General features: G+C 31.9%; 6 protein-coding genes across 8 annotated transcripts; 3 read left to right on the top strand and 3 right to left on the bottom strand.

Moving 5' to 3' along the window:
- Window positions 1–4102: 4102 nt before the first annotated feature.
- LOC106763691 (rosmarinate synthase-like) lies at window positions 4103–5654 on the bottom strand. The gene is made up of 2 exons (XM_014647857.2): window positions 5232–5654; window positions 4103–5132 (listed from the first exon to the last, which is right to left on the bottom strand). Exons 1-2 carry the CDS (start codon window positions 5652–5654, stop codon window positions 4218–4220), a joined length of 1338 nt encoding a protein of 445 aa, XP_014503343.1. The 3' UTR covers window positions 4103–4217.
- Window positions 5655–10683: 5029 nt separating this feature from the next.
- On the top strand, window positions 10684–11496 carry LOC106764333 (50S ribosomal protein L33-like). The gene is made up of 2 exons (XM_014648617.2): window positions 10684–10817; window positions 11148–11496. The coding sequence occupies exon 2, from the start codon at window positions 11172–11174 to the stop codon at window positions 11343–11345; it is 174 nt and encodes a 57-aa protein (XP_014504103.1). The 5' UTR covers window positions 10684–10817; window positions 11148–11171; the 3' UTR covers window positions 11346–11496.
- Window positions 11497–22735: 11239 nt separating this feature from the next.
- LOC106762991 (V-type proton ATPase subunit c''2) lies at window positions 22736–25654 on the top strand. The gene is made up of 4 exons (XM_014647136.2): window positions 22736–22961; window positions 23052–23129; window positions 24936–25106; window positions 25214–25654. Exons 1-4 carry the CDS (start codon window positions 22837–22839, stop codon window positions 25380–25382), a joined length of 543 nt encoding a protein of 180 aa, XP_014502622.1. The 5' UTR covers window positions 22736–22836; the 3' UTR covers window positions 25383–25654.
- Window positions 25655–25996: 342 nt separating this feature from the next.
- LOC106763074 (6-hydroxynicotinate 3-monooxygenase) lies at window positions 25997–27801 on the bottom strand. Of its 2 annotated transcripts, XM_014647246.2 has the most exons (4): window positions 27475–27799; window positions 27073–27377; window positions 26649–26859; window positions 25997–26570 (listed from the first exon to the last, which is right to left on the bottom strand). In XM_014647246.2, the coding sequence occupies exons 1-4, from the start codon at window positions 27727–27729 to the stop codon at window positions 26049–26051; spliced, it is 1293 nt and encodes a 430-aa protein (XP_014502732.1). In that variant the 5' UTR covers window positions 27730–27799; the 3' UTR covers window positions 25997–26048. The 2 variants fall into 2 exon arrangements, with proteins under 2 accessions (XP_014502732.1, XP_014502731.1); XM_014647245.2 differs by having other exon boundaries at window positions 25997–26859; window positions 27475–27801.
- A 7386-nt stretch (window positions 27802–35187) lies between these two features.
- Window positions 35188–38978, bottom strand: LOC106763018 (50S ribosomal protein L24). Of its 2 annotated transcripts, none has more exons than XM_022782434.1 (6): window positions 38757–38978; window positions 37493–37565; window positions 37235–37330; window positions 36932–37035; window positions 36703–36839; window positions 35188–35549 (listed from the first exon to the last, which is right to left on the bottom strand). In XM_022782434.1, exons 2-6 carry the CDS (start codon window positions 37550–37552, stop codon window positions 35467–35469), a joined length of 480 nt encoding a protein of 159 aa, XP_022638155.1. In that variant the 5' UTR covers window positions 37553–37565; window positions 38757–38978; the 3' UTR covers window positions 35188–35466. The 2 variants fall into 2 exon arrangements, with proteins under 2 accessions (XP_022638155.1, XP_014502656.1); XM_014647170.2 differs by having other exon boundaries at window positions 38810–38977.
- Window positions 38979–56090: 17112 nt separating this feature from the next.
- Window positions 56091–69078, top strand: LOC106764971 (carbon catabolite repressor protein 4 homolog 6). The gene is made up of 15 exons (XM_014649434.2): window positions 56091–56299; window positions 56388–56769; window positions 57346–57512; window positions 57957–58022; window positions 61103–61155; window positions 61749–61830; window positions 61963–61994; window positions 63278–63359; window positions 63472–63564; window positions 63653–63685; window positions 63757–63845; window positions 63941–65021; window positions 65155–65240; window positions 65504–65588; window positions 68738–69078. Exons 1-15 carry the CDS (start codon window positions 56195–56197, stop codon window positions 68816–68818), a joined length of 2517 nt encoding a protein of 838 aa, XP_014504920.1. The 5' UTR covers window positions 56091–56194; the 3' UTR covers window positions 68819–69078.
- The last annotated feature ends 3011 nt before the right edge of the window (window positions 69079–72089 follow it).

The raw sequence follows: 72089 nt of genomic DNA on the forward strand, positions 1-72089 counted from the left end.
AAACTCATTTTTTTTTTCTATAATTTATTGTTAGTAAAGCTTTGAACAGTAATTATTATGTGCCATAAGGGAAAAGGTATGAAAATTAATTAATCGTTAATTATTTTAACAACTAATCTTATCAAGGAAAACATTGATTAAGATCAATAATTTTGCTAGTGGGACCCAAGTTCATTCACCCATTCTTACTAAATTTTTAATTCCCTATAATCATGTTTCCCTTTTTATATACACTAATCATTATAACTTTTTAATGTATACAAATCAAGATAAATATTAGGCGAATAAAATATTTTCTAGATAATTTATAATGATTTCCTATATATCAATCGAAATAATATTTTTACAATAATGTTTTTTTTATAATAATTCTTCCAATGTGCAATGCTTCTCGCAAATTTTAGTGTCTTTCTAACAAAATAAATACATTTTTTTATTAACTAATGTCATTTATGTTCAACACTTTGTTGATTTTCACCATAGAAATCTTCCTAGATCACTATTATTGGATTTTTTTTAAAACAACTTTATCAATAAATAACTTTTTCATTGGCTTTTAGAATATTAAAAACAATAATTCAGAGAACTATATTGAAAAATATTTTTACAAAAGTCGATACCAATTTTTACAAGATCTTAAAAAAGTATCTTTCTTCTATATAATTAATTTCTTTTTCTCTTTAACTTTGGAGATGCTTTTTTTCTTCTATTTTATATTAAGATGACTAGTTTGTGCTATCACATACATTTTAACGTTTAAGTTAACTAGGAAATGTACAAGAAATAAATAAATGCATAATATGAGATGGTCGATTAACAAATGAAATTTTAAGTAAAATAGTTATATTGTTTTTATATTTTATATTTTATATAATATATATATATATATATATATATATATATATTATATACTCGGTTAAATATATATAGAATTATTTTAATAAATTATCTTATAATTTATCATAAAATGATTAAATATATTTTTCATTTTCAAACTATTATAAAATTCATAAATTAAATTATAAAATATTTAAATATTTTTTTATATGAAAAACAAAGTTTTATAATAAATAATAATATAAGTCTCGCATGTCAATTGTTGAGAATAATATTTTACATCACTTTCATAAAATTTTAAAAAAAAAATTGTAGTTTAGTTTAAAAATGAAACACGATTTTTATAATGGTTTACGAAAATATTTAACCCTTATGATATAATTTATTTTTCTCAAAATAATAGTAAAAATACATTCAAACAAATCATTACTAATAGGATTGTTAACATTGGAGCTAGGAAAAGTCAAAGTGTAAAAAAGAAGAAAGAGAAGAACCAATCATTGTCATTAGAGTCCAAATAAATTGCTTTATTATTTTAATAATATATTTTATATTAATCTTTTTAATAATATATGAAGAACTATTAATCGAAATTGATTATATCTCTCTTAGCACTTTCCACAATAAAAAAAGGAAAAGCAGAAAGCCATCACTATCTATTAAAACATGGCAAAACAAAATTTGAAAAGAATAGGGGCTAGCACTAGTGCACTATTAGGAATCTTATATACATAGTGTTATTAATTTTATTAATTATATTGCTTCAAAAATCTAACTTATTATAAAGGATTAATTAAATAGTGTTGTTGTCATTAATTATAAATGTCTCATTCTTGTAAATAGTGTAAATTATGTTGAAGCATTGTTTCTTGCAAAATGATATTTTAACATCATTTTTTGACACCATTTTGACACTGCATACGTGTCAAAATATGGTTGGACGATTTCAAATTAAAAAAATAAACTTTGGTTATTCTCTTCCAAATATATCCCTGTTTCAACTTTTTTAATTTGAAATCGTCCAATCATATTTTGACACGTGTGTAGTGTCAAAATAGTGTCAAAAAATGGTGTTAAAATATGATTTTCGTTGTTTCTTTTATTTTATTTTGGTTTCATGAATTAAAAATTAGTAGTCTTGACATTAATGTGTGTACCAATCAAATTGGCATATTTTCAAACTAATTTATTCTAAAACCCCAAATCAATCTACCAATTCTGCCTTTAGGTCGTATGAGTTGGTCAGATATTTTTCTATTGTGTCTTCATGAGATTTATTCAATAATTAATGATAAATGAAATTTATTTTACCATTATTATTTAAAAAAATATATGTGTATAGGTTTATATATGTAAATATTAGACTTTTTATATTTAGTAAAAAATTTCTTGCAAATATGGAGTTTTACAAAACTCGTGAAATTCTAAGAAATAATTTTTGCGGATTTTTATAAACAAATTGATAATAAAATGACAGTGTTCTTTTGTTTTAAAAAGCTTTTTGTTAAATCAACCGGACCTTAAAATTAATTCACTAACAAAGTTTCATTCTAAATTTTTGAAAAATTTGAGATAGTTCAATTCAATTCCTTGAACTCAATCATTTTATTCTAACAATTTTATCTACTTTCATTTTAATATTAAATATTATTCCAGTCTCTAAATTTGAACGTGAAATTAAAATTTGTTTATATTTCAAAATTTGATTTCAAATTTTAAAAATAAATTGATATAATTCTTCTAATCTAATATTAATTATTTATTATTTTTTACTGATTAACATTTGAGTTAGAATGTATCAAATATATAATTCAATAACAAAAAAATAACTTATCACGTCATTGAAACCATGTCTAGCAAGTAGGCAACAAACATGAAAAATGTTCAATAACATTTTTTAATTAAATGGTCAGTATTTACGTTAATTTATGTGACATGTATGTAAAAAACATAAATTTATGTCTAATCCAAATTTATGCCAAAACCAATTCAATTTTAGAACAACTAAAAAAATTACGTTTATTTATTGTACTAATGAACGTAAATTTAGGCAGAATAGAGGAAAAAAAGGTAAAAAAAAAAGTATGTTTCTTTTGAAAAAGACATAAATTTATGTTTATTATTTAGCCAATCGACGTAAAATTATGTCAAGGTTTTGCATGACATAAAATTACATCTATCGAAATTACGTTTGACACGTAAATTTTTTTTAATGTAATTAACTTATGAAAACTATATCTATTCATTTTTAAAGTTTAGGAAGTAAACTGAATCAAAATTTGAATCAATGGATAAATTCCAACTTTGTATTACATACAAGAGAATTTAACCTAATTGGATTTTGAAGATTATATTTATTCATTTTTAAAGTTTAAGAATCAAACTATATCGAAATTTACGACATGAATGAATTCTAATTTTGCATCAAAATTTAGAAACAAACAACATATATAATCCTCAATTTTATTATAACGAAAAAAAAAATATTTAAATGTCTTTTGTTTTTCTAAAGTTGGTTAAATTTAAGGTAATTTTTCCTAAAATATTTTTTTCCTTTTCTGTTTAGAAAATTTAAAATTTTAAAAACAATCTAAATTAACATGGAAATTAAAAAATAGAATTCATAACTACTTATGAATAATTAAATAAAAATTTATGACTTTAAAATTTCTAAATAATTGTGACAAGGACTTTTTTTTCAAGTAATATTCCACAAATTGTACTATACTTAGAACAGCATTTATCATAAATCAAAGATAAATTACTCGTGCCAAATGTATATTAAATTACAAGCTATTAGAAAAATATCCAAAAACTCGAAAGAAATTATTAATTACATATACATTTTATGAATTCTAGACAAAAGAAGATGACTAGTTACATAAACTAAATTTAATTATATGTCCATAAAAAAGTAACCGAACTAACACTAATAAAACTTATTGCTTGAGATTAAAGGTTAATTAAATTCATTTGTTATTAGTTGAAAGATAGTAAACAAAGTGGACATAATTTTATATGTAATATATTTTAAAAAAAGGATCAATATAATAATTTTTTATAGCTTTAAAATATTAATTAATATAAAAATTCTCATAAAAAACATCATGTTGTTCCTAAAGTGAGCTACCAATTGATTCTTTTTTATTTTCTATATATACAAGTTTATGGAGAAAGTTTACTTTAGAGAAAGTTTACTTTGAAAGTCTTAATTGATTAATTTTTGTACACTATTCATGCATATATAAGATCAATGGATGGTGAATTTTGAAAATAGGAGCAATGACATATATGTAGTAGGTGATGATAATAGAGTGGTACCAACCTAGATAGTTTACTAGTTACCACATATGACTAAATTACAATATTTTTAAGGTTGTTCATTGAAATTTCATTAGAATAGTAGGAGAGAATTGTGAGATAAGTTCAACCTCACAAAGTTTAGTTGCTTCCTCTTCTCTTAAGGTCACCATAGCCACTCTGCTTAAGGGACCCTCCCCAGGTGGGCCAGGGAGTATCAGAATCTGTCCTTCTCCCAAAACTGGTTCCACATAACAAGAAACATGAATGGCTTTCAAACCATTTTCAAACACAAAGTAAGGCTCCACACCCTCCAAGCTAGTACAAACAAGATCATGGCCGTTCATCATGGTAGCTGAATTCACATCATCACCATTTTCTAGCCACTCAATCAAATCCATCACACCCTTATACTCCATTCTACCCACAACATCACTTATTGCTCTGACAGCTTCTCCAAATTTCAATTTCTCATCCTCCCCTTCTACTTCATGGACCTTATTATACACCATGCAGTTCCCAAAGAACCCAGTGTCCAGGCCCAACACTTTTCTCATGTCCAAGCATATGGACATGTCAACAAGCCCATTTCTCAAGCCCCTGACTTTGCTCAAAGAGATCCAAAACAAGGCTGCTAGGGCCTCAAAGGGTGTTATTGGGCTGTTGGATTGGGCCATGGAGATGCAGGCCTTAACCATTTGGGCTGAGAAGCCCAGGGAAATGGTAGTGTACCTTGCTTCCTTGAAGGAAATAGGTTTTCCAATTATAGATTTGTAGTGGTGTATTAACTCCATGTGGTGGTGATCATTAGGGTTAGGGTTTGTGTTTGCATGTCTTGTGAGAGGTAAAGGGTGGAATAATGGAGGAGTAATGATTTTATCACCCATTGAAATATCAGCCCATGCTTTCATGAATGAGATTGCAGAAATGGAATCTGCCAAGAGATGAACACAGCTTAGGCCTATTGCTAATCCACCTTCTTCAAATTCAGTCAGCTGAAATTTACACCAAAATTCAAACTCATTTGAACATAAAAAGATACTATAATAATACTGTCTTTATTACCAAATTCTGAAATATAAAAGAATGGTAACCTGAACATAAAAAGTGGACCAATAATAAGGTTTGTGGAACATGTCCTCCCAATGCACAAGTTGGAGTTCCTTTTCTCTATAAAGATTTGGTAGCCATTGTTGCAGAGTTCCTTTGGCTTTGGCCTCCACCACTCTCAGTCCTGCATCATTGCATTTGATCTTCCAATGCCCTATTTCATCTCTTGTCAACCTTCCAGTCACCATGGGGAAATGGGTCAGCATTTCTGACAAACTCTCTCTCAACTTCTTGGTTATTTCTCCAAGCTCCAATGATTCTCCTGAACCTTGGTAATAGCAGACCAACCTAATGTGGTTGTGCTGCATGTGATGATCCAAAGCTGATAAGGGAAAGTACTTTCCTGGCTCCACTGCCTTGGTGCTCACCACAGTTCTTTTGCAGATGTACCTTACTTCTGTGGCCATTTCAACACATATAATGATGGTATATATCATATTAGGGTTTTATAGATGTGTCATGAATGACATTGAAGGAAATGAAAAGGTGCACCAAATTCAACTATTTCTAAGGGAAACAAAGTTTTCATGCATATACCAGAATAAATGATCTTTTCATGAGCCATGAATGTTGGCTTCATTTTCGGGTTTACATTATATGTGTGCAATTTAGATTAAATAATACAAGATTTCTGAACTCTCTTAAAGTTAAGAACTTAGATTAAATAATACATTAAAGAGGTCATATACGAGGTACCAAATCACTTCATCTTAGCCTCTGTAAAAGAACATGACAATTAACATGTTTGAATCACTTTCTTTTGTTGTTTCTCATGTAAAATCAAAACTCATCAAAAATATCAAAGTGTTCATGCCATGGGATTTAGATCATGACATGCATCTATAATAATAACGTCTGCTGCTGGGTTCTTTAACTTTTTTTTTTTTTTTTATAAATCTTATTGGTAAAATTGGTTGATTATTCTAATTAAAGCTTTAAAGCATCTAATATAACAATAATATAATTTTTTGGTTTTCACTCTCTTTCGTTCTCTCTAACTTAACATGTAAATGTAATTTTACCAAATGGTATCTATCGTTCCTTCCACTTTCGTCACCGTACATCTCTGCCAGAGGTCAGAAAAAGCATGACAGTATGCTAAATCTAGGAAGCTAACCCTATTTTAACCCTAAAAAAAAAAAATAGAATGTCTGCATAAATCTCATTAGGATAGACTTCAACCATGGTTCTGATAGTATATTAAGAAGTAGGGTTTAAGTCTAACTCAACTCCACAAAACCAACTTCTTATATGAGGTTTGCACTCTAGTTATTTATTATAAATTGGTCTTATCTCTAATCGATGTGGGACTTCTAACATTATTATTATTGTTACATTTTTTTGTAGAGCCCTATAAAAATGTTCAAGTGTAACATTCTACTGATTATCCTAGTATGTTGGTTGTAGCTAAGTATAAGAATGATGGGAAAAAGATGTGAAGTTGGTAAATATAGTTCTGCCGCATTTTTATGATAATACAAAGAATTTTGATGATTTATGAATGATCTATAAATTTTTTTTCATATTTCTTTCCTGGATCGAAATATGTTGGTATAATTGTGAATGAAATGTTAAGTATGGAACAAAAAAGTTTATTGAAGGCACATTGTTTGAGTGGTTGATGGTCTTGACTAATTATGTTAAAGATTAGTTGGAATCTTTTATTTGAGTTATGTAGTAGGTGGGTTGTAATGCTATCAAAACGGATCATTCAACCCGACCCACCACACGTTGATGGGTTAAAGAAGTTAGTTTACTGTCTTATTTAATTACAAGTTTTTTTTTTCAATTTTAAACAAAAATATTTTTTTTTTCTAATTCAAATGTTAATAAATTTTAGTCTAAAATGATGTTAAACTTTAGAGACAATTCAAAATAAAAAGAAAATACAATCCAATCCAACAAAAAAAAAATGCAATAGAATTCACAATCATCTTAAACTCCAAATACAATCCAAAAGCAAGCACAAAAAATAAAACATATAAGTATCTAACATTGATAATTTACGTCTTACTTATCCATTTCTAAGTCTTGAGTGGATAAATCAACAATATTTTGCTCTTTTGAAAAATTCTTTTTTATTTCCATATATAATAGAATAAAAAAAAGTATTAACTAATAATATTGAAACTCAAAATAAATAACTAAATTTATTTCATAGTACTAACAATAATGTTATCTCTTAGTTCAAAACATGCAACCAATTTTGAGTTAAAATGAGTGTCTCAACATTTTATGAAAGAACAGAGGAGCGTTATTTGGCTAGCACACGAGAACTAAGACTAAAGGTAGACTCACTAGCAACTATAGTTATTGAAATGCTAAGAGCATCACAACCTATCTTAGAAAAGTTTGGATAATGATCTCGATGATCCCCTCTAATAGCTCAATGCATCCAACTTGTCAAAAAACTTTGGATTAAGATTCCCTTCATCAAAATAAAGATCCAATTTAGACCATCTAGTGTCATTAACATGTTGACTCAAATAATCAACATATTCCTAAGATATCATGAAACAAATTTAATATGTCATTCATCGTACGTGAAAAAATAAAATATACATAATAAAGTAAAGTAAGTTGAGAATTAAAAACTTACATCAAATGCATCCATCACTGTTTCATCATTAGTAAAGGAAGGTTGTTGTATTGCATGAAAAACTTGAGAACTTGAAGTATTTGACTCATTTAAATTTAATTTGACATATTCCTCAACCAACTTATATATGTTATCATTTAAAACATTAATCTTATCTTCATAAGTAGAAGGATTAATCTTTCTACAACAAAAATTAAATTGCTTCAAACTTCATTCATGGATCAAGAATTGCTCCAATAGCATGAATGTCACAATATTGATCCCAATACTTACCAAAGTTGTTCATCATACTCAACGACATATCTTTAATCATCAGACCATCACTTTTTACCTTTTCCTACAACAACCATTCAATTTTCCAAACTTACATGAAGTAACCATTAAAAGTTGGATAAGAAGAACCTGAAATCAAATTAGTTATTACATAAAATGGCTTCAAGAACTCACTTTTTTCAACCCTTTTCCACTCTGCATCGCTAAAACATATGATGAATGACCATTAAATTATAGAAAGTCAATAAGTTTTGCACCATGTGGTCAAAAAGCATTTAAAGGGACAATGGTTGTACCATAAGAAGGGATTGAAAAAAAAAATATCACAAGAACCAAAACACTACAACAAATTGATCAAGACATTCAAAATTATTCCAGACAAACAATAAGGATAACTCCTCTTACTAGAGTTTCCTACTAAACCTTTTTTCTGGAATAAATAATGTCCTTCTACAACCCGAGCTCTTACATGCCTTTACTTAATCAACTCTCACTCTCATGGCACCCTCAAGTTTCTAACTCTTTTTCCTTATTGCTAGGGTTTCTACCTTATTATACTATAAATAGGAGACATACCAATTCTTATTGGATTTATTTTTCTGAATTTTTATTAAAGCCCATTATTTTTATAATACAAAAATAAATTTATCTTTATTTTAATTAATTCTAATAAATTCTTAAATAATTTATTTTACTTTAATATCTTTATTATAATTAATTTTGATAAGACTTTAAATAATATATTCTATTTTAATATCTTTGTTCTAAACTAGTTTAACTAATATGTCAATTACACTCTCCCAACTTTAATTAATTTTATTACACACGCGCACAACAATTATTATAAATATTAATACTCACACCACTTGCACATAAAACAAATCATAAAAGTAATAAACATATATTTTGCACATAACAAAAATAAAAAAATGATCATCAACCTATAACAAAGAGTTCTAATCACATGTGTTACACATCACTTCTATAATATTTATCTATTATTATTATTTTAATTCACAACATTCACGCTCACCACCTTTCTAGATAATTATTTTTTTAGTCTTACATTGGCACCATTATGGAGTCTTTGTTTCTTCTTCATACTTAGTTATGTCATTCTAGTCTTGTCAAATTGCAACAATTTGTTCCTAGCTTATCCAAGCTGTCCAATTTGGTCTATAAGTCATGTCAATTAGGAAAACATAATTAAGAGTTCCTTTCTTCGTAGTGTCTCATAATATGCTTCGTCTCGTTTTGCTATAGTCCATTATGACATTTGGGAACCTAGTTGTGTTAAGTCTAATTTAGGTTTTCAATATTTTGTTACTTTTATTGATGATTATTCCATATGCACTTGGTATTTTTAATGAAAAATCGTTTTGATTTATTTCACATCTTTCAAACCTTTTATACTATATTAAAACTCAGATTGGTGTTTCAATTCAAATTTTGCAAAGTGATAATGGTCGTGGATATATTTCACATTCCTTTTCTCATGGTATTATAGCCATGGTTTAGAGTCTATCCTAGTAAAATTGGTTATAGGATCACATATTAATGTCTTTTCTGTTGGGTACAAACAAAGTCCCGTATCGGATAAAATAATATATGGACATGGATTTATATACACATAAGATACCTCCATTAGTAAGAGATCTTTTGGAGTGGTACCAAAAGCAAAACCGTGAGGAAGAAGAAATTAAAACGTGATGAAAACGATAAAAATAATTGACAAAAACAAAAATATTAGGGTTAATAAAAGGAAAATGAAGTTTTACTGTAATAATGTTTAAATTTACTTAACCTTAATATTTACTGAAAGACACACTTATATTATAAAGATTATAAAGATTGTGTCAACTACTAATAAATATGAAACTAACATATAAGTATAAAAATAATATTGGTTTGAGTCACAAAGTTACACTTCATCTTCATGACTTAACTTATATAAGTGTAAGTTTATTTAGATTGAATTTAATTTGATTCCAACACAAATAACAATCAACATAATCTAATTTTATGAAAATGGATTCAATTGAATTATAACAACTCGATCCCATGAATGTCTTAATTACATAATAAAATAAAATTATTGAATTATTTTCATTAATAAGGTAATCGAGTTAATTTAAAATATTATTTATTATCCTAATTATTTGAATTCATTATTTATATTAATATGATTAGAATTATAATGACGTAAAAATAAAAAGAATAAAAGAACACTAAAAAATGGTAGATTTTAAATTAATTATGTGTGTACAAGAGTAAAATCAGACAAAGCAATACTCTTTAAAATGCCATGTCTGACAAAATTATTATTACGGTTATGAGAAATATAAGAAACACAATTTCATACACATTTTTTTCTGAATATTCTTATGGATCCAAAATTATCACAAAATTTATTAAATTTTAAAATGTGCAGATTTTAATTTTAATTTCACAAACATGCTCACAATTTTATAATTTCAAATAGACTTTAACTAAAGATTTTTTTTATCAGCAATTCTAACTAAAGTTAAAATAAAGAATATTTATGCCAAGAAATATTTTCCATATTTCTACAAAAATTTCTATATAATTTCTGTAAATTATTTTATAAAACATGGTTTATACCTGAATCGATTGAAACGCAGATCTGGGGATAGGAGAACGCAAGAGGTAACCAGTGAATCACGGAATTGTTAACCAGGTTCGTTCTGCATAAACCCTGACATATAAACAAACAAATTCAGTGTAGGTTTTTTCTATTATCTAGAGTCTAACTGAACTCGCTGAATCGACTCTAAACTCACGATTTTGTCTGAGTTTGGGCGAATTTGCTCAAGTTAACACGAGCTTATTAATTAGGTTTAAGGGTTTACGAGTTTGATGGCGATTTTGATATGTGCAAGGTGTTGATTTTAGCTGATTCTCAATGTTTTTACATGATTTTTTTTTTGGGTAAAATGTATAACTTTATTTTGATTGAAAAAAAAAAACTGTGTTTGATCATGGTGAGTATTTCTTGCGTTTGTGATAGTGATATCTCTTTCAAGAGTAAAGAATGGGTGACAAGAAGAAAAAAGCTCAGATGTTTGTGAAACTAGTGTCTGCTGCCGGCACTGGATTTTTCTATGTAAAGAGGAAGCCAAGGCAGTTCACAGAGAAGCTTGAGTTTCGAAAATTTGATCCTAGGGTTAATCGTCATGTTCTGTTTACAGAGGCTAAGATGAAGTAATCTGGTATCTTTTATGGCTTCATTTCTCTTGTAACTGGATCATTCTTATACTTCTCACTTCTCTGAAAGGGTTTTCTATTGCGGTGTTAATTTTGAATCCTTCCAATCTTTATCTCTATCTCTGTATGTTATATTTTCTTAGTTTGTTTTACTTGTTTCTTCTTTGAGATTTATGCCTTTGGCTATCTTATTAGGATCTGATTAGTATTAGTTAAGAATATAAACTTTAGTCTTAGTTTCACATTGAATTAAAATGAGAAAGTGGTGAAGATTATTAATTCATTATCTTAAAGTTTTTAGTAGAGAGGATTATCAATCTGTGATTTGGTCTCGTTAGGGGTGCGTCTTTTCAGGGAATCTTCTCTTCAATAATTCTAACAATTCCTTGTTTTCTTTCACTGTACTTAGGGAAGTTGTCCTTGGAGAGAACCTTGTCAATTTGTTCAGGCCTTAAGTAATGAGCTTCGTGTTTCAATTTAGACAGAATAAAGTTGTACCTTTCTAGTTGCGCGATCAACTTCACCAGGTAATGGAAGCCTGCCTGAATATAGCAAAGATTCTTAAACTGTAACATTAGGTGAGTGGATATCAAATTGTTCACAGTATCCTGAGATGCTTGCAAATGTTTCTTGCCTCTTTAAGTATCCAGATATTTTGATACTTCCTTCAATATATCCACCAGTTTTCCTTCCAGCTAGAACATCCATCAAAGTAGTCTTACCAGCACCACTTACTCCCATCAGAACTGTTAGTACTCCTGACCTAAAGACACCACTAACACCCTTCAAGAGTTCTAGACGTTTCCTAAAAACCTCCTTGCTTTTTCATTTCCCACGATCAATATAACAGTCAAAATGTACAACAGTTCTAATTATTTTTCACAAAAATTAGACAAAGTTCAGTGCTAGCACTTTCCTTGTCCACTTAAAAGTAAAGTACCTTTGACATGTCTAAAGAATACTTGATCTCATCAAAAGAGAGGGATAAAGGTTGAAAAGGAAGAACCTACGCCTTCTTCCACCTTTGTTAGCCTTGTCATCACTAACTCTTCCAGAAAATGACCTGGATGATATACTTGCTTCATCACCCGCTTTATTTCTGGCTTCTCATCAAATTCAATAGGTTATGGCCTCAATACCAAAGCTCGAGCTGAAAATAGAGAAACTGTAACTTGTGCTCTAGGACTCACCAGAGGAGCTCTTCCCATTTGTTAGTTAAATTAACTTTTCAGCTGTAAAAGCATTTCTTTCCAGCAATGTTCTTGGGATTGCCCTGCTTGATCCTTTCCGAGTGCTGCAGAAGAAACATATTCAATGATAGCAAATTAAGTTTGTGGATATATAAGAGGATCTAAGTAAATTTCTCAGCTAACAGATGTATGAACATGGTACTTACGGCTTAGATATTGCAAAGCAAAGGTGACCAGAAAATTATAGTGGTATACATAATCAATCAATGCTCCTACTCCAATCCAATACCAATAAGCTTCTGTGCAATGTCCACGAGTTTTCAGTGTCAAAACTCATAATCTTTCATTCGAATTGGGAGTAACCCCACACAGACCATTCTTCTTTAAGGGTTTGTAATTTGAGAATCTATGGTGGAACAGAATGAGCCCTTTCAGGATAGGAAGAAGGTCCCTTTGATTGTAAAAGGCTGGAAGTTTCCTTATTCTTCTACAATAAAATGCCAAATAAATAACATTTTAAAAACGATTTTGTTAAATATGATCAATTTAGTTCAAATTTATTTAGATTTATAACAAATATCTAAGGTATTTTTTAAAATAATTAAGGACATCTATTTCACATCAAATTAGTAACTATTAACAGAAAGAGTATTAACAAGTGCTAGTAATTATTACTCTGCACCTTTTTAATATTGATTTGTTTTTCAGAATTTTCTTTTATTTATTACTTTTTGAGCTCAAAATACCATTAGCTATTTTTTATTAATTAATTATATATCTCCTTTTTTATCTAAATTTTTTATAACTTGTAATTATGTAATTATTATTATTGTTAGGTTTAATCATTTAGAACATTCTTATTTATGTAGGGTTTTTTCAATTAGGTTCTCGTATTATAAAATCTCTCGATTAGGTTTCTGAATGTAAAAAATTGGATTAATTTAGGGTTTGTTGTTAATTTGGATGAACGGCGTTAAAAAATGTTACACGTGGCAGGGTGACATTACCAAGTTTTATTGACGTGGCATACATTAGTCGCTAAGCTGGTTTTTTTTATTTACATATTTAAAATACTTGAACGAAATCAAAAAGCAAAGTTTTTGTTCTTTTCGTCCTATAGAGAGGGAAGCAATGTTTTCCTTTCTCTCCTCTACTTTGGTTCGTCCTGTAAGGAGAAGAGGGCTTTTGCGTTTCGTGCTGGGACAAATGTCGGTGACGATGACAGTGTGGAGAGAGCGTGATTCGATAGCGTCTTCGTATTTTTTGGGTAGATCGTGATGACGTCTTGTTCGTTCCTTTCTTTCTCCTTTTCCCTTCTTGGGTTCTCTTTGGGGTTTTCTCACAGGGAAGGAGAGACGAGTTTCAAGGGGCTCAAGCACGAAGTTTCGCGACGCGAGGATCTCGCCCTCCAATGTCTTCGCGGCGAAGGAAGAACGTGTTTGGGCTCGTGATCTGGGGGTTGTTTTTGCTTTCTTTTTTGTAGATTGGAACGGGAATTGGAGTTCTTTTGCAACATTGGGGTTAGGGTTTCTGAAATTGTGAATTTGAGGTTTTGGATCCTGCGATTTAGGGTTTTGTCTATTCTATGATTTTGGGAGTTTCAAATTGGAATCTGAGTTTGAGGTATGAGAATTTCTTGTGTTTTTGATGTTTGGTTTTGGGTTCTTCCTTTTTGCATTGTTTCTTTTTTTTTTTTTTTTGGATTGAGGGTCCTTTCTCATTGTTCTGGGTTCCCGTGGTGGTTGAAGATGGTTGTTCTAAGTTCCCGACGATGGTTGATGATGGTTTTGCGAGTGGTGTTGATGGTGATGGGTGCGATCATGCTGCTACGGGTGTTCTTGGTTGTTCCCTTTCTTCTGAACCATCTTCACTCAATTAAATCGTAACGTTTTCACTTAATTTTTTTTATTTAAACCTTGCGTTTTGATAAATTTTATTTCAATGAAATTAAATTGGTAAATCAAACAAATCCAATTCAGATGATCATATACTTAGTAATGTCACCCTATCATGAATACTCAATTTTAACGTCGTCCATCCAAATTAACGACAAACCTTTAATTGATCTAATTTTTCACATTCAGGAACTTACTTGAAAGATTTTATAATACGAAGACCTAATTGAGAAAACCTAAACATATTCTAAAAGATTAAACCTTATTGTTATACAGTAAAAGTAAGTAGATAAATATAATAGAATAGAAAAAAAAATGTAACTGTTTTATTAAGATTTGAAAATTTATTATATTTATTTAGATGAAAAATAGTTACATTTTTTTACTCTCGATTTCAATATTATTATGAGTACTCAAGTTTAAAAGTTAATATATCATCAATCAATTTCTCAAATCTTGTTTGAATTTCAAACAACTTTAAAATAGAAAAATTATTAATGTCAATATTCATAAAATTTATAAATGAATTAGCTGTAATTTTTATGCGCTAACGGATTTTGTGTATGGTTGTTCCGAGATATAAATTGTGTGTAACATAATTGATTAATTAGTAAATATAATATAATTTCTATAACATAGTCAATTGTGTTTAAATATTTAATGTGATTATTTTTTATTGTCAATCATATTTTATAAATAAATAATTAAAGGCAATATTGAAATAATAAATAAAGTTAATTAATTTAAGATTTAATATCAAGTAAAATAGTTTATTTTTATATATTATTTTAAAACGTAACCTTTTTATGAATTAAAAATTATAATATTTTATTTTAAAATTCATTTAACTTTAATTTTTTTTAAATTTATTTATTTTTATTTTGAATAAATTTATATTTTAATTTAATTTAATTTAATCTTAAAATTTGTTTTTGTTTTTATTTATTTATAATTTATTTTATAAATATATTAATATACAAATTAATTTACTTTACTACCTAAATAAAATCAATTACGATTTTACTCTTGCTCTTCTTTTCTTTCCTTTCGGTCTTTGTTTTACCATCCCTTCAATCCAAATAAAACATAAGTTACATTTTCTCTTCTAAAAGTCCAAATCTATCCACACCTACGATGCACAAATAAATAAGCATATAGGATACAACACTTATTTTATATGCGATAGATTTATTTTGAAAATAATAAAATATAATGTGATGTATGAATATATCGCAATAATTTTTAAAAACATAATAAATATACAGTTGTTATATTCAAATTAAAATTATATGTATTAAAATTGTTAACATAATTTTTTTTTATAAACTATTGTGATCATAAAATATTATTGTTTTATAAATTAAATATTTCATGAATAAAATATCTTAAAATATTGTAGATATTGAACATAGTTAAGTAGTCCAAATTGAAGTATAGATGAATCAAATATGATACAATCCTGTTTAAAAAAGAGTTATATCTTTTTAGAATTTGAATTCTCATTAGACACAACAAAAATAAATTAAAGAAAAATGTGGAATAATAGAGATGAAGACGCAACAATCTAGAAAAAAGTTCCTCACAAAAATGTTAATATTGAATAAGAATCAAATATCTAATCCAAGAATCAAAATGCATATAATATGACTCAAAAGTACTTACATCAGTTTTTTATACTTCTATGTATAAACAATAAGTTTAAGAAAACCTATAAATCCTAAAATAATACCCAAAGTCCAAAACATATAAAAATAACAAAAAACAAAAATTATAGACTTAGACTTTCACCTAACAAGGTATGCTAACACAAACTAACTAGCCTAACGAATTTAACATTATACAAAATTAAAATAAAATCATAATTAACTTAATTTCCTAAGTTATTCTTCAATTGTATTCATGATCTTCATGTTCTTTAAGTTTTTTTTCTTCATGAAACATTACAAGATTCAAAGAGACATGTTTTGATCTTTGCCCTTATCATAGATCCTTTTAATTACGAATTATCAAGATCTTATGTTCAGGAGATAGTCATTTATCATACCCTCTTTCTTAAAGAGAATTTGTCCTTAAATTCGTACCACTTAAATACTCTTTATCATTATCCTTCTTTAGAGAGAAGTCAAACTAAATTCTAAATTCTACCCACAAAAACAAACATAAATCAAAGAAACAAATATAAAATAATCAAAAATAGAAATTCAACTAAACTGATATTTAGATCCAGAAAGAAGTCATATCTTATTATCATAGATTTGAAGGTTTGTCTTTAGGATCAAATATTCACGTACAAAAATCATCAAACAATTTTAAATTAAAGATGCAATACTCAAAGAAAATCATAAGAATATCATTCACTTTTAACCTATTCCACATCTCTTTCCAAAGGTTCACATGGTACCCTAAAGACCATTTGATACGTGAAAACCTTTACTCCAAAAACAATTTATATGTACCCAAAATCACTTTACAATGCAAACACACATTAGTTCCTATACTACAATACTCTTCCCGTGCATACATCTTAACTCACCCATTTATATAACCAACAAGGAGGACATGCACCATGAAACTTGCAAAAGCTTAACCCCAACACACTACCAATAGTGAAATATACACCCTTGTCACTTTGTACACGAATCAAGAACCCTTATTCAACCAACTTTTCCATTCATAGTATTGCTTAAACTTCCACTACCAAAGTTATCTTTACTCATGCAATAAGATGCTCAATCCATAACCTACTCATTCATAGTCTTCTCCACGCACCCTGGTTTTTCCACCTCTACTCATTCCTACTACACCATATCTCTTTTGAAATGAAAACCATTTTAAAAAAGGACTAAGCAACCATGGTTGGGCATTCATGATAGAAAAGATAAGAACCCAAACAAAACAACACCCATATTCAAAGATAAACCCAATTTAGCACCCCCTACCAAGCCTTCTTCCCTTGCTTCACGTCTACAACCTTAAATCCCTTTCCCCAAACTTTTGCTTTCTTCTCCAAGCTTCTCACGATGCACACACATAGTCCTGAACCTCGCAACTTCCTTTCTTCCATAGCTCTCTCCCTCTCTCTCTTGGTTCTCTCATTCTCACTCTTTCTTCTCTCACGTTTTCTACCTTAATGTATTTATACTCACATAGAATCCAACCTTAAACATATCTGGCCAAAAAAAGGTTTTAACTAAAACCTAGAAGATATAAGATTTTCATTTTGTTTTGAAACCGTTGCTACATGTTCTTATATTCACTTGACTTCCAATGTATAGTTTTAGAAGCAATAATGGTATAAATAAAGAATAAATATTCTTTGACACATCTACACTCATTTGACATATTATTTCTCACTCTCTTGTTATAAAAATAATGTCAAATGAGTGTAAATATGTCAACCTACTATTACCCATAACTAAAACAAACAACATATATTATTTAACAATAAATAATAAAAATATTAATTAATTTATTTATCCACCAAAAATTTTAACATAAAACCATACAAAAAAAAACTAATTTATCTTATTTTATTATTTTCCATTTTTATATATTTATTTTATTATTTTTCTTCGAATTTTACCTAACTTCTAGAGGAATATGTTGCATTGTTCAATATTGATAAATCTTCCAAAAGGTTAGAAAAATAAAACAAAATATATTTAGATTCTCACTACTCGTCTAAGTGTTTCACTCAAATTTCACTTGTATATTACACTGATAAAGTTTTTTCTTGAATGTACTCTCTTGCTTTTTTACGTTCAAATTTCCTTTTAGCGGACAACTCTAGTAGCTTAAGCAAAGAATGAACAAACAATGAGAAAAACTTTGCGAGATCTAAATATTGACTCAAGTATAAGAAAATATAAAACTCTAGAAAAAACTTCATAGAATTTCTAAAAAAAGGACTGAATATAATTTAAGAGATGAACAATTATAGGTAATGGTGTAACATAATAATTTGTGTTGAATTGTACACTTTTTTTCTTAGATCCTTACTATATCTTCTTCTTTTTATATATTTGTTTCTTTTTCACCTGAGTCCACAGTCTTTTTTTTTTTAATATGACAATTCAACACACAAACAAAGACAAATTATCCTTCAAACACCAAAACTCATGCAAGATCAAGGTAAACAGTTAATTGGGACTATAATTAACAGAAAAAAAAGAAGAAAACATATAATTTTTACGAATCAAATGTAAAAATACATAATTTAAAGGAAGATAACAAAAAACACAAAAGTTAAAAACTCGATGGAATTAGATAAAATATTGGTTTTTTTTAATATGAAAGAAAATAATATAAAAGAGGATATTCAAACTGTAACAGATGATACTATTATGTCTAAGAAAAAGTACGATCTTTTTTTAATTTGAATCTTTAATAGAAACAACAAAAATAAATCAAAGAATGCAAAATAAGACAACGCCACAATCTAGGATATTCGCTACAAAGATGTTAATCTTTGATAAGAATCAGAGTTCCAATCCAAGAACCAAGAAAATCCTCTATCAAAGATTACCAAATGCATATAATATGACTCAAAAGTGTTTCCATAAGCTTCTGGTACCTATATATATAAGCAGATAAGCCTAGAAACCCTAAAATAAAGCCTAAAACCCAGAACATATAACAATAATAGAAAAAAAAATTACAGACTTTTTCCTAGCGAACAAACATTACGTAAAATTAACATATGTAAAATTAAAATAAAATTATAATTTATTTAATTCCCTAAATTATTCTTCAATTATGCTCATAATTCTCATGCTATTTAAGTTTCTTCCTTCTTGGAACCTTCTAAGATTCAATGAGACATGTGTTGAGACAAGATCATCTAAAGAGAGACGAAACATCTCTTGTTTTGAAGTTTAAATAACAACACTAAACAAAATAATCTTGGATAATCAGATGTCTAAAAAAAGTAAATAACAAAGAGATATCACACAGAGAATAAAATTACATTGTCGAAGTGGTCATAAGAGAGAGTGTTTGAGCACTAGATAACAGACAACATGAAATTATCAAATGAACCATCTAGATGTTCGTTTAATTAATAAAAGATGCTAGAGAGAAAACATCCAAATATTAGAAGCATCAAAGCACCAAGCCAAATCAGAGTAAAAATCAAAGGTTATATCTAAGGCTACACGAGACATTTAAATATTAAAAAATGAAAGAGATAAGCTAAAATGAAATGACGTATTATTGAGAAGAACTGTTTGATAAGTAGGAAAGCCTACATACACTTGTCAAGACACTGTGCTTAAAGATGTATATACATTCACAAAGTAATGTGTGTAAAGTGTTTAAGTAAATCTTGTAAAGCAATGAGTGCAAAAATTTATCAGGTGAAACATGTTTTATAGCAAATATCATCTAAAGGACATATGCACAAAACAAAGGATATATCTGAGTCTTAAGGATAACACTTCACCCTTGAGGAAAGATGTAATTCCAAAGCTTGATGTTTTACAATTAATCAATGCTACAAGGAGAGAGAGCTAAAGCAAAAACATTGTCTAATGAATATTAGCTCTGAACAATAAAGACATGATCTTAAAATTTTAATCAATGGAAAATATCTTAAAAATAATATTGTCTGATGAAAAGCGCGACAATCCTTATGTATCAAATTACTTTTCATTTGTATCAAATTACTTTTCATCTATAAGTGTCTAATGTTTTTCAACGAATAACAATATGCCTTATGAATGTCTAATAGTATCTGAATGTTATGATCAATGGATATATTTATTGACACAATGTGTGATAAGATGCTTTGAATATATAGTGTAGGATAACATTCATAAATGATCAAAACATTTAATATCATTTAATGTATGTACTGTAAAAGTGTTATTGTGCTTGTATATCTTGTCCTCGATTAATGTACAGATCAGAATTACACAATGGGTTAATCAAAACAATTACATATGTGGATCAAGACGTTGAGGGAAGAAAAGAATGTTCTAAGAATAATCAAAGTATAAACTCCTACTTTGACATGTCGTACAAATCGCGTTTCAATCAAGATATGATAAAGCATTGTACCTCTACATGACAAGACAAGTGAGTATGTCCATCTACCAAAAACCATTAGGAAACCTACACAAAGGTCAACTCCACATCTAACGATTATATCTTAAAAAGTACTATATAAAGAAGATCAGCTGAAGAAGACAAAGTTGTTGTTGTTTTTTAGAAAATGAAGATTGACAAGTAAAGTAGAAATTAAAAGAAAGGAAGGGTGTAAGAGAAGAAAGAGAGAGAAAATGAGAGAATGAGCTCAAGAAAAATTATAAGTCATTGACTCTACCTCATCTAACCTTCAAGCTTATAATGTTTAATGCTTCCAACAAAGTGAAAATAAGGAGGAGAGAAATGAAGAAAAGAAAAAGAGAGTGATAAGGTATTATGTCGAAGATGGGATGAAGAAAAGAAAGAGATAAAAGAAATTAGGTTGAAATGAAATAAAGAAAAGAAAACTAAAGTTGAGAGCATAATGAAAAGAAGAGAAAAAAAAGAAAAAGAATATGCATTCAACATGCATACTACTTTTCACCAAGCTCATACATATTGTCTAAAGCTCTTCATCTAGAGGGAACTGAGAAGTGAAGGAGCATACAAACCAAAATCTGCTGAATAATCAACAATGTTGCTGCTCAAAGCCTACTTCATATGCAGCTCTTCAATCAAAGGAAACAACTTCATTGAAGTAGAACAAAGAAGATGAAAAAAGTTAGTACTCGTCTTACTGCTACGTGCATATCGTTTGAAGCTTCTCCATTCAAGAAGATTCAACCTCACTGAAGAGAAGAGATAAAGAGCAAGTACAAGCATGGAAATTGATGATCAATGTTGCTGCTCATCAAGCTTACATCGTCTTATGCTCTTCAGCAAAGGAAGCAACCTCCAAGTTACCAGACTACACTTCATAATATTTATGCTCTCCAGAAAAGTTAAATTAAGTATGTAACTTTACAAGTGTCATATTGTAATTCTTACAATATCAAACTTAAACATTTGTACCTTGTAATATCCCGTAGTGGATTTAATGTATGTTCTGGAGAGAACTAAAACACTTGCAACCTGGAGTGGTTAATACTCGACTAGACAACATATCAGGTTGATACCAGATATCTAGGTGCCGAGAGTGGTGAGAATACTCAACTAGATAGCGTATCAGGTTGATACCAGACGTTTAGGTGCGAAGAGTGGTGAGAATACGCAACTAGATAGCGTATCAGGTTGATACCAGACGTTTAGGTGCCAAAAGTGGCAAGAATACTCAATTAAACAACATATAAGGTTTATACCAAATGTCTAGGTGCAAAGAGTGGCGAGAATACTCAACTAGACAACGTAACAGGTTGATACCAGATGTCTAAGTGTTAGGAGTGGCTAGAATACTGAACTAGACAACGTATCAAGTTGATACCAGACGTCTAGGGATACCAGGAGTGGTGAATAATACTGCACAACCAAGAGTGGGTTAAACTCATCTAGGGAATCAGGAGTGGTGAAACTCAACTAGGCAACATATCAGGTTGATACTAGACATCTAGGAATACCAACAATGGTTTATAATACTACACAACCAAAAGTGGGTTAAACTCAAATGTAATCTTTGAAAAAGATAAATGAATTCTCGCAAGAGTTCTTGGAAGAGACTAGATGTAACTCAATTGGAATGAACTAGTATAAAAATCTTGTCTTTGTTGAGTTATTATACTAAATGCCTTTTTACTTTCATTATAAAAAAAATAGCATCTAAACAGGTTTAAACTATCTATTTTCTTTTCTTATGCGTTGATTATGTGAATAGTAAGCATACTTTTACTCAAATATAAGATATTTAAAATATTCTTTTAAAAACATACACTTTTTTTATCACTAGAATTTAAAAGTTATACGATTCTTTTTGTGAAATTTTTCTAAACAATTTATATAAACTTTAATGTCTTAAAATGCCCTAATGTCCTTCACTACTAACCATTTACTTATCCAACACTATTTAAAACTTTATTTTTTGATGTTTTTATGTGACTTCAACATGTTTGTATCTTTTAACCAAACAAATATTTAATTATTCTCAAATTCATACTACTTAAAAATTCTTTTATCATTATCTTTTGTCTCCTGAGGAGACTTATTACATAATTAATAATAAATTAAAATTATTTCTAAAGTTATTATTTAAAAAAATATATGGGTAAAAAAGTTGTGTACAAGTTTACATATTCGACTTTATAATTTTTTACATTTCATAAAATTTATGGTTTTTCGGATTCAATAATTCTAAACGAGCGTTTCGTCCCTTCCATTCTGGCTAGTGGTTAACAGTTACGAAGATCCAATCACAAACATTCATCCATTCCCTTCCCTTCGCAACACGTTCACAATGTCTTCGACGATTGTGGCACATTCGAGTTCTTGGAGCAGGGCACTTGTCGCGATCTCGCCCTACACCTTCGCCGCCATCGGTATCGCGGTCGCAATCGGCGTCTCCGTCCTCGGCGCCGCCTGGTAAACATTCGATATCCGTTTTTCAGTTTCTGTTTTTTGTTTCCGCTTCTGTTGTTCTCAGTTCCGGAATCGCTTCGCCCACGCTTGCAGGGGGATCTACATCACCGGTAGTAGCTTGATCGGCGCTGCAATCAAGGCTCCTCGAATCACTTCCAAAAATCTCATTAGGTGAAATTAATTGCAATATTGTTTGCCCGTTTTCTTTTTAGTTTATTTTTTAATTGGACTACGTATATTTTATTTAGGTGTTTCCTGCTCTCATTTTTCAGTAATTTTTTTTGGTACTAAATTAGGTTGATGAGAAATTTTACGGTGGTGGAAGTCTATGTTTCTGTTGATTTTACCTTGATTTATACAATTCTAGGTTAGATTAGGAGATTACGTTGCTAAATAGGAGAGGATTGTGGCAGCTTTGTGTTAGAGTTTTGTGATAACTGTTTCAGAACAGAATCAAAAGAGCAATTCTGTTGGGTAGTTAATTTTTGTTTAGCAAACAGTTTGGTTGGAAGCCAAAATTATATATAGGTTTCTCTGTTCTGTTTTTTAGAGAATAATGAGAAGTTCTCTAGTTTTCTATATCCTCTACTTTTCTTTAGATGTTGTGAGTGAGTAGCACTGAGTGTGCAGGTGAGAGAGGCGATGTGTGAATGCATACCCATTGCTGTATTACAAGTTTACAAATTACAATTGCACAGCGGCGGTTCGCAGCTGTTACAAAAATAGTTGTCGGCAAAGGATTATTTTGCTGAACTTTTGTTTTAATAGTTCTGAAAGGAAAAGAGAATTGTTATGATAAAATGAAGTCTATGATGTTGAGGAATCAGTCTAGAAGTCCTCTTCTGTCAGTGACTTCTACTAGATCTTTATTCAACGATTTTACTTTATTAGTGGCTTAATACTCGCTTTTCTTGTAAATAGCCATATTTTGGTAGTAAAATTATGATAACTGTGATATAGGTTTGAGTGTAAGGTGCTTTTACTGGGTATTGGGCATTATTCTCACCCCGCATAATAAGCAGTGATAATCTTTCTTCATCATTCGGAGTAAGTGATCGTATGGTCTGAAGCCTACTGGGTTATTGAATAACTATCTAATACATGAAAAAAAAAATGGAAGATGTAGAGAGCTTCTTGCACTGAATTCTGTTCTCCATTTCAAATTCAATCTATTTTTGTCAGAGGACAGATGCAAAAGCTGAAAGATGAATACTGATATTTTAATTTCAAAAAAGGGAGAATGCTTTGAAGTTCATTTTTTCTTGACAAGGTAAGAATTCTCACGTGCATATTATGCCTTGTTTTTTGGGTAGAAATTGCTTGTACCCTTTTTCAAGTCAATCTAGAATGAACACTCTAATTGCTCAACTTCAATACAACCTTTACTATTGTCGTTTGTGGGCGAGCATGGGTTGCCAGTAAGTGGCATTGTAGTTGGAGAAGAAATTTTTTTTTCTATGTCAACTTCTGTTCACAGTCTCACTGGCCCTCTGTTTGTTTCCTTTGTTTATTCTTGGGATTATTATGCCTGCTCAAGTATGGCTCGTAAAAGTTAGTTTGCGTTATATTAGGGTTTGGAATTGTAATTACGTTGAGCTCAATATCTTATCTTTCAGCTTTTCGGTTTTTTTTTTTTTTGTCTCAATTATGTAGAGATTTTAGTTTTATTAGCTCTATCAATAAGACTTTTTTATTATAAGTTGTTTTGAATACTTAATAAACTAATAAGTACTTAGTCATATTATAATGATTGATTGACCCAACTTACAATGTAAAATGTTGTTAAACCCTGTTTTTAATGTGAATATCAAAATTTTAATTCTGAATTTAAGATTGTTCTATTTGATTGCTGCGAATGTTAATGTTACTTTTGCATGTAGTATCTACATAATAGTATAGCGGTATGGCTGATATAGTTTCAAATATAATCATTTGTGCCATCTTGACATTATGGTTCGAATGTTTGTTGTATTTCAGTGTAATCTTTTGTGAAGCTGTTGCTATATATGGTGTTATTGTGGCTATTATCCTTCAAACAAAATTAGAAAGTGTTCCAGCAGCAAATATCTACGACCCAGAGTCTCTTAGGGCTGGATATGCAATCTTTGCTTCTGGATTAATCGTGGGCTTTGCAAATCTTGTTTGTGGGTGTGTATTCTTTTTTACCTACCTCATATTTTTGCTGGAAATCTCCCGATGAATGCAGGGGGACCTTTTCCATGTTGTTGTCACATTCAATTTTTTCCCTCTGACAGGTTGTGTGTAGGAATAATCGGAAGCAGCTGTGCTTTATCTGATGCTCAGAATTCCTCCCTCTTCGTGAAAATTCTTGTGATTGAGATCTTTGGTAGCGCGCTTGGGCTATTTGGAGTGATTGTTGGAATTATTATGTCAGCACAGGCAACATGGCCAACAAAAGTTTAGTTTCAATGTATCAGAATGTGGTGTGGGAATGCAATTATGGTAGAGCGCAATATATCTTCTGTACTGCCAGGGATTAAAGTTTTCTCTATTTCCTGTTGGTAGAAATGTAAAATCCAACTAGTACTTTGCCTCCATTACATTTGTAGGCTGTATTATTTACCTATGAGTTGTTAGAAGGTCTTGTGTATCATCAGATATGTCAGTCTGTTGGTTGAATTTCAATATTTTTGGAGGACCAAATCTTTTATTAATCAATAAGAAAATTGAATTTATTTGGGCTTGTGAATAAACTCAACAAGCAGTTTTGTTGAAATGTGGGTTAAGATAATGTTCATGTTAAAATTGGGATTTAAATGTATTTGTAATTGGGAGTGGCATTATGAATGTTGGGAGTTGGTGACATAATTGATTTGATAGAATAGCAATTGGAAAAGGTTTGCATTAATTAATAACTGATGTCCTATTGAAGTAAACCATCAAGAACAACATTTTCCATTGAACAGTAATTTTCGGAAAATCATGTCTCAAATGATAATTAACATCATACTTTTACTTATTATTCGTTTATTTTGGAAAGCACTGGTGAATCTTTGTTAAGATGTGAACACTTTAAACAAGGAACCAACTGTGAAGATGTGATTTTGAATGTAGTAATAAAACACAATGCTACAAGCAATCAGATGGTAATAGACCAAGTGATAAAGGGCCATCATTAAAAAATGGTGTGTTCCTCACTAGAAGCTCCTGATGATCCTCTGGCCTAACCAACTTTGGGTCAAAAGGTTCTGTATCAGGTAGAACAAACCCTTGTTTCAAACGACCTAGACGCCTAGCATGAAGAACTTGCTTTGAGGTGAGTGGTAGCCTAATCAACTGATACTCTTCCAAAGCTGATTCAAGCTTTTGTGCTCCCCACTTCTCTATGCATTTTCCTAACACAGCTGCATCTAATATGGACATGTTTGTGCTTCTAACACAGTGAGGAGTAGTGGGATGAGCTGCATCCCCTACCAATACCACTTTCTCCCAAAATATCTTCTCCAAGGGATCACTATCATATATGAAATTCAAGAAAGGTTCCCTTGTTTCTTTTATGACCTTTACCAATTCAGGAATCAAAACCTTTTCTGCCTCTTGCTGCATCTTCTGGATCATCTCACTATTTACCTTCATTGTCACTGATGTCCCCTGAAATGGAAGCATGAAGAATGACAGAAAAATCATTTCAGGATTCTTAGCAATCAAATGGATGAAGAACAAAGTTACCTTAACTTCAGGCTCAGGCTGATTCACAAACCAAACCCAATTGAGTCTTTTTTTGTGCAGCTCATACAGCACAGTGTGTGAACCTGAGGCCAAGTCAAAGTACAAGCATTTTCCTAGATCAGGGTATGCCTTTCTGATACCACTGATGGCTTCTGAATTCTCAATTTTCGAAAAATCAAGAACCCCTCTCCATGCACAATAGCCTGAATATCTGTAAAAGATACAAGATCTTATTAATGAACCTTTTCCAGATCTTATTAATCAACAACTTATGCACAATTCTGTGACCATACAATTAATTATTTCTCATTTCTCTATCTCTTTTTCTCCCTGGTAAATTTGTGCATTAAATTCATTGTACAAATATAATTTATCTTTCCAGATTGACAGCAAAAGTCTTATCCCACTGGGTTGAAATACAAACCTCAGTTTAAAATCAGGGAGATATTTCTGACGGATGGAAGAGAGACAACCATCTGCCGCAACAAGCAAATCCCCTTCTATCTCTACAACCTCACCAGTTTCTAGAACCTTAGCCTTTACTATGACACAACCCTTATCATCTACAACATGGAAAGAGAGAAAAACATGACCCCATAAAAATATATCTGATGGCAGTGCATTGTACAGAAGGCCATGAAGATCTGCCCAATGTGCTGCTCTGAAGTTCAAACTCTCATCCCTTGTCAGTGTACTGTGAACCTTCCTCTCACTATCAGTTACATAGTTCTGCTCAGGCAAAAAAAAAAAAAAACTTTTTCTATTTTGCATATAAAACTGAAGTGCTCATAATTAAATTTGAGAGAATTAACAGAAGAGATGAAACCTGATCAATGGTTAGAGGGAGAGTGGTGTTGAGTAGGAGATGTTGTTGTGAGTGTGGAAGCCATGATTGAATGATTTGTTGGGAGAAAGAGTTGAGTCCAAGACCAGCACCAGTGGGGCTTCCAGTTGGAGAAGAAGGTGTTTTCTCAAGCAGGAGGACATCCCAACCAGCTAAGATAAGAGCATGTGCACATGATATACCTGCTATGCTTCCTCCTACTATCACTGCCTTTCCTCTTTCTCCTTCACCAACCATTTTTTCTATGCTACTTTATCTCTTCTTCAACCACAACAAATCTATAATATATGGTCCAAAACTTTCTTCTTCCTGCACCTTCAGAATGAAAATTTTGTATTAATCTAGATTGTACTTTCTTATTTTATATTTCACAATTTATATTTCAAAATATAAATTTTTGTATTTATAAAAGCACAATTTAGAATACAAAAATTATATTATGGACGATATAATTTAAAATACATTTATATTCTAGATTATACAGTTTAAAATGCATTTTTATTTTATTTTTAAAATACATTTTTTTTTATTTCGAAAGGTTTAATTTGGTATAAAAAAAATTGTATTATAGAGTGTCACCATAATCAAGACAAAAAATTTGTGAATATTCTTTGGCAACCAAGCAAGCTTTTAACCTATCAATATGACTATCACGTTTAATTTTCACTATATAAACCCAACAATGGCCAACAATTTGCTTGCTTTTCACTATATAAACCCAACAATGGCCAACAATTTGCTTGCTAAGAGGTAAAGGAACAAGGTCTCAAGTGCCATTGGAATGTAAGGTTGCAATCTCCTCTACCATTGTTTGACATCAGTCGAGATCATCCTTGGCTTGACCTATAGTCTTAGGAATAAACACAGAATCCAAAAAAGAAACAAAAGGAGAAATAAGATGGAGACAATGATAACTAACTATGAAAACATATACGAGAGGAACGAATACCTTTTTGTATCGTAAGAGGAAGTTCATGTGCAGGAGGCGTGGGAGGAAGGACAATTGGAGCAAGAGATGATGTTGGCGGAAGGGCGGTTGGAGTTTGAACCTATTTGTGGTATTCAAGCAAAGGACGTTAAGGAGAAGCAATCACCTAATCCAGAATTGACGAGACTTCTGAAGGTTCGACTGTAAGATTGACATCCAATATAATGGAAGTGTAAAAGGAGGTAGTCTCAAAAAAAGGTGACATTAGTAGAAACTATATAACATTGAAGTCGAGGACAAAAAATGATAGCCCTTCTGAAGGGATGAGTAACCAAGGAAAACATATTTGAGTGATTTGACAGAAAGTTTATCTTTACCTGGAGTAAGGTCATCGACAAAGCATATGCAACCAAAGACACAAAGAGGAATGGAGTAAATATCTTGTGTTGATATAAGAGAGAGTGAGGAAATTGATTATTAAGGATGGAGGAAGGCATGCGATTGATTAGGTACATGTTAGAATGGCATCTCCCTATAAGTGAAAAGGAATATTGTGGTGAAGAAGAAAGGCATTGAAAGTTTCAACCAAGTGTCGATTCTTTCTTCTGGCAACACCACTTTGTTGGGGTGTTTAAGAGCAAGATCTTTGATGAAGGATATCCTGTGAACTTAGAAAAGACTGAAATTGGGAATACATATATTCACAAGCATTCTCAGTGCATAAAATTTTAATAGAGGTGCCAAATTGATTTTGAATTTCAGCCGAGAAACTTTGGAATATAAAAAAAAAAAACATCAGAACAATTTTTCATTAAGAATAATCAGGTACATTGGGAGAAATCATCAATGAAAATAAAGAAGTAAGAAAAACCCAAAGTAGAACAAACACAACTAATACCCCAAATATCGGAGTGAACTAAGGCAAAAGGTGATAAAGCAGTTTTATTGACTCGAGTACCATATGTATGAAGAGTGTGTTTTCTTATCTAACAAGACTCACATTGAAAAGAAGAACTGTGAGACAAATTAGGAAGCATGAGACACATTTTGGAAGGACTTGGATGACCTAAGCGTTGATGCTCAAGAGCTTGAGACATAATGGAGATACAAGCAACCGATTGTGATAAATAGTATAATCCTCAAGACTCAAGTCCTACTCCAATTGTTTGTTCATTACGTCGATCCTTAACAAGAACGAAATTATTAGCAAAACGGAAAGAGTAAATTTTGGTTCGAGTGAGCTTGACTATGGAGATTAAATTAAAAGGATAATTAGGAATATAAAGCACGAAATCTAGGGTAATTTTTTACAAATGCCATGAACTTTTATTTAAGAGCCATTGGTCATGGTAACAGAGAGTAAAGAATCCAAATAAGTTAGTTGAGAGAATAGGAACTTATTACCAAACATATGGCCAAAGGCACCGGAATCAAGAAGCCAAGGTCCAAGGGAAGAGGATTGAGAAATAAAAGCTATAGCATTACCAAATTAAGCAACGACAATAATAGGTTGTGTAGGTTGCTTGGTTGCCTTATATGGGAGGAACTCATCATAGACATCAATAAGAATGGAAATCTCTTATTGTTTTGGAGAATTAACCTGAACAATATTGACAATCATATGTTATTGTGGTGTCTTTGTATGACATTATGCTTCATTATGGCTATATCATTGACAAAAATTGCAACAAGATGTTGACCACAATATCCACCACCACTATTCCAACCAACCAAGGTAAGAGCATGTGCACATGATATACTTAATATGTTTCTTCTCATTATCATTATCTTTGCTCTTTCTCCTTCACCAACCATTTTTTTTTCTATGTTACTTTCTCTTCTTCTTCAACCACCACATTAATATCACTCACATAACATACATGTATAATATATAGTCCACATCACTCAAACATAGTATAAGGTGGCAGTTTCTTTCTACATCTCCAAAATTTCTATCTTTGCATTATAAATTGTGTAATTCAAAACATAAATTTTGTATTTCAAAATTTATAATAGAAAATATATAATTTATTTTGTATTTTTTATTTTATATTTTAGAATGAATATTTCAAAATATAATGTTTTGTATTTCTAAAACCACATTTTAAAATACAAAAATTATATATCTAAAATACAAAAATTATATTCTAAATAGTAGAATGTAGAGTATATTTACCTTATAAATCATACAATATTTTTTAGGGTCCAAATGACACAATGACACCACCATGAACCAATCACACAATGACACGTATGATGATGTTCAAATGTTGTAAAAAAAATGTTGTCTAAATATCTTTATCCTATTTTTTATATGGGGTGGATCTTAAAGTTCTGGAGGTACAAGGATTCGATGAAGCTTTTGATTAGGTTTTTGTTCCAACACCCACAATTTGTTCTCTCATACCATAATATAAAAATTTAACCAACCTACTTCAATAAATTCAAATCTACGTTCCACTGCGACATTTTTAGATTTAGCAATTTAAAAATATCTGAAACATTTTCGTATTTTAAAATAATTATGTTTTGAATTACGTAATTTAAATTTTTATCTTGATTATGTGATTTATAATATCGTTATAAATTACTTAATTTAAAATGTTGTAAATTATATAAATTTTGTTGTAGATTTCGTTTCATCCAAATTGCATAATTCAGAGTATGATAAATGCATGTTGACAAGAGAATAATAAAAAGGTAGAGAAAGAAAGAAACTATCTCTCATAAAGAACTTTCTTAGGTCGATTAAGATTCTGTTCACTTTGGGATGATACAATGATTTGTGCGCATGGATTTGCAGTTTATTTCGTTTCCATGAATTTGTGCGATGAATTTGGAGGATATAAAAAATTTTCATTCCTCATTAATAGAATAGATTTGAAGGTGATTACAATGAAAAATTATGAAACTTGAGTAGTTTTAATAATAATAATAATAATAATAATAATAATAATAATAATAAATATAATAATATTAATAAATAATTAAAAAACTAATAATAATAATTATTATTATTATTATATTATTATTATTATTTTAATTTACTAAATTATAATTTTTTTTACATTTTAAAAATTAATTTTTATTTTTTTCTCCTTATAAATTTTTTTACAATTATATATAATCAACAATTATTATTTTATATTATTTTTACAATTAAGGGTATTTTGGTAATCTTTAATTTCTATCAATTAAACAATTTTTGTATCTGTCACATCAGTCAAATGTTACACTAATTTTCATAAACTTTACTTCTAAATTCACTCTCACCACTTTCAAATCCATTCAAATAAATAACAAAAAATTTATCTTCAAATTCATTCACTTCCTGTCTCTCAAATCATTTCCTCAAAGTAAACACACTCTCAGATAAACCAAATACCATATAATAAAACTAATGGTATTATTTTACCATCTCCATACCATATATTTGTCTTATATCAACATTATAATAAAAGTTACATTATATATTTGATAGAAACTTTTTTAATTGTACAATTTAAAAAGTATAGTTTAGATTATGCAAATTCAGAGTTTAAAAATATATTCTTGATAGAAATTCAAAGCATAAAAATGTTTTCTAAATTACACAATCCTTCCAAATTATACAATGAAAATATATTCTAAATAATGTAATTTGAAAATATATTTTAAATTACGTAATCTAAATAATTATAAATGTATTCCGGATTAATCCAAAATACTTTTTTGAATGACCCATTCTTAAAATTTGAAAATGTCTTTTACATACCTAATTGGAAATGCATTTCTGAATAACACTATAATGTATTTTTGGATACGGAAAAATATTATACATTGTGTAATTATGTTCCGGAATTACGTAATTCAAGCATGGAATTTTAAACAAATTCAAAATCCCCGTGAAGATGAAGAAAGAAAATATGGAATTTTAATATGAAAATTACAAATCCAAAAGAATAATTGGCTATAAATAGAATTAGTATGATCATTATAAAACAACACAATTACTACTTTAGAAAATGGATCATCATCTATCTTGGCTGTTTGTAATGGGTAGAGGCTGCATTCTATTGGATGAAGATGGAGAATGAGAAATATTAGAAATGCTACCTTATTTCAGTGGAACTTTAATATCCCAACGGATTAAAACGGTAGATAATTCATTGAATTTTCCATTAAATACCCAAACAGAACACTTTATAGAGTAGCAATTAAAATACTCTTCAAAATTATATTGTTCTCTTCAAATGTCTTATTTCAAGAAAGTTTTAATCAAGTTATCAAACCCCAGGATTTAAATAAACTCGTGAGTATTTCGTAGACTTGAATCATAAACTCATACCTTTCGTGTAAAAATATTTTAAAATATTTATAAATAATAGAATAATATTTTTATTATTTATAGTATTATTATAATTATTAGTTTATCACATTATATATTAAAAAAAAACTTTAATATTATTATTCTTTTGTCATAATTTTAATTTAATATAGTTCACAAGTTAACAAAAAAAAGTTGTTGAAGTTAATATTAATCCAAATATTTAGTATAGTAAAAGAAAGTCCAATTATCATAATAATATGTGATAGAGCATTCAGTTTTACTTTAATATTAAATATTTTAATATTAAATATTTACATGTTAAAATAAAAAATATATACACTAAATATTGAAACGTTCGGTAGAAGAGATTAAAATCCTAATGAGTTGTAACGTTAAAATAGAAAAGTTTCACTCCAAATATACAATAATGAGATTAGGAGCGACAACGGTGAGCAAGACGACAAGCACGGATAAGGCAAACAGAGCGCGACCACGATAACGAGCACGAACCAGGCGAACGGAACACGACCACGACAACGAGCACAACCCAGGCATACAGAGCGCAACCACGAACCAGGTGAACATAGAGCACGAACCAGGTAAATGAAAAACGGCGAGCACGAACTAGGTGAAACGGACAGTACCCTAAACCCAAAACGACTTCCTCTTTCTTCATTTCTTCTTATTTCAAATTTGTAAAATTGCTGCAAAATCGCAATTTTAATCGTTCCCACCAAGTTTAGAATCAATTTCACTCAGTTTACTTGAAAACCGAGCTTGCTTCCAAGTTAACTCGAAAGCCAGAACTGGAAATACAAACTCATCTAAGTTAACAAGTTAACTTACAAGTTTGATAACCTTGATTTTAATAATGATTCTTTTTATCAACCATTGACATCTTATATAGGACCAATGTGGTAATATAGTATCTAAGGGACTAATTAGACCGATTGAATCCTTCGAGGAATAATTTAGTGACAATCTTTGGAAGACAAATAATGTTAGATATATTATCTTTATTTTATATTTATCTTTTATTTTTAGTTAGTTTGTCATTATTTCTTATTTGTATTTTGGACTTAGCCCATATTTCTTCTATTATAAATAGAGACCTATATGTGTATTTAACACAAGAGTTTAATTCCATATATAGTTTTTCATTATATTCAACATGGTATTAGAGCTTAAGGTTTCTTAGAGGTAAAAGTTTCTAGTGCCTCTACCATTACATCCACCGCTGCCACCGGCGGGCCATTTACCGCTGCCGGTAGCGCCGTCGTCTATCGATGTTGTCTATTGCTGCCATTACCGGAGTTTCAGTTTCGACCGACGATCACACAGTTTTGATCGTCTCGGCTAGGTGACTACCATGCCATTAACGATGTCTTCATCGGAGTTCCTTTTAAAGTTATGGATTTGCTCCCTTTTTCGTCGTGAATTGTGGCATGATTGGTAGTTATTTAGAGCATCGAGGTTGCTCTTTTTCCTTTTCTTTTTTGCTCTTTTTTTTCTTTTTCAGGTGCTTCAATTGGAGAATTTTTAATTTTAGTTTCTCTCTCCTGTTCATCCATAGCTTTTTTCGCTACTGTCTCTTTTGTCTCTTTTGTCCTCTTTTTTATCACCATTGCGTTTGACCCGTCCATATATGCTTTTTTCATGAAAAAGATGGTTTGTTGTTAGTTTATTTATAGTTATGGTGACTCTCCAACAATTACCTCTTTATCTACTAGTGACATTTTTCAAGAACGATTTGCAAAAAGAGATTTACATGGAACAACCTCCCAAATTTATTGCTCATGAAAAGTCTTTTGGGTTGGTATTTTGTCTTCTATGTCATCTTGCAAATCATTAGCAATTTAGTGTCTCTCAAGTGGAGAAGTAGATATTTTCACTAAGTCTTTATGGATTATTTTAGTGACAAGCTTGGTACATACAATTTGTATACACTAACTTGAAAGGGAGTGTTAAATATATTATTTTTATTTTATATTTATCTTTTATCTTTAGTTAGTTTGTTATTATTTTTTATTTGTATTTTGGACTTAACTCATATTTCTTCTATTATAAGTAGAGACCTGTATTTAACACAAGGAATTAATTCCATATATAGTTTTTCACTATATTCAACAAATATAATTAATAATCATTTAAATTTTTGTCGGTCCAATGTGGTTTGGTGACCAAAGTTTATTAAGAACTGATGGTGGTGACATGTGTCACTTTGGAATATCAAATTGAAGGTTTTCTCAAATATAATATAATACCAGAAAAAGCAATGGTATTTACAACAAAAGGTAAAAATAAGGTCATGAAACCAAACAAGTTGACTAATAAGTTAGTCTTCTAAATTAGCAATCCTCAGAATTTTTTACCATTTTCATGCAACCTGATTATAACAGTAAGGTTCGAAGAAACTAGGTGACTGAGTTCCACCTTATAGAATGTGAGGCCTTTCGGAGGAGATCAAATCAAACAAAAATGACTATAACCAAAACTATCAAAGGGATTCTTTGTTTCACTCACTATAACAATTGTGGAGTGAAAGTTATGTGACCATCCTTAAAAGGATAAAAATAATTATTAATTTTTTTTTCGCTATCAGTAAATCACAGGCTAAACCAGTAAACTTTGAAAGCAATTCCACAAAATCACGGTAAACAAAACATGTGACAAACTCTTTCCATATCTTGTTCATCGTGATAGCAACTCACTAATTTGAATAAGGTACATAATATCCTTAAAGCTCAGGCATTCCCCTTCCTGTTTTAGCATCGTAAGTCTTCTCTAGCACAAGATCCATTGGAGTATCTTTAGGACCAACTGCCAAAAATAAATAACAAGGATAATATTTTAGATTTAAGAAAAACGTGTTATAACATATCTTTGAAATGACTGAGTTGAAAGGCATCCGTTTCGCACTGAATTCTAATTTCATATATCCAAACAACTTTTGCACATTTGTGGAGGACGACCAGGAGAATGAGTTCGTGTCACTTACTATACTACGTTAAACCTAGCTTCTGACTCAAATATAACAGAAGAATTAATCCATCAATCCAAATTACTCTGTCAATAAATTATAGTGTTATACCATACACATGTGCGTTTACTTACTCTTCTGCATATAAAACCATGTCACTGGGTCAATATGAAGTAGCGGAGATCAACTAACAAAAGTACACAACATAGAAACATGACCTTAAAGAAATGGAAGGCACTTTATGAATCCCGAATCTTTATGATTAACATCCTCCATCCAACACCCTTTCCCAAAGGCTTTCTTTTATGTTCTAGCGCTTACTGCTGTTAGAAAAAAAAATGCTTTCTATTGTCTTCTAGGTTATTTTGTAAAAGCTGTTTTGGCTGTGGTTGTCAATCATACAGGGTCCTAGGTGTAGGTTTTAAGTCAGCCTATTTATATTTCTGTTAACATATATAAAATAGATCTCCTGAGAGCCCACATTCTCCAGCATTTTTCTCTAAGACACTTCTACTCACATCTACTGCTAGCATAATTACGGATTTCAACAAAAAAAAAAGGAACAGTTCAAAGAATGTCTCTAATGTGCAAGGAAGCTCCCCTTCAAGGCCAAGTATAATAACAAGCTTATGGATAATCACATGTGCTAGCAGCCTAACAGAATAGTAGCAAAAAAGAGCAGAGGTACATCAAGAGAATTGAAAGAGAAATATCAGCTACTATCACCAAAGGTTTCTTAATTAATAAGTAATCTGTGTGTTTGGATTTGACTATTTTTAGAGATTATGAACTGTTTCCACATAAAAACTGTTATAATCTTGTTTATTAATTATTGTCTCTCTCTTTCTCTAGTCTGCATACGCCATTTCATTAGCTTGTTGAACGCACATTCAGCATAGCCAGTTTCTCACTTTCAGTCAATTCTCTCTTGGTTCTTGCCATTTTTATTAACAATTCAGACAAGAAACATGTATTAGCCTTTCAGATACTTACGGACTGTAGGTCTTGGGGTAGCTCTTATCTTTAAGATCTCAGGACGAGGGATTATAGACTCAGATGCTCCTATTCCTCTGGATACTCTGACTTTAGTACCATCTTCAAGATATTTTACGCCAACCTTGCAAGGCTTACTGAAAAAATGAAACTTTGTTAATTCAATATATGTTATCCTCAAACCCAGAAGATGCAATCACAAGCTATGCTCTTTAACAAATGTGTATACCCTGTCACTGGGTCAAGAACTTGCACGTTGGAAACATGGATTGGGGCTTCGACAGCAAAGATGCCCCCTTCATGGCCTTGCCCTTGCTTAATATGCTTCTTCACCTGCAAAGAGAAAATAAATCCGCATTGGAAAGAGAAAACAGAGGCAAATTTACACAATCACATGTCCAGATCTCAATTAGACAATTAACAAAGTAATTAATACTAGAAACACCGGTAATGGAATTGAAAATACAGACACTTCAAAAATTGGACTAGGAATGCCTAAATTATGATGGGGAGTGTTGTGTTCATCCCTCACCAGATTTTTACCCTCAACAATGACGCGATTCTGAGAGCGAATAACACGCTTAATAGTCCCCGTCTCACCCTTATCTTTGCCTCTTATTATCATAACCTGTTACAAATGAATAAATGAATGACTTTATAATAATAATTATTACCATTTCAAAATAAAAAAGTGGAAGTGTGAAAGAACAAGCAACAATATATATATATATATATATATATATATATATATATATATATATTGTGGAGAATTTGGCCTGGCATGGCTTACATTATCCCCTCTGAGAACTTTCCAGTGCCTGATGAGTTTTTCAGCTGCTTTCCAACCCATTTCACGATTCACTCTAAGACCACAAAAACAGAGTCAAAAAACACAACACAAAGCAATTCGAAAAGAAATCTTTAACATTAACAAATGATATCTTCGAGCTTCAATGTGTAAAAAACTGTTCACAAATAGTGTTTCATGCTAACCTTCTCAGTTTCTGCACAAATTATTAAAACCTAAATATTACTTAATAGACCAAAAGGCCTAAACAATATGGTTTTGATAAATGAAACTGATGAAGTTAAAGGAGAATGAGTTTGCGATGAAAAGTACCATAACAGAGAAAATTGGTGACAGCTACAAGGGCTTGAAGCGTGTAGCCACTGATACAAGAATCGTGGTTCCACAGTTCAGAGATTTGGGTTTGATATTAGACGTGAGGTGGCAAAATGGACCAATCCGATCCATTTTGGCCTAACCCGTTTCTGATCCATTGTATCCAGACTGGACCACCAGCCCGGTAACAGAACACGGGCCAATTTATCTAACCTGTCCCGTCCCTTTTTTATTTAAAATAAACTTATTCGTCTAACTATCACTACATCGCTTAAAAATGAATCTTCATTCAAAGTTAAATGGGCCGAAACCTAGTGCACCATTAAATCGTAGTATCATGCAAGTAAGTCGAAAGCCAAAACCGGCTTGAATCGTTCTTAAAGAAGACTCACCAAAGATATAATTGAAAATATAAAATCATGAGTTGAATAATGAAATCCTCTAAACACCGAATCTATCATGCATTAAATCCCAGTAGGCCAAAATGGAATCACAATACAACAGAGTCTCTATTACTAAATAGGCATAGCAATTCAAACTGATAAATAGCCCATACGAAAACATTCCAATCCAAACTGCAATCACTCACTGATTGGGAAATACAATAGCATCCTAATAAGGCTATGCCCACCATCCTAAACTGAAAACTTATAACTCAAATCAAATTAAACAAAATCAATCAACATCTTAGTTACACAAACAAGTCGGGATTAATAGGTAAATCTATCAATTAAAAAATCCTACAATCTTCCCCAGCTCATGATTAATCCCTTAACCTCCATTTTCACATAGACAGCAGCTCCCATCAGCACAGGGTCAACTGCTTCGGTCATTACCAAAAATATTTATAACTGCAGTAAAAATGAATGGCCCACAAAGGAGGCCACAGACACAGATCCAATCGTGGATATTTAAGGTACTGGTGACCTACCAAAAATCTGAGAAAGCACCCAAAATCTGAGAAATCCTACAATGTGAACGAACCTGGGTCGCCGACCAGAACGGGTTTCGTCGTCGTCGTCAGTGAACTCCCCGCCGGCGCCGTCGGTTTTGTCGGCGTGGGTGACTAAGGCTGCTCGCGTTCTTCGTGGGTTTCGTGGCGTTTCTCTCGTGCTCTCTCTGTTGCTTATTGTGTGTGACTCGTGAGTGTGATAAGTGAAACAAACAAAACAATGATATGGGCCACGGCCCAACCCATTTCACTTTAACGTCAACTTCACTTTCACTCGGTAAAACGGGTTATGGATCACTCCGAATGATCCATACGGGTTTCTGCGATTCGAAGGATCGACTGATCAAACGAATCAGATTAATACGGGTTTAGAGGTTTAAGATCCTGACCCGATCCATCTTTTCCCTCAATGGATTGACGAACCGGACCATCAGACTTGACCCGTTTTATCATATTAAACGCGACTCAAACCACATCGTCTCTTCTATTTCTTTTTAATTTCAACTGTGTCCATGTAAATAATTATCTTTTATAATAAAGCCCCTCATAATTTAAATTTCAGTTCCCAATGGACAGAATGTTCATTTAACTAACAAGTTGTTAAACTTAAAATAATTATAATATAAAAAGACAAGAAAAAATTAATTTATTGATTAATTATTTTAATTAATTTTCAATTATCGTGATATTATATCTTCACATTCTTTTCATATTTTAAAGTTAAAATTATTTTTATCGAACATCAATCTCGATAACAAGACAAAGGATCTCACATATAAGAAACATTCTTATACAATAACATTTTAGTTAATATTTTATACATTGAAAAAAAAAACTAAATTTTCTAGTAAAATTGGTTTGAAATCCTTGTTAGGTCTTTCTTCTTTTCCTTTTGTGTTTTTATATATTAATTTATTAAACTAAAAAATATTTGAATTATATTTACTACTGATAAATAATTTTTATAATTTGTTTTATATTATTAGTATGATACTTTTACTTTATTAATAATATTTTTTTAGTCGGTATGTATATAGTACAAGAAATATTTTAAATAAGAATTAAATACCAAAATTTATTTTTCTCACTTATTTAAAACATAATTCAAAAATTGATTAAAAAATGATTTTAAATATTTAAAAATGATAGTTACATCGTAACTCTTTTAGAAATCTTTAATTATTTTTCACGTTTCACTATCTTTTTAATAAACTACTATGTTTATCATTTGTTTTTATGAAAGCTTTTTAATGTGATTTGTTATATATTTTTTATTATAGTATATTTAATAACTGTCATTGTAATTTAATATTTTCATCTCTCCCTTTTCAATTTAACGTCATTAATTAATATGAATAATTATTAATTAATATCAATAATTACAACTTCTACGTAAAAGTTATAAATAAGGGTGTGGAAAATAAAGAAAAATACTTTAAATAATATAAGTTGAAAAATAAAAATAAAAATTAAAAAAAAAAACAGGAGGTTATTGTTTTCAAAATCACTTGAGATATTATAGGGAGCACTACCTAGGTGTTTCTTTTAATTATAATATGATTTATTTAAAAAATATAAATAAAAAAAAGAGGTTTATAAAAGAAAGGAAAAGATGTTATGAATAGGGGAAATGAAAACAGAGAGCATCGTAAGTCAGAAACTTTCTTTTAAGAAGAGAAATGTTTTTTTTTAAAAGATATAGCAGAAGTGTGAAGACCTATTATTGATTGATACTCTATAATTGGCTAAGGTATGGGAAGCTTACCTTTATTTTATTGTATGATGAATTTAGAGATAGCTTTGATTTCTTTGAAAGCATGAAAAAACGTATATTTGTTATTTTATTTGATGATGTGATGAATGTTGATATATTCTTAAATTATTTGATTATGCAATCAATTATTTGGATGACTGTTAAATAAAAGTTTGAATGTTTAGAATCCATGATTGGATATTTGTACGTATGAAACTGATAAATATCAGTTTATCCTTTTTTTTGGTTTATGATTCTGTCACACACATAACATTCCTAAGTTTCTTTGCTGGAATTGCAGTGAGATGATGGACGCGAATCTGGTGGAGAAATCGAACCTGGGCTGCGTTGCAATTTGCCTTTGAGAAATCTACTGGAGAAGATGAAGATGGTTGCGCGATGTCTATGGAGATGCGACACCGTGGTGGTCGGCGTCTAGGTGGTTGCTGAAGGTCGCTGGGTGCCTGCCATGGAGGAGGCGACTAGGGTTAGGAAGAGGAATTATGGTTTCTTCTGGAGATGGTGATGACGTGGCAAGAGGATAATGTGGCATGTTTTGATTGGTCTAATTTGTGTGCAGCTGGATCATTGATGTGGCATCATCTGGGTGGTTGGATCTATTAGTAGTAGACTGCCACGTGGCAAAATCTGATGACATCTTACTTAATTAGTGGTAGGAGGGGTGTGTATAGGAAATTATGGGTTATTGGAGAGAAAAGGCTTAGTATTTGGGCTTGTTTAGAATGGAGGGGTGCATGTAGGGAAATTTGGGGGTGCAAGGATAAAATCTGAGTGTTTGGCCCATCTGTACATTATTTTCCAAACAAATCCTGATTTTGGGCCTTAAATTGCAATTTGGACCAATAAAACTCTAATTTCAGCTACACAAATAAATATTAGAACATCCAAGAATAATTCATACAATTAAAATCATCCTTTTAACGCCTTTTTAATTCCAAAACCCAACCATTCAACTTCACACAGATTCACTTTAAATCAACCATTTAAGCACAAATATCTCATCAAAAATTTGAATTTTAAAGCATAAATGTGGACATAAATATGCACTCATCAGTAGATTAGGATTTTTTTTTGCTTTCATAGAAGTAGGGTTCTTGGCTATTGGATTTCACCTGTAAGCTTGCGGGAGTGACAACTGTGAGTAGTTTGGTGAGTCTGGTAGTATGTAAATTTCTCGTTCATGTTAATAGAGTTCAATTTTGTGTTTCTTTTTTCTATTCTTGTTTGCATAGATATTTTTCTTTGTTTTTGATTTTGTGCTATTTTTTTTCATTGAAAACGAATTGGACTCTAAAACTCTGCATTCTGTGATTCCTTTTTGGAATTACATGACTCCACAGTGAGCATTCTTTTTCGAGATGTTTTCTCGAGTCCGAGATGTTTTCTCGAGTCAGAGATGAGTCCAATGCGTAAAGATTCATCTGAATTTATGTTTCTATTCTTTTCTTTTTAGTGTATATCAGATTTAGATTTGCATTGATTGAGAATGAGTGGAAATTGCCACTATACGTTATGAAATATGAACTGTAAAACCATGTGATGGGCTTACTTTAGTCAGAATGTTTTTCTGAGTGTAATTGAAACTTTATTCTCAATCATTTGCACATTTGAATTCTGTTATATGCTTCCTTTCATTTGTTCGTGAATTTTAGATTGATGAATGGGCTAATGAACATTGGTTAGACAAATGAGTGGAAAGAGTCAATTCAAAGTTCTGAAATATGAACTAGAATACCCTGGATTGGGATTCAACTTGCCAGGAAGCCTTCCTGAGAACTCTAAGCACTCTTTTTTCACTCCAATGTACATTCACCTATGAAATTAGTTCTACTTTTGAGATTGTTATTTTGCTTTGGATTAGTTAGAATTTAGGTACTGATTTTGCTTTGCTTCAATTCTAAATTCTGTCTTAAATTCTTTATGATGATAGTTGGACTAGGTTAGATTTAAATTTTGGTGTTGATTTACTTTCTCTGCAAGTTAAGGATTTATGTTTACATTCTGACTTAGATATGATGTTTAGTTTATGAATATTTCTTGATTGTTAATGCACTCTGTTAGACTTAGGTTTTATTTCTGTTCTGTAATTTTTGTTTCAAAGATTTTTTTTCTATTTTGAGTAATTCTCTTAGCACTTGAGTTCTATTTAGATTGTATAGTATATGTTTCCATCTCAGTTTTACGTAGTTATAGTAATTAGGTTTTATTTCTGTTTTAGGCAGTATAGACTTTTATTTTCTTTTTCTTTTTCATTTCATACTTCTTTCTTTCATTCAAGCAGAGTTTAGATTTTATTTCTTTTAGTTCCATTCTTTTAGTTTTAATTTCCCCACCTTGTTAGTTAGTGTCGCAACTGGGATCGCGACGGGACGGCGAACCGAAAAACAAACGGGTTTTGGAAAATATTCTGGGAGTCGCCACCATAATTTATTATGGAAAACTATGGATAAACCCTAAAAAAAACATGGTCTACGAAAAAGAGATTTTTAAGTTCGGGAATCGGTTACGCATAAGAAAGGTATTAACACCCTACCGCGTCTGCCCAAAGGCAGTACCTTTAGTTAAATGTATAAAATTAATGTGGTTTTTCCAAAATATTTAATTTTCCCAAAAAACAAAAAAAATAAAATAAAATAAAATATTAGGAAACAAAAAAATATTTTTTGTTTTATGAACCCGACAAGATTGACCTTGGTTCTACGTATATCCATTAATGGACAATCAGGGATCACGTAGTTCTTTAATCTAGAAAAATGTTTGTGAGTTTGTTAAAAAAAATGGATTGATTTATATTTTTGAAAAGTGAACCCGAAAATCAGGGATCACGTAATTTTGATAAAAAGATTTAGTTTAACAAAAATTAACCTTTTTTGGTTTTAAATATTTTGTGTATTTTTTTGTTTGTGTTAGAAAAAATGGTGGAAAAAGAAGAAAAGAAATTGTAGGCTAACACGCACTTATATTTAAAAATTCATGATTTTAAGAAAACATTGTCTGTGTAAAAAGAAAAAATCTTTGGAAGAAAACTTTAAAGTATAATAACAGGAGAAGAATAAGAGTGTAGAGATGACATACCTTTTTAGCTTCTGGAATTCCCTTAGTGCTTCCTTGGTGGTTGTTGTCGACAGAATCCTTAGGTGTGAGAACCTATTTTTCTCTATACTCTCTCTTTCAATTTCTATTATCTCTAGGTCTTTTTCTCTATTTTTTTTCCGTCCTCTTTTCCTTTCACAGAGTGTGTATTTATAGGCACATATTGTAATTTTATGATAATCTTGTCTTAAATGTGAATTAGTTGACAATGGACAAAATAGGGAAATAAAAGGTCTTGATTGCAATCAAATAAATATTCATGACAAAGATTATAATAATTGGCAGAGAATTGATTCAAATTATTACCATATTAAATTAATATATCAAAAACATTCTAAAGTGATGTGTCCTGCATTAAGGAAGATTAATTTATTATTTTCTTTTTCCTTTTTTTTACCCTTCATTAATTATTATTCTCATATTCTTTAATTTTAATTATTTACTTTCCCGGACGAAATTGGGTGTTGACAGCTAGTTAATATTGAATAAATACAAGACTAAACTTTACATTCTGAACTTAATCTTAGTTGAGTCCTTGGATTGATACCTAGGTTGTCCCTTTACTACATTAGTGGGGAAACTTAGTTTGTTCTGATTTTAGGCGACAAAAATCAGTTTAACACCTACGTTGGTGCGTAAACTCAGTTTTGGTGAACTAATTGTGTGTGCTAAAGTACGGAAGACGACATATAACAATAGTCATTGGTGGTAGTGACATGGTTTATCTAGATACGAGTTTGGATTAACAATGTGTTTTGTGTTGTGAAATAGATTGATGTTATGAGTTTATACATTATTAGATAGTTGTATTATGATAATTGTATTATTATGTGTTTTTTGATGTTGACGTTGTTAACTCACCATTGCATTTATGGTGATGGTTTCCACCTACGATAATCATATTTATATATGGGAGCAAAGGATGTTACAAAGTATATTGTTGATGCGGTGTAGATTGAGAGGCGAGTAGAGAATAATTTTCGGCATTTTCAAACTTTATTTCTTCTAAATAAATTATGTTGAAGAATTTTAATATGATATTTCGAGTTGTATTGAGATTGTTTATTATTTCTACGAGTTTTAATTAATTTTATGACTATGTAACGAGGTCTTTAAATATTTTACTGTATTGTAATGGTACCAGAGTTGTATTTATCTTAATTAAATAACGTTATTTTACTTATACATGACATCCTAAATCCGGGTGTTACATGATATACTTTAATAGTGTTGTTCCTTGTCTTAAGATTTTAGTAACTTATATATTTTGAAGGCTTAAATCATTGATGTCTCCTATTTTCGTCAACTTTGTTTGATCCGGGACTCATTTTTTTCAAATGTTTAATGTATAGTCCCTTATTTTATAAATTTTGTTCGATTTGGTCCTTTTCCCTAACGGCGTCTAAATAATTAACGACATAGTATCCATGTCAGTCACCAGTGAATAAGTTGTTAGTTTTTTTATATACGCTGCAAATTAAAAGGAACATTTTCTCTATTGTGGGTTCGACTCGTCATGGAACCCTTCTTTCCTTGTTCTAGCTTGGGATTCTCCCAAGAAGGAAAGCCCAGGTTCGGTGACTCCGACGCGGTGTTTCCCTCGTTTCAATAGGTGCCACAATGGCGACATCTCTACGGCACGAAGATGTGTTCTCATAGTGGTAGAGTTTCCCCCTTTGAAGCAACCCGCAAAGGTGGACGCGGTTTGGGTGCGAACAATGTTGCAGTGGCTGGCGAAGGCAGCGATGATGCGTTGCGAGGAGTACCGACGACGGTAGTAGAGGGAACCGTGGTCCTAATCTTGTAATTTAGGGTTTCTGATCTTGTTTTTTATTTTAGAAATTTGGGTTCCTTTATGTTTTCGTGTATCAGATTAGGGTTTCAAATTGGAATTTAAAAATTGGGTGTTGTTTTGAGAAGTCCTTGTGTTCTTGATATTATGGTTTAGGAATTTCATGTGTTCTTGATGCTTATCTGCAGATTATGGGTCCGATTTGGGGACTATGGTTTCAAATTTGACATTTGTGTTTTCGGTTTGAGGGTTAGGGTTCCAACAAAACCACTTTCAAATATTATATTTCCTTTTAAGTTGTCACATATATATAAAAACTAATAACTTATTCACTGATGACTGACCTTAATACTGTGCGCTTAATGATTTAGACATCGTTAGGAAAAATGACCAATTAAACCAAAATTACAAAATTAAAGACTACATTAAATATTAGAAAAAAAATAGTCACACATCAAATAAAGTTGACGAAAATAAAGGCCAATAATGTTAAGTCTGTTTTGAAATACTTAAACTTTTGTGAGATAATTGTAACTATACTCTGTGTATATTTCTTATATCCATAAGACCAATCTTGATTAATACTTCACTTGTAATGATCTAAAATAATAAAAATTATTACTATCTATATTATTATATAATGAATATTCTTTCTTTATCTTTTTAATTATTTTTTTAAAATTAAAGTACATTATTAATTTTACTTTTTACGTAGTTATTTTTAAATTTAATCATTTTTAAATTAAATAAATATCTATAATACTAAAATTACCTACAAAATAAATAAAGGGTTAAATATGTTTTTAGTTCTCCAACTATGAAGCCATTTTGTTTTTCGTCCCTCTTTCAAACTTTGATACACTTTGGTCCCTCACCTTAAGGAAACTATAAGTTTTAGTCCTCCAAACTAAACGACGTTAAAAATCTGGTGAGTTGGCTAACGTTTAGCCACGTGGGATGACATGTATCCTTTTTATTCTTTGCCACGTGTTTTTAAATTTTAAATGATGTGTGTTTTGATGAAATCAGATGATGGAGAGGGTTTTTATACTTAATAAGTATTGGGGATTTTTTTACACGAATCAATTGGTAGGGAAAACTGTCTTTTAGCTTGAAAACGCGATTAGGGTTCGTGTTCGTGTTCCATCAAAGAAAAGCGATTGTTGTGCATTGTGTGTGAAAGAAAGAAAGGCTATTCAAAGAAGGTTATTTTGTTGTTTTCGTTTTGGGTTAGTGTGACTCCATTGCTTTCTACGCGTTGTGTGTGAAAGAAAGGTGTTTCGAAGAAGGTAAGTTTGTTCCTTTCGTTTTGTTTTAGTGTGGCTCCATTGCTTTCTGTGCATTGTGTGTGTAAAATTTTCATTTTACAATATAAGATTAGCAATGGTTTTTGACATTTCTCTGCATCACATGGAGAAGTTCATGAACAATAAGGGAGTAAAATATGTGGGAAGAGAAATACATGTTATAAAAGGAATTGATCCGGACAGGTGGTTTTACTTTGAAGCAGTGGGAATTGTTCGAGAATTCAAGTATGATGGAGAGTTCAAGCTGTGGTGGAAGGGGTCAAAACAAAAGGCGATGAACAACCTGAGAATACTCAGTGAGAATACTCAGCAATGTTCTTGAGTAAATATGCAAAGGAAAATAACGATGAGGTTGAAATCTATGTCCAACATCTGCAACCTAGTCAGCTAGAAGAAATTATCTTTCTTACTTTTGCTGAAGAGGCAGTACACGTAGAGGAGATGGAGGAAGAGGTAAATATGGAGGAAGAGTTGAATATTGGTGACGAAGATGAGGTTATTGTGGATGAACAACATGTGTATGTTGTTGAAGAAGATGCTATTGTGGATGAAGAAGTTGGTTATGTTGGTGTGGTGGAGGGGAATGTGGAAGTAGAAGATGTCCAAATGGATTACCAAGAGGAAGAGGGGAATATTGGGGGCAAATATGTAGAGATGGGTGAGGATGAGGCTTATGTTGAAGAGGAAGAGGAAGAGGGCAATGTAGTTGACGTGTCAGAACTACTGCAGCGGAATTGTTAGCGTGGAATAACAAACCAAGAGGGGGGGTTGAATTGGTTATATATCTTTATCGTGCCTTTAAATTATTTTTCTCACTTTTACTTACTAAGCGGATAATTAAAATAAATAATCAGAGTAAGGAAGAGAGAAAAATTGCACAAATGATTTTATCCTGGTTCAGATCACAAAGATCCTACGTCTAGTCGCTTATCTCAAAAACAAGATAAACCTTTTCCACTAATCACAAAACAATTACAAGTAATAATCACACAGAAAATTAGTTTGTAAGAGTTTAGAAAAACCACCTCTCTTGAAACCACAAGAGATGAACTTACACCTCCTTTGAGTCTTCACAAAGGATGACCACCTCCTTCGAATGCTTCACGAAGGATGATACTCTTCCAACCACCTCCTCAGTTGCACCAAGGATGAACCAACTATTTCTCTGTCACCGTAGTAGCACTTCACAGCTTTGCAGACAAGAGTTTCTTTATCTTCAGCAACAACACATTGTTCTCAATGATTTCATATGTTTAGAGCGCAAGGGGAAGAATGCTTCTGGTAGAAACAATGAGCCAATATATAGACTCAATCCAGTGCTCTTCCATTTTTCGAAACTGGCCATTTTAACGCATTTAATCGATTAATATTAGTGTTAATCGATTAAAATGAGTACAATGGCTAGTTTTTCAAATCAGAAACCTCTAACGGCTAGTATTAATCGATTATTCTTAGTTTTAATCGATTAACTAATCGATTAAAGCAGGATTTAATCGATTATTCCAAAGCCATTTGGGTTTGCTGTGCCAGCCTCGTTTTAATTGATTAAACCAAGTTTTAATCGATTAAAACAACTTGTGTTTGATTCTAAACAGAGATTAATTACATATAGAGTACATGAATCAAATCCTATTACATCTTTACTCAACAACACATCAAATATGATTATTACAAAAGCTTTTCAATGGTAATGGATCTTCAAATAGTCTTCTTGGATCTTGTGTTGTGCAAATCTGTACATCATCAAAACTCCATCTTTAATTTTTTGCTAACATTCTCCCCCTTTTTGATGATGATCAAAAACTATCTCCAAGTTCAAAGCTTTTTAATAATTTGAAACAAACACAACTCATGAAAGAAGAAGGCATTAGAAAATAAAAGAACCTTTAAACTCTTTTCTCCCCCTTTTTTGATCATAATAAAAAAGTTGTGTTAATTAAGACTTCCCTTAATAAAAGAATGTATGCATAGTTTAATAATTAAGGAAGACAAAATATTATTTAATTTTTAAATTTAGCAAGGCATTCAATAAGAAATACAAGCAAACAAACAAGACAAGTCTAAAACTCATCACTAACATCACTCTCAAAACGGCTTTCTAATCCTGAAATCCTCTCATCAAGGCTTTTGAGATGGGTACATATTTCCTCATGGCGAGTATTTTGGATAGCCATCATCTCATGTTGAAGCCTTGCCATCTCAAACATTTGTCTAAAAAGACTTTATAGACTATATTCTTCATTTACTTGAGATGGTCCCGCAACATTTGTCAGAGTGGCTGCAGCAGAATGATTAGCGTGGAATAACAAACCAATAGGGTTTTTAATATAAACGTGTGCCTTTTAATTTCTTCTCAATTTATCTTACTACGNAAATAATAAATATAAATAAAAGAGTAAGGTTGAGAGAAATTTGCACAGATAATTTTTATACTGGTTCGGATCTTACCAATCCTACGTCCAGTCGCTTATCTCAAACCAAGATAAACAATTCATTAAGCACAAAACAATTACAAATTACAATCACAAAGAAATAATTTGTAAGAGTTTAGAAACCACCTCTCTTGATACCACAAGAGATGAACCTGCACCTCCTTTGAATCTTCACAAAGGATGAGACACTTCCTCCGAATACTTCACGAAGGATGAAACACCTCCTCCGAATACTTCACGAAGGATGATCCTCGTCCACACACCACCTCAGACGCACCAAGGATGAACCAACTATTCCTCTGTCACCGTAGTAGCAATGTACCAGTACCACAGATAAGAGTTTTCTTAGTTGAGCAAGAGCACACACTTCTCAAAGAGTTCTGAGTGTTTTAGCACAAGGGAAGAGTTGTTGTTGATGGATAAAGAGAACCTATATATAGACTCAAGCAAATACTCTTCCATTCTTCATAACTAGCCATTTAACGCTTTTAATCGATTAATATTAATGTTAATCGATTAAATGAGTACAACGACTAGTTTTCAAAAACCAGAAAACTTCAACGGTTAGTTTTAATCAATTATTCTAAGAATTAATCGATTAACTAATCAATTAAAAAAGGAATTAATCGATTATTCCATTGCCAGTTGAGTTTTCAGCACCTATATCGTTTTAATCGATTAATACTTGGTTTAATCGATTAAAATCGTGCATTTATGATTCTGACCAACAAATATAAAATATGAAGGTACAAGAATCAAAACCTATTACAAATCTAAGTCCTAAGCAATAAACTACAATTATTGCAAAAGCTTACAATTACTACAAAAGCTTTTAATAACAAAAAAATAAGTCTTCAAAGGATCTTCATGAATCTTGATATATCTTGACTTGATTTGGGCATCATCAAAACTTCATCTTCATCATTTTGCTAACATGACGGTCAAGTGGTGGAAAATGTGGATGATAGGGAAGAGGAAAGGATGGCAAATGATGATGATGGGTTTGGGATGGAGGGTGAGAGAATGGAGGTACAAAGAAGAAACATTAATCCTGTTTTGGAAAGGTGGAGTAGAATGAAAAAGAGGAAGAAAAATGTGAGGAAAACTGTCACGAGAAGAAACAGTGGTGTTGAGGGGTCATTTATGATCAATGAAGATGTTGGAGATCATGAGCATGAGATAATTGAAGATTACAATACAGATGAGTTGTCTTTAAATGTGGATAGTGATGAGGATAAGAGGAAATTTTCAAAGTATAGAGTAGAGGATATGACAAAGACCTTTAAATTTAAATTGGGGATGGAGTTTAAGTCATTGAAAGATTTTAAAAATGCACTATAGGAGCATAATGTTTTAAATGGCAAAGAAGTGAAGTTCGTTAAGAATGATTTGAAGAGAGTGAGGACAATTTGCAAAAAGGGATGTGGATTTGTAATTATGGCTGGCAAGGTAGGAGGAAGGCAAACTTTTAGAGTGAAAAATCTTGTTGGACGTCACAAGTGTGGAAGAGTTTTTGGTAACAAAAGTGCAAGTGTACAATGGATTGCACAAGTATTGATAGATAGATTTGTTAAAGTGGGAGGCATGACAGTGAACCAAATCATAGATGAAATGAAGAAGTCATTTAGTGTTGGAATAACTCCCTAGAAAGTTGGAAGAGCAAAGGAAATTGCAATGGACTCTTTAGTGGGTGATGGAGAACGACAATATGGTCGTCTTTATGATTATGTGGCTGAGTTGTTAAGAGTCAAGGTTGGAACCTTCAAGATTAAGGTGAATCGACCCCAACCCACTTTGCCACCAAGGTTTGGGTCATTCTACATGTGTTTAGAGGTTTGTAAAGAAGGGTTCTTGGGTAGTTGCAGGCCATTCATTGGGATTGACGGCTATCATTTGAAGACAAGTTATGAAGGTCAGTTGTTAGTGGTAGTGGCAAGAGACCCTAATGACCAATATTTCCCACTAGCTTTTGTTGTTTTTCGAAAATGAATGCAAGGAGACATGGAGGTGGTTTTTGACCTTGTTGTTGGATGATATTGGGGGCATAGATTGTCAACGTTGGATCTTTATTTCGGATAAACAAAAGGTAACTTCAAATTCAACTTCATTTTGTATTTTCATCATATTATGCACTAAAGGTTGTTGTCATTTGTTTGCAGGGATTAATGGTAGTATTTGATGAGATTTTGAATGGGGTGGAGCATAGGCTGTGTTTAAGGCATTTGTACAACAACTATAAGAAGAAATTCGGTGAAGGATTGCTCATTAGAGACCTTATGATGGGAGCTGTCAAGGCGACATACTTTCAGGAATGGGAAAAAAATGGGTGAGTTGAAGACTGTCAATTATGATGCTTATGATTGGTTAATGGCAATTCCAACTAAATCTTGGTGTAAACATGCATTTAGTGCTTATCCTAGATGTGATGTATTGATCAATAATTTATCTGAGTCATTTAATAGTACAATTTTATTGGCAAGAGACAAACCTATAATTACTATGATGAAATGGATTAGGTAACATATTATGAGTAGGTTTGCAACACTTAGAAAAAAATCAAACACATATCATGGTGATGTTATGCCTAAGCCAAGAAAAAGACTGGATAGAGAAGTTGAGAAGAGTGGGAATTGGCTACCAGTTTGGGCAGGGGGTGCAAAATTTGAAGTCATTCATGGCTTTACAATGGACAAGTTTGTAGTTGATGTAAGTAATCATAGTTGTAGTTGTTAATTTTGGGATTTGGTAGGAATACCTTGTAGACATGTTGTTGTTGCCATACATTATAAATTACAGAACCCAGAAGATTATGTTCATCCATATTACAAGAAACATGCTTATCAAACTTGTTATGCACCTGAAATAATTCCAATCAATGGACAACAACTTTGGCCTAGATCTGACACTGAACCACTACTACCACCCACTTATAAAACACCTCCTGGGAGGCCTAAAAAGTTAAGAAGAAGAGAAGCTGATGAATATGTCAGCCATTCAAAGTTGTCCAAGAAAAATATTAGTATGAAGTGCAGCAGTTGTCATGCATATAGACACAATGTAAGAAGTTGTAAAAAAGGGTAGTCAAGCAAGGTAATTCTTCCTGGTCATGTTATTTACAAGGTAGTTTTTTTACAAGTATGTCTTATCTAACTACCTTACTCCTTTCATAGGACACAAGGGGTGCATCTGCAACAAGAACTACATCAGTTGGAAAAGGATCATCTACATCAGCTGGGAGGGGGCATCTGCATCAGCTGGGAGGGGGGCATCTGCGTCAGTTGGGAGGGTTGGATATGCAAGCACTTCACGAATGGGAGCAGGCAGAGATCCAGGAGCTGCATCAACATCACAACCTGCAGGGTCTAGAAGTATGCGTGAAGGTGAAAGAAGAACATCCTCAAGACTCTCTGGACAAATTCTAGGGTCTCAAGCAAGTTGCGATTGATTTGGTAGTGTAGGAACATGACTTTTTGTACAGAATATGACCCACTTAGGGAGACCATTACTAGTGGGCACAATTATTTTTGGAACACTTGTTTGGCATGTAGTGTAGCATATGCAATTAAAGTAGTCAAGGACCACTGAATGTTAATTAAAGTAGTCAGGGACCACTTGCTTTTGTAGACTGAATTGTTATGTTATTTGCAGTGCTCTGGGACCACTTCGTATTGTTGACTCAATTCAATGTTAATTAAAGTGGTCAGGGACCACTTATTCTTCACTGTCCATTTTAGTAACTGTGCTTTAAATTAGTGTTACTGGTATTTGGCAAAGTTGTTAATTGATTTGTTTATAGGTGTTGGTGTTGTCTGTATAATGAAGTTGTCTACACCTCAACTTCATTAGACACGAAAAGGAAAATGGATAACTAGATTAAGAAAAAAGGAATGTGCAATTGTTAAAGTCATAAATGTAATAAGTGATCATATTCTTGGCTCCTTTCTAAAGTCCCTTCCTTATTTAAGTCCCACACCAAATACAAATGAAGTGTGTCCATAGAATTTATGGCTTTGTGTTCACTTATTTCCAATATTGTTCTTTTGTTTCTTTTCTCTTTCAATAAAAAAGCTTTAGCTGTGTCAAAGCTTTCAGTGGCAGAACAAGAAGCTGATAAAGTTTATAGATTACCAAGGCAACCACCAGTGAAATTTAAACAATTTGCAGGTTATATCATTGTCAATGAAACTCATGGAAGAACATTGTTTCATTGGTTCTTTGAAGCCACTTTCAAACCAGAGGAAAAACCAGTTTTATTGTGGCTAAATGGAGGTATGTACCTAATTACTTACTCATGAATGATTGTGATCATTAATTAACGGTAACAATGCTATGTCAAAGAAATTGTCGTGATGCTGATAAACAAATTCTACTGCTGGTATTAAATGCCCTTGTAAAAGAAGACCTAAAAAAATCAAGTATCAAAATAATGGATTGCTCATTATGAAGCTATAATAGAAACAAAACTGAACCAAAAATGATCATAAAATGAAAAATACCAAGAGTACAAACATTTAAAAAAAAAGACTCTCCAAACCAGTCAAGAGAAAGGTATATATCAACTCAGAATATTAGCTGTGAAGATAGATTATACTTATTTTGAAGTTAGTAGTCACCTGAGAAGTGCTAGAAAGCAGAAAAAGAGAAAGCAAGGCCAAAAGGCAAAAGAAATACCCATTCAAAGGATCCCTTTTAAATGCTTGAGGTTCAAACATTATAGTATTAAATACATTCATTCTTGAACTCTTCATGTCATTGTTGAGTTATTACACGAAGGACCTACCTTTAGAATATCAGTAAAACAGTGAGATCCAATAGGCACAAAAAAGTCAAAAGCTAAAGTGTGTACATACTCAACTTCCTATCTATCCATTTGGATCCCAAATTACATGTTTAAAGTCAAAAACATGTGATGTAACTAAAACGTTATTAGGAGGTTAATTTAACAACTCCTTTCAGCAATTGAAAATACGAGATTCTGGTTTATTCTGTAGAGGATGGGCACAATAGAAGTGAACTTCCACATTTTATTGAATTTAAAACTTCAAAGTACATCCACAACACAACATTACCTATCTAATTACAAATTATCTTCATCACAAACATAATACAAAACATCACTGTTAATGCCCACGACAATACAAAAAAGACCAACATCATTTTGAAATTTTTTCTCTCTTGCTCTAATTTCTTCTTCAACTTGTCCTTCTTCTTCCTTAGATCCAGGCCAACATTTTCAATACACACTTCAACTTCTTCACTCTTCTTTTGTAAGCTTCCTTGAATTTCAAAATCTCCTTCATCAACCTATTCAAAGAAGTTACAGCTTGAATTACTCTGCAAAAACAAATTACAAATCACGAATACAAAGTTCATCACAATAACTAAAGCATTTATTCTCACTTATTGCCCAAGTTCTACATCTATAAAATAGTCTCCCTTTGTTCTTCAATGTAGTTGCCTTCAACAACAACAATCTTTCCTCACAACCACAATTTTTTGAAGCTAAGTGAGAGGAGGATCCACATGTTTGGGACATTCCAGAACCTATGCTCCTTCGTGTGCAACCATTTCCTCCTCTATCAGCTTTCATTTCCCTTCAACAGTCATTTCGAAAGTAAATCAAGTTCCAGTAGTCCCAACAAAACCCTATATATAAACCCTATATCCCAAATCCATCCATCTATTCACACGAAAACAAAGAGAAAAATGAACTTACATGCCCAACATCACTAATGCTCAAGAAGATGATATCCAAGCTTCTATAATTCACTTTCAACCTTCTTTCAAGCTCAGCGATCTCGTCTTTGCTCAAAACCTTCAGACCACACTTTGCAATGAACCTAGTAAAGCAAACTTTACCAATGTTGGGATAAACACACGTCATTTAAAATTTAAAAACACATGGCAAAGAATAAAAAGGATACATGTCATCCTACGTGGCTAGACGTTAGTCAACTCACTAGATTTTTAACGTCGTTTGGTTTGGGGTACTAAAATTATAGTTTCCTTAAGGTGAGGGAGCAAAGTGTATCAAAGTTTGAAAGAGGGACGAAAAACAAAATAGCTTCATAGTTGGGAGACTAAAATCATATTTAACCCATATAAAACTATTTAGATATACTTTTATAATTATAATAATAATTTTATTATGATAAAAAGTGAACACACTTGTGTTAGTACTAATTTTATTGAAATAAAATCTATCATTAAATTAATTTTAATAAAAAATAATTGTAAAAATAAATAACTTTTTATAATTTTGTTATAGATAATTTGTTTATTGCAGTGGTAATGTTTTTATGAGTAATTATTTATATAGTTATTGATAAAGGTCAAATTAAAAAAAAATGTATATATTTATATGAATAATTTCCTTTATTAATGATACAAATTATGTAAATAAATATAAATAACTTAATCAATTTTCTTGATTCTAAATTAATATATTGGATATTAATTTGTGACTTAATTAAATTTTAAATTTTTGATAAATTTGGATTGATTCCCATTAATTTCTTTTTTGAAATATTAAAATGTTTTATACTTTTTATTTTGTGCCATCCTTTATTATCTCCATTAATTTTGTTGTTAAGGTAACTTTTATTACTAAATAAGGATGAACCAAAACAAAACAAAAGCTTTTCACTTGCATAGAAGTTAAACAATTAAAATTTAATTAAAAAATATAAATTTTTTGAATACTTAAAAAATATAAAATTAATAGAAAAAAGAAATTTAATAAATATTTAATTAAAAACACCTAAAATGATCATGAATTTACAATTTAATAAAGCCTCAATTTATTTATGTATTCAATTTTTTTAAATGTCCATTGCTTTGAGAAAAAAAAAGGAACATGATCAATTATAAAAAAAACCAAAATTTTAAGAGGTTTTCTACCATGAACCATCTTTTGGACAAGACTCTGTGTAGTGTAAAGTGTGGGTATGTCTGTGTAAAATAATTGGAGAAGGGAAATAAAATTCCCATTCCTGCTTTGAGCTTCTCCCTGCACTGCAATGCGACGCACTCCTCCCTCCCTCCATTTCCTCTCCGCAACTGACACCGCCACCGCCGCCAACACTTCAGCAGCCACCGCCGCCTCGATGTCTTCACGCCCATCCGTACTCTATCTTTTCACACACATTCTTATCACTGTAACAACACATTCATGCACTCAACATCTTAATTCTCACTCGTATATTTTCGCAGCGGGGGCGCGGTAGGGGCTTCTCCAGCCGCCCGTACTCCGGCGGCAGAGGTCACTTCGTCTCCGGCGATGCGCACTTACGCTCTGTCCGTGACGCCAATTTAGGTCTCCGGCGAGGTGAGAGTGGAAGCTTCGCGAACCAAACGCTGCATAATCAGAATCCCCCGTGTAATCCGAGGCCTCATCCGCCGCCGCTTCAGCAAGAGCAGTCTCAGTTCCGTAATCGACCGTATTCCCCGCATTTTCGGCCACATTTCCCGCAGTACCGGCAACATCCTCCACCTGAGCACCGGCCGACGTTTCGTCCGCAGACGCATCTCCGGCAGCGGCCGCCGGATTATCGGGACTGGGAGCCTTCCCTGACGCCTCCTCCTCCTCATTGTGGTAACTTACTCTCTTGTGCTGCACGATTGTGACTTAGATTTCTACTTTAGGATTTAAGAGGAACCGAAGAATTCAATTTTTGGTATGATACTGAATGATAATATTTTTATCACTGGCGTTTCTGCATTGCGTTGTTCAATGTGTCAGATTATGAAAACTTTATGTTGAGTGTTAGCTAGGAGTTATCGTTGATCAAAGCAATCACTAGCTTTTGGTTTTGACTTTTGAGTACTGATTTTTATTTATTCGAGAAATCAAAAGCCATCAAGGAACAATGTTTAGACAAGTAGTTTGATAAATGGCTCTTGCTTCGCATGCAAGTATGACAAGTTTGATTCAAAGAGGAGGGCTTTTTGTAGGCAAGAAGAATTGTTATGTTGAGAATATCATTTTTTTTTGCTTAAGGTGTGCGTGACGTAAGAACTGATTGTCCATGCAGGAAAATGCTAACATTTGATAATTTGGATTGGCAACTGAGAGGAAGATACTCATTTCACCTCTTGTTGCTCATAATTGATTGCTTTATCTGTCGTCAGACTAATAATCTAGCTTATCCTTTTTTTTACCTTTGGTCAGAGCGGTTTAAAGTTCTTTCCTATAATATATTGGCTGACTACCTTGCTTTGGACCACCGGAACAAACTTTATTTTCACATACCTCCATACATCTTGGATTGGCAGTGGAGAAAGAGAAGCATACTTTTTGAGTTGGGGCTGTGGTCAGCTGATATCTTGTGTTTACAGGTTTGTGCTTATGTTACATACTCCAATTTTACTCCTCGCTTAATGTTCTTTTTCAACATATTTTTTATCATATTATGTTTTATATTTTGGCTTGTGGGATAATCATGATATAAAACACGGATGTTGTATTTGGCAATCACATTTTAAGGTAAGACATATGACAAGAGCAATTCTTCACTTCCTATTGTTAAAACCGGACTTGTACTTTTTATTTTACCTCATTTTGAGAAAAGTAATTGCCATTTGTTGCCAAACAAGATTTTTCAGTTTTATTAACATCTGAGCTTCGCAAGAGTTGTACCCGTGGAATTTTAAATTTTTTCTTTGACTGCTTTGGCAGTGGTGTAATATTAATTTTTTAACTGTGTTGTGCGTGTTTGAGCTATCACTTGGACTGACTGTGTATAGAACTATTCCCTTTTTATTTTTTGTTATAACTTCCAGGAGGTTGATAGATTTCATGAGTTGGCAGAGGAGTTGCAGCCTAAGGGATACAGTGGCATCTGGAAGGTGGGTTGGAACTTAGAAGTGCAATTTGCCTTAAGGTTACATGACATGAGCTCCCCTATTCTGAACTTTTCTGTTCAATGCTGCTCGTGCATTTTTTGATATGCATTGGTTTGTTTCAGGCTGTTTCTAGGTTGAACTTATATAAAAGATTATTTTAATGACTGTGTTTTTGTTTTTATTCAATGATCTGAATATCAGATATTAGATGATTTGTTTATCATTAAAAAAATGAAAACATATATACGTACTTCCCATCTTGCACTATGGATCTTTGTCATCTTGTATAGTACAAATGTTGTGATTAACATTGACTAATTAAGGAGTTAAATAAGATCTTAATACTTCCAATTTAAGTAATTTTTTCTAGTCCTTCAAATTATTTTTTTAGTTCTTGAATTTAAGAAAATGTTCATTTTGGTCCTTGGCCACTAAGTTATATGCGTTGTTGATATGATTAACAACATCCTCTTCAACAGTGATACATGTTACTAAAATTATGATACAGAAATACAATTTTTAATTTTTTTTTGGTTAGAATATTTTTTAATTTCTAATATTTGGATTAAATTTTAATTTCCCAAAATTTTAAAGTGATAATTTTAGTCCCTCAAATGCTAAATTAAAACTTTATGTCCCTCAAATTTAAAAATGATTTTGTAGTCATCCAAATTTATAAATATTTGTTAGTCCCAAAATTTAAAAGTCGGCTTTTAAGTCATCTAATTTGGAAATAATTCATTTTGATTTTCAATGTTGATGTTATTAAAAATGTGTTGCCATAACTAACACATTTTAATTTAAGAAAGACGATTTTTACTGTGTTTGGAATTTCTTATTTCTCTTTCTCATTCTTTCCATCTTTTATCACAATGATGTAGTCGTTTCTTATCTTCTATCATCTTGCTACATTGTCACATCACAATGATGTCCCTTCTTATTCTTCCACCTTGTTACATTGTCACATCACAATGATGTAGTCCAATCTTCTACCATGTTGTTACATTGTCACTAATGAAGTTTGACTTAAGTTTTTATTTTGAGATTAACGTGTAGTGGTTGCAAATAGAATGTGTGAATACACTATGAAACAAAAGTTTCACATTCAGTTTAGAATTAGAGATGTTAATTCATTTTTTCAATTTGAGGGACTAAAAAATCAATTTTAAATTTTGAGGGGCTCAAAGATTTTTTTTTTTTAAATTTCGGGGCTAAAAGAAAATTCAACCTAAATTCAAGGGATCAAAAATGTATTTTAAAAAGTTTAAAAAGTGAATTTTCACTTCATTATTTTAGTTACATTTGTCATTGTTGATGTGGATGTCGTTAGCCACATCTGAGTGTAACATGTGGAAAATAATACTGATTTATTATTCAAATCATGAAAAATACATTCTGATACCCTTTATTTGTAGTAATTTAATTCTCCTAAAAAGGGAAATGGGGAAACTAGGAAATCTTGAAAAAATAAAATAAAAGATTATGTATCTATTTCCTCTAATTAGGAAGATTCTAAAAGATATTATCTCAAATTACAACACTCCCCCTCAAGCTAGATCGTACTAGATAGTATGAAACAAGCTTGGAATAGACAAACTCAATAAACCCAATAAACCAACTTGGACAAACTTCAACTTGGACAGCAATGGACGAGGACGAACTTCAACTTCAGGATGGTGACTTGCAGCAGCAAACAACAACAAACTGCAAGAACAGATGAAGGGCCTGCAGTGGCGAATAACAACAAACTGCAGGGACTGAATTGCCATCAATAGTGGCGATCAACAACAAAACTTCAAGGGACTTAACTGCCCTAAACAACAACAAGCCTTCAGGAAACATCTGTCCTGCAGAGGCAAACAACAATAGACCTGCAGGGACTACACTACCCTGCAGCGGCTGGAATTAAAAGGCTAACAACCATAAACCTGTAGGGATTTAACCACCCTAAACAGCAACAAACCTTCAAGGGACTTAACTACCCGAAACATATTGGAGGCCTTCAGGAAACAACTGTCCTGCAGAGGCAAACAACAACAAACCTGCAGGGACTACACTACCCTGCGACGGCTGGAATTAAAAGGCTAACAGCCATAAACCTGTAGGGACTTAACCACCCTAAACAGCAACAAACCTTCAAGGGACTTAACTGCCCTAAACATATTGGAGGCCTTCAGGAAACAACTTCCTGCAGAGGCAAACAACAACAAACCTGCAAGGACTACACTACCCTGCAGGAGCTGGGATTTTCTCCTCCTCACGACTGAAATTAGAACGTGAAGGTGGAAGAACTGGTGAGAACCGATCCGTACGAGGGACAAACCTGAATCCCGTAACTTTGAAAGAGTCAATTCAACGGTCAGTCTCAAAGAACAACTCCGAGTGAGCCCATTAAAAACACATATTAAAAGAGAATTTTAGGGTCCTGCCGGCGGCCATGGCGGTCGGCCGCCGGCAGACAGCAAAGACAGCGGAAGCGGATCAGACAAGCTCTGATACCATGTGGAAAATAATACTGATTTATTATTCAAATCATGAAAAATACATTCTGATACCCTTTATTTGTAGTAATTTAATTCTCCTAAAAAGGGGAATAGGGAAACTAGGAAATCTTGAAAAAATAAAATAAAATAAAAGATTATGTATCTATTTCCTCTAATTAGGAAGATTCTAAAAGATATTATCTCAAATTACAACATAACACCATTAGTGCCAGGGACCAAGAATAACATTTTCTGAAAGTCAGGGACTAAAAAGTAATTTTTAATTTGGTGGACTAGATAAGTGATCTGTGGGACTAAACATATTTAAACCAAAAAGCTACCATGCTTTTACTTGAGGATATTTCTACATTTGTGTTTCATCATCTAGTTGATTGATTGGCTACTTTTCCGGTTCCCTCGAATATAAACAAGTTGTAACTTGGTTATGTGCAGTGACCCCATCTTCAGATAACTTTTTAGCAGTGTTTTTCTTTTTATTTGGCTGTCCTCGTTCTGATTGATTATTTCAATTAAATTTTGAAAGAAAAATAAATAGTTCTATTGCATTATAAAGTCTAATAGCATTCTTTCTTCTTATAGATGCGTACAGGTAATCCAGTTGATGGCTGCGCAATATTTTGGAAAAAATCAAGGTTCTGTGCAACTTTACTTTCCTCTGGATGCTACTTGTTGATTATCTTAGTGGAATTTTGTTTCCTTCAATAGTAACTAAACATTCACTGTATTCATGCATTTGTAGTTTTGTTAAGGTTGTTTTTAGCCATGCAAAATAATGTTTCTTTTGCAATTGATTTACGTGCACACGTTTTTTACCCTTGTTTATTTGGTTTATACAATTTTATAGCTTAGAATGATAATATAAGTGTAGTATTCTACAATAAAATGATGGGTAAAAGTATGATGTATAAGCCAGAGTCCTGTCTTATAAAGATGTAATATCTTTAAGTAGTATATTGACAAGAAACTATTATACTTCCATTGTGCTGAGAGCAAATGTGTTTTTTCTCCAGGCCTTTTCTTTTTATGTATTTTCTTTATGTGATCTTGTTGATAATTGATTCATCTGTATCATTTTGTGATTATTCTTTTGTTATCTATTACATTATTACTTTTCCCATATATTTGTTTTTTGGGTGGAGGGCCGGATTTGTCCGGATGCTTCCATGACATTTGTTTGGATTTTTTTATTTGCGTGAAATAGTCTCATTACCATGATTTTTCACAGGTTCAATTTGTTATATGAAGAATGCATTGAGTTTAATAAGCTGGGACTCAGGGACAATGTCGCTCAGCTATGTGTACTAGAGGTACATAATGCTCTCATACTGTCATCTGTTTTGTTCAATTTCTGTTGAGATAAACTGAGAATGTTCAATTATCTTATCCTTCATCCCTTAATTGACGTCCCTGGATTTCCTTCCAATATTTTTATCCTTCAGATCATTTATCGAAATGGATCTTTCCCATCCAGGTAATTACTCATTCTTTTGGCTAATTGGATTTGTGTATATCTTCGTTTTGAAAAAATTCAAGAGTACCTATGCTTCATATGCATGCTTATCAAATCTGGGCAGTGGAGTGGTCAACCCCAAAATAATATAGTGGGATAGTTGCTGTACTAAAAGGCAAATACTATAGATACAGGACAGAGAATTATGTGCATGTAAATACTAAAAGACAAATAATTATCCTGAATTTATATATTTCCAAAGTTAGTAATCAATAGTCACATTCTAAATAAGTAACAAATAATTACCACAGAAAGGAAAACAGAGGAATTTAAAAAAAAAAAAACAGGGAGTTGTGAGTTCAGGAACCCAAAACAGTGAAGAGAAAATACAAAAAATTAGTTGATACATGCTTGGAAAGAGACTCGTTGGTGTGTAGGAGCAGGAACATAGACCTGTGGTTGTCAGAAATGGCCAGGCTCAGCCACAATATTGGCAAGCTGTGGGTTTTAAACCCTATAATGTTTCTGTTGGTAAAGGTGGAAGAAAAATCAAAGAAATATTTGAAAATCTTGGAGAACACAGAAATGGGGGCAAAGATGAAACTTGATTCAGTAGGATGGCTGCAGCATTTGAGTTGCAATATTGGCTGTGATAGCTGTTCCCCCAAAACAGAGAGCATTGGGCATCCTATAGTAGCCTCAAGCCACTCTGCTCTGATATGGTGGTATAGTATAGTGCTCTGATCTTTTATAGTTTCCTGTAAGTTCTTCGAACGCCTGGTTACTGCTACCATTTAGAGTAGCTGTGCATAGTAGGAAGAAATACCGCCTTCTGATTGTTTAAACAGGGAAAAACACAATCTCCACTCTAACCCCTTAAGAAAAATATGTCTCATCCACTATCTCACCTGTCTCACAAATAGAGAAGACAATTATACAAAAGATTGAGAAGGTTACTATTACATTCAGCAAATTGTTTTACTTTTTAACAATGAAGTTCAAAAGTTAAAATGAATCAATAGAATATAGTTTTAATTAAGTTTAATATGACAGTCGTCTTGCTTAAATAAGACATTGTGTTATGAATCAGGTTCACGCAAGTATTTTATTCTGTTTCCATATTAGAATGGTTTATGAGGTTGTGGGATTATTTGAGTTGGCCTTTGATTGCGTTAGGAATATAGGATACTTGCAGCTTTTCTTGAAATAAGTGAGGTGTTTCATTGCTTTAAATGTTTTCTTTTCATGGGATATTTTTGCATTCTCAGCATAACATTACATAACATATACGTCAATCTCTGTAGCTTGACAGGCTCTAGTAAAGTTGTGGTTTGTAACATTCATGTGCTTTACAATCCTAACAGGGGAGAAATTAAGCTTGGCCAGGTTTGCTGCCTGCTTGACATGACATTTTTCCATTTTTTTATGAAGTCATTTATGCATCTCTGATACTGTAAATTCTTGTAATTGCCTTCCCCTTTATATTTAATTCAAGCAGGTTCGTGTGCTACTTGATAAGGCTAAAGCTGTTTCTAAACTCTGGAATGATGCCCCTATAGTTATATGTGGGGATTTTAATTGTACACCCAAGGTTATTTTTTCTATTATGGTTTATCATTTTCCTTTTAATAAAATGTTTTCATGGCCTTTTGACATTAACCATTTTAATCTTGTCTCAGAGTCCGTTATACAACTTTATATCGGAACAGAAGGTATATACTCTTTAGTTCTCTCCCTATGAGTGACATTTGATGTTAAAAATGACATCTTTATATTATTACAGTTGGATCTATCCGGAATAGATAGGAATAAGGTATCAGGACAAGCTTCTGCAATTCCTGCATCAAAGCCCTATTATGGTCCTAATTCTGGGTAGACATTTTCGTACGAGACATTTATATGGTGATATTTATTGTGTTTCTTGCTTTATACAAAAAATACCTATTAGATGTCTTGAAATTTTGCAGTGAATTATCTGCTACTGGTTCAGTTCCGGCTATATCCACTGAAGGTGTCAAGGAAGTTACTGAACAAAATAATTATGGACTGGACACGACAGACCTGGATATTTCTGTTAAATCTTGTGCACACGTTGAGTGTGGAAAGGAAAATGATTCATATGCAGGGAAAGATACTCAGGAAACTGCTGTTGACCATTCGAAGATCTTTCGTGAAGTTGGTAGCATAGAAGAACAAGATGCTTCTTATAGTAAAGGTGGGCTCCATATTGTTCCTGAAAATGGTGATGTTCATGACATTACACCTGTGACCTCTTCAGCTCCTGAAGCTGTTAACAGTGAAACAACTGGGTTGGGAAGCAATGAACATATACCAGATGCTGTCCCAACTTCAAATGAAGAATTAAGCAACAAATCCAACTTACATGTCCCTGAAGAGAATAAACTGGCGGAGTTTGACTGTTCCCCAACTTCTCTTCAGGAATGTCATCAATCTTTCACAAGGGTGAGGATTGATCTTGAGTCAACAGATCTTGACAATGCAGTAATTTCTCCAACTAAACCATCCAGCCAAACTTCAGCTTCCAATACATTGGAAGTCATTAGTACAGAGTATGGAGATAGCCCATCTCATGAGGAAATTGCTGATGACCAAAATAAAAGCTCATCAACTGCATATCTAGGTGATAAATCACATCAAAACTTTCCAATTGATGAAAAAGAGAAAACATTCTTTGATGAGATAGACAAAACCATCGGTGAAAATATTGGTGATGACAGCAGTTTTGTATCTTCCTTACATAATGCTGAAGGAGTTGCTCTTGACATCAGTTCATCAATGAAATCAGATCTTGATAAGTCCTATCAGTACACGAAATTAAATTCTGCTTCCAATTTGTTGCCTGTAGAAGGCAATGAAGGGGAGGATAAGTTGTCTCCTCGTCAGATTTCTAAATCTATTTGGGAAGAGGAGGCTCCTTATAATCCTGCATTATGGACCCCTAAGGAGATAGAAACTGCAACAGGAAATGAGGATTGCACCTTCTTGGAGCACCCTTTACAGCTTAGGAGCACATACACCGAGGCAATGGTATATCTAAACGGTTGCCTGTGCATTTCTTTGATCATTTTATTTGACAAACTAGCACATCTTACATCTCATACATAAAAGCTATAGTTAAAGTCTGTATTTCCACAATACCTGTAAACTTGTATAATTGCAGGATTGTTCAGGGACCAGAGACCCCTACGGAGAACCCCTTGTGACTAGTTATAATAGGCGCTTCTCAGGAACTGTTGACTACATTTGGTAGGTGCTATAAGCTGTTCAAGTTTACCTGTCACTGATTTGCTGTGCCATGCTTCTAATTTTATTTTGAACTACAAAGTGACAATAATTGGTCTGAAGTCGTTACTGAAGTTCTTGTAAAAGCATGACTTTTTTTTTTCATTGACATTTCTGATTTATTAGTTTGAATTTTAGTATGCATCCAAATTTTTGCTGTACACTTTTGTTTAACTAAATGATAGGAGTTAATAGGAATGTATGTTTTCCTTTGATCTGTCACTCAGGCGATCTGAAGGTCTTCAAACAATCAGAGTTCTTGCTCCGATGGCTAAACATGCCATGGAATGGACTCCAGGATTCCCAACGAAGGTAAGAAAACCTAGTTTTGTCTGAAATACTGCAGATGGATGGGGTTTATAGGTGTGTGTTTTGGGACTTTTCATTTACTCATTATCATTATGCTACCCATATCCAATGTTGTCAAACTCGAGGATTCTAAGAGGATTGAAAAGGGGGATAAAAAATGTCATTTGACTCGTAAGAATGATGAGTATATTAAGAGTTATATTCATAGACCCGTGCATAATACAACAAAAAATTGTTCATACATAGAACAATTAATAAATTCACAAATGTTTGATACAAAAAAACTATCCAAGGAAATCATTCATATTAAAAGTAGATAGACATCCGCTGCCACATGATCTTCATTTTCATCATGTTCTCAATGACCTTCATCACTGTCAGCCATTGAAGGAACCTCCAAATCATTCATTGGTGCAGCAACACCACCTCTAGCATCTTCTTCTCTCCAAATTCAACTAAGATGTCTTCATCTGAAGCATCAAAATTGAATTTGCTTCATTCTATTCCACAGTTCATTCATCGTCAAAAGCAAGATCATCAATGTCATAGTCATTTGTTTTCGTAATATCCCTCTTGTTCAATCTTGAATTAGCCATCACAAGCACCGCATCAATCATGGTCTTTTGCTGTAAACGATTCTTCTTGGTATGGACCTAAATAATTGTAAAATTAATGAACACATCATACTAGCCTACTAGGTGGTACAGGTAAATAACTATAAAATTAATTTCATAAATTTAAATTTTTACTGGAAAAAAAGAGTGAAGAAAAAAGAAAAAAAGAAAAAAAAGAAAGAAGAAGAAAAATAAAACAAAAAACAGAAAAAACAGGAGAGAAGAAACATAAAATAAAATAAGAGAAGAATGAACGGTGGATGTTAGTGTATATATTGTAGTCAACTGTAGTCAACTTGTATAAATAGTCAGAATTGTACAACTGTAGGTTTCTTTCATTGTATATGTTATTTTTTCATCGTACAACTGCCACCATGAAGCAATCCATGCCTATAAATATCTCTTGTACGTAACATTCAAGTGTGAAATCAGTTAATAAAAAAATTTCTGTTGTTAAGTTTTTCCCTCTCTTTTATCTGTTCAAATTTTCTAAGATGGTATCTAGAGTTTGTTCTTCAAATTCTTATTATTCTGACTCTTGTTGTATCCTTTGGATGGAAACTGTTTTAGCTAGATGTTAACAATGCCTTTCTTAATGACTTTCTTGAATAAACAATTTATATGACTCAACCACCTGATTTTGAAGTGAGTGACAAGACTCTTGTTTGTAAATTGAATAAAGCTCTCTGGGATAAAACAAGCACCTTGCCAGTGGTTTAACAGCTTAAAAACTATTCTTCACCAGATTGGATTTTCCAGTAAAACTTGTGATTCCACTCGTTTTGTTTACATAAAACAGTTGCAGGCTGTTTATTTTTGGTTTATGTGGATGATATTATAATAGCAACTAGCTCTGCTGAACTGCTTTAAGCCATTATGTCCAAAGTTAATGCTATTTTCTCTTTGAAACAAATGGGACAACTTGAAACTTTCTTGGTCTTGAAGTTAAATACTTACCTGACAAGTCTGTTCTAATAACTCAAATCAAGTACATCCGAGATTAAGTGTGGTCCTTCTGCTATAAGTCCATCCATTTGTCATTATTGTGCACCCATCTTTCTACAAAACAGCTATGTTCTTCAAAGATTAGATTGGTCTTAACCCGTTGCTTCAAATATTTTGTCTAATTTCATGGTATGAATGTAGCTTAAATCTGACATGATATTTAGCAACCAACTCAAGCATCCTCTTGAACTCTTCACTCTTTGCAACATTAAATGGAATAACACTGTTGTAGAAAAATAGAGCAATTACTTGACATGCATCCTTCCTCTTACTTTTCTTGAAAATTGCATTAACTATAGGAGTTTGTTTCTCCCTTTTCTTGAAAATACTTGATGAGTCCTTACTCACAATATTTGCATTTCATATTTCTTGCTTTCCCATCAATTGAAACTTCACTCGATCAATCCCACCTGTTAATTCTTTTTAACAATATTTACATTTCACATTTCTTGCTTTCCCATTAATTGAAACACAATGAGTGTAGGCAGGAAAAATCTTTGTTCCAATTCCACTTCCTCTTCTAGGAGCGTCACTTGAACCGCCTGATGCCACTTTTTCCTTAAAATTCTAAATAAAACTAAACACGCCAGCAAAACTAGAAGCAAGTAGAACACCAAAGAAGGATAACAAAATTAAAGTGAGCACTAATGACTGCGAAGGCAACACGAACAATGCTGGTCGTGACTCATGAGTGTTGCAATGTTCACATTGGTGAAGCTCTGCATGGGTGCTCTTATTGTTCTTGATGATGGCAGTGACCTCAATGTCAAGAGGTGTGTATGCTCTTGTGGTCACAAGTGTTGGGCCTTTCTCTTTAGGTTGACTAATTTTTTAGCCAACAATGGGATGTCAAACCTAAGCCTTACAAGGTCGGAAGGATAGACACAGCCCATGATCCCTCTGATTCAACAACCTTCATTGCGATCTCGCTGCTATCTGTTCCTCCTGCAATCCAGTGTCTACCTCAGCTCGTGGTGTTCTTCGTACTTGTAGGGCCGTGTGAGTTTACTCACGATTTTGACAACATTACCCACATGTCAGATGAGAGGTCTTTGTTCCTAAGGTTGTTACCTAGGAGGTGGATTCTTTCAGTAATGGAAGTTCGATTTACAAAGGGTGGTATCATATTAGTCCTCAAAATAAGAAAGTTTTAAAAAAAACCCCAAATTTGCAGTCTTTCATTCACTCTGTTCCAAAATTTAGAAAGTAGTTAAGTGATCATATTAACGTATGTTTAAGGCCCAACTTCCCAAATGTGAGTAAGTTATAAGTTCAGAAACTTATGACATCCCAGGAATTTATTTTGAACTTTCTTACTTCCAGCGGTAATGCGACATGCTTTGAACTTTTAAGGACCAAATGGTGTTTTAATTTAGGTTTCCATGATATAGTATACCCGTATGTGTTGACAACTGAACTAGATTTCTTTCATGTATAATTTCCCTTGTCACTTCCCTTGATTTTGCAAACTGTTACTTGAAATGCGTAGTTTGTTATTTATTTTAAGCTTTTCGTTGCCTCTCAATCGTACAGAAATGGGGCAGTGATCATATTGCATTGGTGACCGAGCTGGCTTTGATGAAAGATGGTACCGACATCTCCACCAAGGTTTAAATAGCAGTTCATTCAATAACCAGTGGTGGTGTATCGACCTTACTAGGCTCTTTTAATTCAAATCAGTGGTGGATTATCTACAATTTTCTTTCACACTCACTCGTGAGGATCCAAATCCCCTGCCCTAATCTGACCCCTCTTGTAACCTGTAGGATGCATAAAGGTTCTTCTGCAAATGTTTATTTGTAAATTATGAATTCATATCGATTCTCAAGTCATTCCTTTGCATTTAATAAATATGATATTCAGATGTCTTTTTATTTTTGAGCTGATAATTAACTGCTTAATATGGATTAAATCTGGTATTTTCTCAAATTTGGAGTTGTCAATTTGCCCAGAATAATGCTACCTATGGAATTGTTGAATGCTATTCTTTGCCCTACAGAATTTGAAACTGTTTTGTGATTCCCTATTCTACAGTTTCCTCCACTATTGGGATATCCTGAGAAAATATTGAGCTTTGATTTATGATTCCTATAATTAGGGATGAATTTAGACCGTGTCATACAATTTTAGCAAATAAACTTGAACAATTTTCATGAAAGTGTACGCATCAAGTCACTAAAAAATGAATAACTATTTATTGTAATGTACTAACATTATACGTTAATTAATTTTTAAATTATTGATCTATGTAAAGAAGCTATATTTTTAGATTTTATCGAAAGATAAGTTTGTTTTATTTAGTAGCGTTATAACAAAATAAGTTTTTATGAACGTCATATTATCCTATAAAAATGTTTATATTTTATGAAAAATTTAATTTTTTTCCGTATAAATTGTTTTTATTGGTCATTAAGGAATTTAACATGCCCAATTTATATTTATCTTGAAATAAATTATATTGGAACGAAATATTCATTGTATATTCGTTGAAACAATTTTTTTTTTTTCAATTAGCCTAACAGTGTAATCTGGAATAACTTATTTTCATCCATACAATACAATTGAAGTAAGAGATGTTGGGCTAATGGCTTCACCTTCACATCCAACACCTATGGTTGCCTCTTCTCTTCCATGTGCGTTGAATACATTTAAGTTGGAACTGTATTAAAAGAAATTCATGATGAGAGATAGGTTGAATTCAGTCAGTCAACAGTACACATTCCAAGAAACAAAGAAACCCAATTATAGCAAGAATCTTATTTTATCATACAAACAAATTAACTATTCAACTCAAATATTCCAACGTAATAAATAAATGGGTTAAATATATTTTTAGTCCCTATATTTTGAGGCGATTTTGATTTTAGTCTCTCTTTCAAACTAAGGTACAATTTAGTCCTTCAACTTTAAAAAACTCTGGTTTTAATTCTTTTTACCAATTTTTATTAACTTTATTTGTTGTTTCAAGCACGTTTCATTATAGCATTTGGATTGTTTACACTGTTTGACACATTTTTGCTTTAATGTTAACTGAGAAACGCGTTTGAAACAACAAATAAAGTTAAAAAAATTTGGTAAAAATGACTAAAACTAGGATTTTCTAAAGTTGAAGGACTAAATTATACCTTAGTTTGAAAAAGGGACTAAAACCAAAATCGCCCCAAATTATGGGGACTAAAAACATATTTAACCCTAAATAAATTCAATCATAACTTATATCTTAAATATTCTCTAATATACATTTCACATACATAAACATAATATCATCAATGTCACTACGCATAAATTGCTTAAGAGCTTACACATCACATAAAATACACCTAAGTGAGACAATGTATTTCATACATCAACAATTTCATCCAATAACATATAAAGTGAGATATATTCTTTCAATTAAGTGATGTTAGAGATACAAATTCATTATTCGTTAAAGTGACACTATAAGTGCACTTAAGTAAAATACAATGTCTTTAAAAATTAAAAACATTTTCTTATCAAGGAGTATTCTAACCATTTGATGGATATTGGGTTCAGGAGGCTCCTTCAACAAATTATGAACTCCATATGGATTGATGAAGCTCCTTCAAACGTGATGAACTTCATGGAAGAGATGATGTAGCAAAAGCAATTTGATGAAGAGATGAAGATGGTGCTTTGAATGGTGTGGTCTAGTGTAGTTCCTCTAAGGAGGTTGGGCCAATCTTGAAGGAGAAAGTATGAAGAGATCTAGTAGAAGACATCTTCAAAGTGAAAACTCAAGAAGAGACATTCTTCTTCTTCCAATCTCTTATCCTTAACTTAAGTTGATGCTCCTTGGATGAATTTCTATTTAGTTCCCAAAATAGATTTCATCGCCATTCTTCCTTTATTCCAAATATTCTGCATCTTTCTTGTGGGTATTCATCTTTGTGTTAAGCTAAAGTAATATATTGTAATGAGGTATAATTGTAACATTTTGTTGATAGTCTTTAAAAAGATAACTTGTTGATTAACTTCGATTTCCAAGTAACATTTAAATCAACAATATACATAATATATCCAATTTAAGTTCAGTCACTTGTATGGTTTCCCCAAAGAGTGTTGGGTTCATTATTTTTTGTGCTTAACCAAGGACTGTTCAACGCTTTAAGTGAAATATAATAAATGATTAATGCTTAAGCAAATCACTCTTAAGAAATGTATAGATGACTCTTAATTTGAATTTTCTAAAACAAAGGTTCATGCTTAAGAGATAATTTTGATGTAAGATAATGGTGATGCTGAAAGAAAATTATTTATCTACATGTGTTATCTTATTATCATTTAAGCATAGTATTACTTGTCCTTAAATGACGTAATGAATTGATGTACTATTGAATGCTATGAATTATGTTTTGCACCTTAAACAATTGTATTGTAAGTGATTGTTAGGTGAAAATGTAATAGGCATGGGAGTTCATCAAAATAGAAGGTGGATGAATAATGGGATAGATTTGAGTCATAATATCATTAGGATGTGTAATATATAAGTTGATTAAAGAAAGGATAATAATATTTTAACAGTGTTTTTAATAATTTTTTAACAACAGATCATGTGTCACTGTTTTATTGGTTCATATATTTGAAACGGGTGTTGATCCCTGCACCTCCACGCTTTGGTGCTGCACCTTCCCATCCCACTTTTAAACCTTTTTTTATTATTTTTATTTATATTTTTTATTTATATTTCTATTATACCCTTAAGTAAAATTTATTTTATAATTTAATTTTAATTTCAATCTCCTAAACGTTCTGGACGGATATCTACATCCGTTTAAGATCCAATCAAATGTCACATGTCTGACGTCTTCTTCCTCCTAGGACTCATAAATTCTCACACAGAAAAATACAAAACCCAGAAACCTCA

Source organism: Vigna radiata, chromosome 6 (genome assembly GCF_000741045.1).
Source record: "Vigna radiata var. radiata cultivar VC1973A chromosome 6, Vradiata_ver6, whole genome shotgun sequence".
Taxonomy (NCBI): domain Eukaryota; kingdom Viridiplantae; phylum Streptophyta; class Magnoliopsida; order Fabales; family Fabaceae; genus Vigna; species Vigna radiata.

Bases quoted from the DNA above. Each gene is read 5' to 3' on its own strand.
- LOC106763018 (XM_022782434.1), bottom strand. From the start codon at position 37,552: ATGGGTTGGAAAGCAGCTGAAAAACTCATCAGGCACTGGAAAGTTCTC. The intron at 37,331-37,492 runs GTAAGCCATGCC...CATTTGTAACAG, and splicing joins AAGTTCTCAGAGGGGATAAT to GTTATGATAATAAGAGGCAA. The intron at 36,840-36,931 runs GTATACACATTT...TCATTTTTTCAG, and splicing joins GTTCTTGACCCAGTGACAGG to TAAGCCTTGCAAGGTTGGCG.
- LOC106764333 (XM_014648617.2), top strand. From the start codon at position 11,172: ATGGGTGACAAGAAGAAAAAAGCTCAGATGTTTGTGAAACTAGTGTCT.
- LOC106763074 (XM_014647245.2), bottom strand. From the start codon at position 27,729: ATGGTTGGTGAAGGAGAAAGAGGAAAGGCAGTGATAGTAGGAGGAAGC. The intron at 27,378-27,474 runs GTTTCATCTCTT...TTGCCTGAGCAG, and splicing joins TCCCTCTAACCATTGATCAG to AACTATGTAACTGATAGTGA. The intron at 26,860-27,072 runs GTTTGTATTTCA...TATCTTTTACAG, and splicing joins CTCCCTGATTTTAAACTGAG to ATATTCAGGCTATTGTGCAT.
- LOC106762991 (XM_014647136.2), top strand. From the start codon at position 22,837: ATGTCTTCGACGATTGTGGCACATTCGAGTTCTTGGAGCAGGGCACTT. The intron at 22,962-23,051 runs GTAAACATTCGA...CCACGCTTGCAG, and splicing joins TCCGTCCTCGGCGCCGCCTG to GGGGATCTACATCACCGGTA. The intron at 23,130-24,935 runs GTGAAATTAATT...GTTGTATTTCAG, and splicing joins ACTTCCAAAAATCTCATTAG to TGTAATCTTTTGTGAAGCTG.
- LOC106764971 (XM_014649434.2), top strand. From the start codon at position 56,195: ATGCGACGCACTCCTCCCTCCCTCCATTTCCTCTCCGCAACTGACACC. The intron at 61,831-61,962 runs GTACATAATGCT...TTTATCCTTCAG, and splicing joins CTCAGCTATGTGTACTAGAG to ATCATTTATCGAAATGGATC. The intron at 61,995-63,277 runs GTAATTACTCAT...CAATCTCTGTAG, and splicing joins AATGGATCTTTCCCATCCAG to CTTGACAGGCTCTAGTAAAG.
- LOC106763691 (XM_014647857.2), bottom strand. From the start codon at position 5,654: ATGGCCACAGAAGTAAGGTACATCTGCAAAAGAACTGTGGTGAGCACC. The intron at 5,133-5,231 runs GTTACCATTCTT...TGTAAATTTCAG, and splicing joins GGTCCACTTTTTATGTTCAG to CTGACTGAATTTGAAGAAGG.